Here is a 72089-nt window from a genome sequence, read left to right as displayed (position 1 = left end):
CTGGGTGACAGTCCATCCACGCGTGAGTGACCGGGTAACGGTCTAGCGCGAGGTCCGAATGCGGCCAGGGTGATGACCGGCGAGGAATTCATCCATCTACAGTAGAAAAGGTTAGTTATTGGTATTTTTGCCTGATCAACAAGATATCGGGTTTATGCCAAAATTCTTCTCCTTTCCAAAATTCATTGGATATTACAACTCTGTTCATACTTTACATTACAGAGGTTTTCAGGAAATGTATGAGATATATATATATATATATGGATATATATATCGGGACTTGATGAAGTATCTCGTAACTTCATTTCTTTTGAATGATATTTCCAAGATTGAATCTATTCAAATCATATCTTGTAGTCTCATCTATGTGATGAACTTTTGACACAGATTATACCTTGAACGATGGTAGTTCAAGTAGTATTCGGAATAGATATAAGTATATTGGAGTATCTTGTAACTTCATCTTTTAAACTTATATCTAGTAAATGATTATCTTATGCATGTCAAAGATTTTCAGAAAAACATTGAGACAAGGTTAGATATATGAGATCACCTTGCAACGATATTTTTATACAGTTATAAACTGGAACTCTGTGTATATTATACATGTCGGAGGATTTTAAAGATTGTTAAAAGTATATATGTATATATATATACTGAATATTTTGCGACTTGGTCACGTTAAGATATCAGCTTGGTTCATTTCTTCTTGACCAAGACGTTCATGAGTACTATGAGAATGCTCATATATTGTTAATTATTATACATATTATTTTGGTGGGCTTGTTACTCACCCTTGCTTTCTTCTTTCATCACACAACAACAGATAGAAAAGATGAACAAGACCAAGCTTCCAATTCGCAAGCGGTTAGGAAACGTTCCGCAGTTTTTTTGGAAGCGTTGATGCCGCCGTAGCTGAGGTAGGAGCTACCAATAGGCTAGGTTTTCAACTATTGTTGAACCAGACTTATGTATAATATGAATTGTAATAATGGCGAGGAATATGTAAATTATTCAGAAACCCTTTTAAGGTGTAACGGTTTATAATTGTGGAATAAAATGACTTGTGTTATTTTTTGGCATTCATCTCTGAGACTATAACTTGTGGTGTGTGTGTATATTATGGGGTCACAGTACACAGTAGTTGGTTGACTGTTAAGATTAAGTATTGATAAGGGAAATGGAACTCGTGACAACCCGAATCCCCGACCCCAGATTTGGGGGTGTTACAGAAATGGTATCAGAGCTAAGCGTTATAAACCTCAAAGATGATGTGACATTAAGATAATAAGTTAACTATGAAAATAAGAACTCTTGCCAAGTTCATAGTCGGACTACCTAACGTAGTACTGACAATTAAAACCCTTATGGGAACCCTTATAAATATCATGATAGAAGCGTAGTTCGTTATCGTATATGGTAGCGGGACTCCGAAACCTGAGGTTGAGAAGCGACATCGCGATGATGTTTTATTACATGTTGGAGATCAAATTGTGAATCCGATAGAGTACCCTAACGAGGGACCGGATGAGATTCATATTGAGAATGTTGCGGTTGAGGATGTTATCCCAGAAGGGATTGTTGCTGAGGAGGATCTCGTGGAGGATCCTGACGGGAATGAAGAGAGGACCGCTGAGGAATTGATGACCGTAGTCAGGGCGACTACCAGAGCTAGAATGGCCTCGAGGGTGGCACTAGAGGATGAGGAGTTACCAAGGGCACCGAGGATAATGAGGGCAGAAGGGGTGGGATCTTCCACAACATCAATTATACCAGTATCAGCCCCTCTTCCAGAGGTTCCTGAAGACATCCATGAGGTTCCGCCAATTCCTGTTCCCTCCCCTGTACAGAGCCCATCACCTACTGAGGAAATGCCTCCTTTATCTCCTGCACCATTGTCACCTGATACCGTGCTAGGTTATCCATTTGGATCTCATGGGTCTGCACCACCTGCACCCCATGGACTGCTAGATGCAACCACTCAGGCTTCTCTTATCGCCGATTATTATATGACTTTGGGTGGCCTGTCTGAGGCCCGTAATGTTAGGAGCGATTTGTTGGGTCGACTTACTGCACCGAGGATTGAGGGCGGGGTACTTCCGGCAGGATTAGCGTATAGCATGGAAAGGATTGAGGCTACCACCCGTGTTACAGCTAGAGGCCATCTTGAGGGTCAGATTGATCCAGCTCTACTTGCCACTAACTTAGACCTTATCACCTCTGTGATGGAGCAGGTTAGGGAGGTCGTGCATGCCCGCATTTCTTGATCCATGGTAGTGTGCAGAGCTAGAGCGATCAGAGAAGGGTTTCATGTAGCACCGCTTTTGGAGGATTAGCCTAAGTTATGAATGATTAGTTTTGATGACTAGATGATTATCTATGGTAGTACTTTTGGGATAGAAGCGATCAGATCAAATGATGTAATTCTCTTTAATGTGTTTAGTTGTTGTACCCTCGAACAAATGGTTAAGTATATATTCGTTAATTTCAGTTCAGATCAGTTTGTTTGTGATAAGTTCATATTGTTAGTTGCGCTGTTAACACTTAAGAGAGTGTCATGAAGTTTATAGAACTTGAGAATTCATAATTTGCAATCATGCAAGGACTGAACGAGGGAAAGATTTAAGCAAAGTAAGTAAGACAAATATGCAGAGATTCTCAAAATTTTTCCAAGCATCATGCCTCCACAAGGAATAAGATTAGGGGCAAACCTTGAATGTGATAATCAGGGAGGTCGCAATTAAGATATAAGGAACCCATAACATAATGAAGTGGAAAACAAGGATTTTTAACGTAAAAGATAACACCGATTATAGGAGAAGGTTGGAACATTTCATACTGAGAAAATAGAAGTTGAACAAGATAGGGAGAATCAGGATGGTACACCTATTGGGCAATTCATGGACCTGCCTAAACAGAACTTAGACTATTATCCCCAACCACCACCCTGAGGAAACAATGCGGCGAGAAATTCTTTCAGGACCTTTAAGTCGCTAAGCTCTCAGAGTTCCAAGGAACAAGCTGACCCAGTCGAGGCAAGAGCCTGGCTAAAGGAAATATAGGAATCATTTGAGATTCTAAATGATTGACGAATCACAAAAGACTGTTTTTGTCACTTACCCTCCTAAGAGAAAGGCCACCCGCTGGTGAAAGGCCAAGGAAGGCACGGAGCAAGAGATTATAATAAACTGATTTAAGTTCAGTCAATTGTTTTCAGGAAAGTACTTCCCAAGGTTATGGAGATAGTGTAAAAGCTTTAGAGCCAGAACAAAGGCAGAAGGGTATGATGAATTATGAATCTAAGTTGTAAAAGTTGTCAAGATTCATTCTGAGGACACGAATCCAGAATGACGGGATGTTTGAAATCAATGCTTATGTTGTGTTGGTTCATGAAATAATGATAAGAGAAAGGAAAATAAAAAGAAACTGAAGTGGAAAGGAATATAAAGGCAATAGAGTTTGAGGAATGATAAGGGAGTTGGGTATGAGGGAACCCTAAAGACTCGTAGCAATAGAAATAGAAAAGTATGTAATCGTCAGGATGAGGGTGATTCACCATGAGTTAAAGTTGATGATTGAAGGAATAATAGATAAATATATTTTATCCCCTCTAAGTTGAGAGGATTCGAGGAAACCTTGAGATAGTTCGAAGGATAAATAATGAAACGCGGATAGACTGAGGAGACAAGGAAGTAAGAAATTAGGAAAATTGGATGAAGGAAGTGACTTTCAAGAATGTGAAGTGTAAGACTGGTGGCTTGATACCCAGAAAGGGAGACACCAGGTATGAAAGATATCCCAACATTGAGATGACTGTTGAGATAAACAACAAAAGAAAATAAGGAATTATTAAGAAGAAGTTCAAGTTGAACACGACCAATATCTTCCAGAACATCCTTGTTATCGTTACCAAATTAGGCAAGAAAAGCGGATAACCGTTGTTATCTTTTGGAGGCCATATTGATTGACCTCATTTTGAATACAGATGTTATTGTGAAATTAGGCATATACTATCGAGGTGGGAATGATGGAATAAGACACCCTTATCAGGGATATATGACTTGATTTATCCATGGAAGGATGCATGTACCTTTTTAAAGATGGAATTAAGGATAGAACATCGGTAACTTAAAATGAATCCTTAGGGAATGCATAAAGGTTGGCATTTCACCCTTAATAGGGATAGTATGAGTTTTGACAGTATGAATTGGGAAGGATTAAGGTAATAACAACCTTTAAGGATCAGTGGAGAAATTTTTTAGAAGTATATAGACAATGATTCTGGTATTAATAAATGGTATCTTGATATGCCCTGTATCTAGGGAATACAGGAGGAACGATTCAAGGATAACCTTAGAGGTTTTACAAGGAGAAAGGTAATATTCAAAATTCTCAAGAATAGAAATGTTGATAAAGGAAATATGACGTAATTATAATGATGCCAAGTGGGGGCACGTGTTAAACCACGAGAAAGTATGGATCGAACCAGTAAAGGTCGAAATTGTTCAGGGCAATTAGGACATAAGATAAAAGATGTTCTAAGTATGATTGAGAGTCAGTCGTGACAGTGATTAACCTCTAAAGACTGAGGCAATAACTTATGGAAAAATGGTGATATTTTTTTTACTCATCAGATTTTAAGGAAAACATCTTCACATAAGCAGTGATTGAAATGAGGTAGAAAATTTATTGGGAGGTGGTTAAAATGACATTGAATGTAAGGAAATTTTACTATCAGGAAAGGCCAAAGAGGTGGCCAACACTTTAAAGGTAAGAGGATAATTATAGGCGCTTGTGCCAAAGGAATATAGTGATGATGGTTAAAGCTGTGAAGGTTGTATTATGGTTTGGAAGATTGACGTTCCTTCTGATGACTGTGCAATACCCAACCGTAATAGTAGTTGGTAAAGGTTTAATTCGTGTAATCACCATGAGCGGGCTATCTATCTCAGAAGGTACTATCTTGAGATAAGCCAAGACCATGTTTCAAAAAGGACTAGACGAACCTTTGAGTTAAGTCTTCTATTTAAGGCATATGATTAAGAATGGTATTAACCTGCTATCGTTGCTTTGATTGAAACTCTTCTGCAATTTTATCTGCTTCATGTCATGAAACTACGTCAGAATTTGGAGTGTTCTTCATGAATTATGAATGGTGATTATGTTAACTCCTTAGAAGGATTCTATACGACATGTATGGACTCCGATGGTTAGATATTAAGATTTCATGGAAAGTGAATGATGATAGTAGGTCAGTGGTGGACCATAGTAATGCAGCAATGATTTTGCGAGTAATGAGCTGATTACAACCATGAGAGTTGTATTAGAATGGATGTTGAGATTGAGTACCACTAATCGGGTCGTGGTAGTGTATAAGTTATCATGGATAGACTAATTAAGTAGAGTATCTACGTATTGAATATTTATTCCCTCTTATGAAAAGAGAGTCGTATTACTATATGAGGAAGGTTGCGGTGCAAGCATAGAATTCTAGTAACGATGATGTCTAGAATGAGATCCCAGATTCGATTTTCGATATCAAGGGAGTTTCAAAGGTGATTGTGTATAAGCTCGAGGAAGAGCATGGGTCCATAGAATGATGGACGGAATAGCAAAAATATTTAGGCATGTAAAATACGATGCTATAATACTTGATGTTGATATAAATACATATATGTTTTGTTCTCCTATGACAAACCTCTATAGTTCAGAGGTAGATTCCAAGCCAGATATTTTATGGCAATAAAATTTTTACGTATATACAATTCTCTTCAGTTCATTCTTTTCTCTTCTTTTCATTTCATGTAAGCTGAGAAGAACAACCCTTCCAGAAGGGGAGGTATTGCCGAATGACTATCTATCTGTGTGATAGAAGCCTAGTAGGATACCACATGTTGTTTAAATTGCTTGTCAAGTACTAAAGGCTGGCCACCTTCTGTACTAACTATGCAATAGAACAAGTGTTCATGATCATAGTGATCTCTCAACAAATTTCTTTACTTCTATATGATTGATCAAATTTTGGAAAATAGAAACAGCTGAAAAAGGAGTAGTAAAGTTATGGTGGTATTCGGAATGGAAACACATTCGTGATACTAAGGTTGACGTGGTTAATAAAAGGTTATAGAACGCTAACGAGCAAAAGTATAACCAGTATAGTATTATGTACGGAAGATAGTAATGACTACGAACTGGAAAAGAATGGGTATTGAGAAGCAAAAGCTATAATGCTAGAAGCTATGATGAGAGTCTGTGCAATAGACTTGAAAGAATTTGGAATGATCACTTAACACGGATTGAGTTTTCTCATGACAATAGATCGTATGTCAGGTATCGAGATGTCATCTTATGAGATTTTTGAGGGAAGACAATGTCGATCCCCCTTATGTTAGGATGAAGTTGTAGAGCGCAAGATGCTCGGAACAGCAGTGGTCCAAAGGACCAAGGGTATAATAGATTTAATCAGAGGACGGCTGATAGTAGCCCAAGATGGGAACACGAAGTATGTTGATTTGACACGAAAGGACAAGGAATAGGAAGTAGGGGACCTAGTGCTGTTATAGGTATTCCCTTGGAAAGGATTGATGAGGTTCGGAAAGAAAGGAAAGCTAAGTCTACAATTTGTTGGACCCTTGGATATATTAAGACGTATTGAGAAGTTAGCATACGAGCTAGCCCTACCCCCGAACATGTAGCAAGTCATAACGTGTTTCACGTATCAATGTTAAGGAAGTGTAATTCGGATGCCAGATAAATAGGGGCATATGAGCGCATAGACATGCAACCAGACGTAACCTATATGGAGCAACCAGGAAGGGTTATAGATTAAAAAAGGAACAAGTGCTTAGGAGAAGGGTTATCAAACTATTCAGAGTTTAATGGAAGAACCACAATGTGGGAAAATTTACTTGAGAGTTAGAAAGTGCAATGCTAAGAAAGTATCCCTATTCATTTTCTATCTGATTCCGGGATAGAATCCTTTTAAGGAGGGGAGACTGTAACCCCAAGTTTTGGAATTTTTTTGAAACACTTATGAATAGTGCTCTTGCTGATTATGCTGAATAAGAAAACTTTTCATACCACACTATGTAGGGGTTCTTTTATTGATCTTCTGAGATATTATTAGTACTCTATGTGGTATATAAGTGTATGTAAAGAAAGTCAAAATCCAAATCCAAACACTTTGATTTTTCCCGAAAACCCACCAGATACCGAAAGAATTGAGTATAAGGTAACAGGATAAAAAGGATTTAAATTCAAGGATTATAAGAGAGGATCATAAAAGGAATATAATGTATTGAGAAAGCATAAGAAAACCCAAGTAATAAGATCCCGGGTATGGTCCCTCAAACGATAAACGAAAACGAAAGTTAAGCGAACCGTATAACAGATCAGCGGTCATTAGCCAAGTAATTAGAAGCTAATCAAAGAGGTTAGTGAGGATGGTGTCATCAAACCAATAAGAAGAAGATAAGTATAGGAGGATGACATAACAAGGTGACATAAGCATGACAAAAAGGAAGGGTGTTGTTGGTTGATTCTTGGCCATGCAAAAGTTACCATGGTTAAAAGTAATAAATCAAAACAAAACAAAATCAACCAAGCCAAAACAATTCATTTCACCAAAAGTAGAAGTTGACTTCTCTTCTTCAAGAATAAAAGCTCTCGGCTTTTTCTTCTTAAACCAAGGAAGAAATTTCAAAACCCTACACACCTTCAAAAATCAAGAGGTTTGTTTCTTTAGCTTCCATAATTCATAACTTAGATGAGCCATAAGTTTAAGCTCAAGATTCCATGTTTAACATAGCTAATCAATTCATCAAAGTTCTTGGTGAATAGTGTTTTCAAGAAACTAACTTTGTGTTTTCTTATGTTTTCTTCGAGATCCAAGCTTAGTAAAGATAACTAGTGGTTAATTAAGGCTTCCTAATTGATTCTCCACTCTCCAAGGAATGTATAACCCCTCCAAACCCTAACTTTACTTTGAGTATTAGGTTTAGTTTTGTTGTTATGGTTCATGAGAAGCATGATTCTTGTAGACTTAGAGTGTGGTTGGTTTTGGAATGAGTTGGAGTTATAATTCTTGGATTATTGATTAATGAACTTAAGTATAGTTTTAATTCATGTTTGAGAATAATATAAATTAGAGAACTTGAGGTGTTGGGGCTGTCGTAGTATGGTATGGATGGATTTTGGTTATATGAATGAATTGTGGTTGATTGGTGGTTGGTTTGGAGTAGAATAAAAATTGGTAATCGCGTAAACATAGCCGTCGTAATGTCCGATTTACTTTAGACTATTTTTGCTCTTAACATCAGGACCCGAGAACTCACTGTTAGGTGTTGACCATTGCCACGATTAGATAGTTCATGTTACGAGCTTCGTTTTGATATGTGGTTCGTATGAATCCGATGTACGATTTAGGAGAAACGTCGTGTTTTAAGTAACGGCGTTTCACGACCGAACCATTACCCTTCGCCTTACTTTGAAACCTTGGTTAAGGACTTTAAATGACTAATTGGGGTATGAAACAATTATGTTAAGTGGATTAGGCAGTTGGTAAGTGTTAGGGCGGAAACACGCGCTAATAATACACACAAGTATACGCGTTCGCAAGTAATATAGAATACTTTCTAGTTCGTTCCCACAGAGACTCAGACTAATTATTGTTCAATTAAACTCACGCACCAACGTATGATTACTTGTCAATGTTAAGACACTAACACTTAGAATTGTTAACTAAATATTAACTACAATTAACTACTTATTTAATCACTTAAATAACACTTCAATTAACAATGTTAAAATACTCATGAGATCACAACTTCATTACTACTTCCTTCAATAGTTATTGTTATTACCCTTAGCATGCAACGGTGATGATATTAATTGAATAACACGAAACTGATAAAAGCCAACTTTCATTGTACTAATACCATTCTACCAATGATCCACAATTAAGATAGAAGTTGAATAGGCATCAATTATGTTGAGTTCCTGTTTGTCCCTTAACAATATAGCAAGAATTATAGAAGGGGGGTTGAATAGAATTCTTGAACCTTTTTCTTGAAATAAAAATGTTCAACTCGATTATGGATATATTTATTTTGACTAGCACAATGCGGAATGTAAACTTGAATGAATCAAAACATAAGTAATTAAAAACAAGAGTCTTTAAAAACTTTCTGGTGGATTTAAACAATTCCACCAGAGATATATTTAATATATCGAGAGGACTCTGTGTACAGAAATGCTCACAGCTGCTTACACAAATAGAACTGCTAAGAACACAGGAAATGCTAAAGATAGTGCTTACAAAGATTTCTCTGTTGTTGTTTCTTAGCTATCTCAGTTATTTTTCTATTTGCTACTCTCTTGGTTTATATATTACCAAGAATACAAAGTCAAAAGAACTGAACAAATATAAAATCTAACAGTCTTGATCTTTGCTGCTTTTCGTCCTCTATTACCCAGTTAATGGGCTTCCACAGTGTACTTGTATCCAACTCAATGGCTGTGTGTCAGCTTTCATTGTTCAACTGATGTTTGAATCTTGATATGGTCATCTGTCGACTTTCAAATCATCCGTCGATGACTTAATTGATCATCCGTCGACTGCTATGTTAAACATCCGTTGATAGTCATTTGATCATCCGTCGAAGCTTTGTTAAGCATCCATTGGTAGCTATTTTGGTCATCCGTCGAAGCTTTGTTAATCATCCGTTGGTAGCTATTTTGGCACTTGACTTCATTTCAATTATACAGAATTATAAGACATTGCTTATGTACAGTTAATCAACCTATTCTGCATATCTATTTAAAGTCAACATGACTTATATGCTACTCCAGATTCTATACAAAAGTGCATACAACACTGTGCTACAAACTTATTATTACATAAGCTACTCACTCGATGGATAATAAGTTAATCATCCGTCGGGACTATAATGAGTTATCCGTCGGGACTATAATTCTTATCTGTCGAGTGCTACATTATTTCACTAAGTAAAATCTACTTAGATGTTTTGTTTAGGTAATCATCAAGTACACAACATATTCACAACAATCTCCCCCAATTTATGTCTACTGGAATTGTAGCCATAAATTAAGAGATACTTGATGATAACAAAACATCCTAAACTTATATCTTTAAAGATAAGTAGATAAAACTGAAAGTGCTTCAATTTAAACAAAAATGTACAAGGTTTGGCTCACAGGCAGTTCAAGATGCTCCTGTAGTTTGAGCAGATTTTTCTAGATTCTTGAAGGTCTGGATCTTCTTCCAAGCTTTCTGTTGTTTTCTTCAATTTGATTCTGGAGCTATCTGTGGTATTCTAATTCATCAGATTCTGAGAGATCTAACATTTCTTGCATTTCCAAGAGAGTCTCATTGCTAGAGATACTCAATTGGTCTTCTAATCTGAAGAATCTTCTCACACCCTTGTCATCCATGAATTTCATCAGCCAGTAGGCCTTAGATGCACTCTTCTCCCTGTGTATGGGATGATAAGAGTTTTGGGTAGTGCATCTTTGGCTCTAACACTCCTTAGCTCTTCAATCTTCTTCAATACTAATCTTCTTGCAGTTACATTGAACCCAAAGTTTTTCTTGAAGGATGAATAGACTTTGATCAACACAGCTTGGCTTTCTTGAAGTATCCAGTGAAGAGGCCACTGAATCTCCCTTCCCCCTTTGTACTTGAACACCAACCTTTCAGGTAGGTTTCTGTATGCATCAATTGCCCTTACCTCATCCAGCTCCTCCAGATAAAGGTTTAGATCTGAGAATTCTTTGATGTCACACAAGTACAAGTAGTCTCCCCTGTTGACCTTGGGTTGAGCTTTGACTATTGACTTGGATTTGAGAGGTGACAGCTTCACTTTCTTGACTGCCCTTGATTTTGTCCTTCTTGGCTTAGTAAGAATTGGCAAGTTGAAGTCAGGAATTGGTAATTTATCCCACTCTATTGGCTCATCCTTTGGCATAATAGGCTCTCCATGTATGTTCCTGTAGGGGTCCACCACCCTTATGTCTTTAAATACCACAGAGGGCTTTGATGCTTGAGTTTCAGCTTGAGTGGATTCCTTTGGAAATTGATCTTCCAATTCCTTGTCAACAACATCCAACTTCCTTTTTGTTCTTTTAGCCAGTTCTTTCTTTCTTGGGGATTTCTTCTGTTCTTCAATCTTCTTCTTTGATTCAGTAGTTTGAGATGGTTGAGAGGGAATTTGTTGAGAAGAATTCACAGCCTGTAGCTTGGCCAAGATATCAAACTGTTCTTTCTTTTGTTTAGACTTCTTTGCATCTAGAGTAGCTTGCCTCTATTCCTGCTTCAATCTGGCTTTTTCTTCTTCCTTTGCATGAGCAAATTGTGGATGTCCAGCTACCACACAAATTTCCTTCCCATTTCTGAATATCTTTGCAATTCTCTTTCTTGAGGCTGAATCAGCTGGATCTTTGTAGAGGAGAATAGATCTTGACAGAAGCTTCTTTTCATCAGGCTTGGGTGTCTCATACACAGAATCCATAGGGTTCTTCAAAGATAACTTTGGATAGTTTTCCCTTGGTTTAAGAATTATCTCAGCCTTTGTAGTCTTGATGCAGGAAGATTGTCCTTTCTCCAGATAGTTCATGCTCATCTCATTCACATTGATTGGCTTGACATGAGAGTGATGGATAGCTGACTGATCTGGTTCCTTGACTAATTGAAACTTTTTATGTATTTCCTCATCAATCTTTTTCCAGTTGATCCGAGTCAACTCTCCTTTATCAGCATTTTTCAAATTTGCTGCTGCTACATTTATAAGATCTATACCATCTGCAACTGGTGGCTTGGAGATAGTAATTGAAGGTACAATTACTTTGTTGATTTGAACTAGAAGTTTCTCCCCCTCAATTGGTCCTTTCTCCCCCTTACTTGATTCTCTCTCCCCTTTTTGTTATCATCAAGTGGAGGAGTTAGGCCTTGTGCTTTAGCCAGTTGCATAAGAAGACTTGTCTGAGTCTGTTGATTTTGAAGAAGTAGAGCCACTGAATTCTCAATTACCTGAACTCTATTCTCCAGCTTGGCTATCTTCTTGTCAGAATCTGATTCTCTCCTTAATCTTAGTAATAGATCATGCATGGTACCATATGGCATTATTGAATCCAGCTTCTCAGAGTTATATGTCTTTAAGTCAGCTATTTCCTTTTTCAATTCATCCTCACTGAGATTCTGTCTTGAGTGTTGGATCTTCATTAAATGTAAAGAGTCTAGGCGAGCTTGAAGAATAGCCTTGGTACCAGCATCTGAAGCTTCCTGAAGGGCCTGCTGAATAGCTATTACCTGTTTTACCAAAGACACCTCAAATTGCCCTGGTGAAAATTCCTTTGCCCATGCCCATTTAGGTAAACTGAAAGTAGAACTTGGGCCTTCAGCTCCCCCTAAGTTCATGCTTCCATCCAAAGAACCAGAGTCATCATCATCAGAATTTACTCCAAATTCTTCATATGGCTCTCCAGCTTGAGAGGGCATTCTGTTCACTGCAGCTTTATCTCTTTGAAGAGATTCTGTGGTGTGCACTAAATTCAAAGTCTGCTCTGCCTCCACATTGCCCTGAGCAGCCAACAGTTGATAGGCTGAAACAGGGTGAGTAAAAGTGTCAGCATCTAAGGAAATGTTATCAATTACAGCTTTGTAATGTTGCTGAAATTGTCTTTCCTTTTCAGTATCATCCACAATCATTGACTCACTAGCAATGGACGGTTCCATCCTTATTTCTCTAGTACCTGCCTTTCTCTCATATTCTCTCTTTTGTTGCATCAGGGTCTCACCCTGGCTCCCCACCCTCACACCCTCACCTTCACCTACTAAGGTGGGACTCCTCTCACTCACTTTTGCCAATCCTGAATGAATGGATTGCTGAGATTCACTCTTTTCCTCTCCTTTTGCCTGGGAGCAACCCAGCCTCTCACTCAATGCACTCTCCTCTCTCAGTCCTAAGAGTGATTGTATTACCACCAAATCTTCTGCACTTGAATTTATTGAAGTTTGAAGTTGTGCAGAGATACTCGACGGATAAGTGATATCCGTCGGGTGAGTGGTAAAGCTATCCGACGGATAACTGCTGTTAAGCTTATCCGTCGGGATACAATCACTACTCGCGGATGAGCAATATCCATCGAGAGAGTAGAAATGAATGAGGTGGGAAGAGAAACTACTGTTGACTCTGTGTTGATTGAAGTTATTTGAGGCACAGATGTCACAATAGAATCAGAAAGAATTGGCAAGTGAGCCAACAAATCATCTAAAAGATGATGCTCACTTGCACTAGATTTTGGCTTCCCCAACTGAGTTAAAGAAGGGGAATCAGGAATTGAAGTGTTTACCATGTCCACTTCCAGTGAGTTAGTTGGTAAGTATTGTGTTTCTGTGGCTTCTATTATGAGAGATTTTGGCTGTGACTCCACATTTATTGGAGCCACATCAATCTGAATTTGAGATGGTGCAGGGACTGTGTCTTTAGCACCAGTTTGCACTAAGTGTGTGCCCTGTGCATCCCCAGTTATTTTGGATTTCTTCTTTCTAGTGTAAGTTTGGTGTGAGCTTGTGTCCCTAACCCTCTTGGATGAGAGCTTTGTTCAATAGCCACATCCTTTTGGGAGGATGCAGCTAGAAGTGAGCTTTTGTCCTTTTTAAGCACTACAGTTTGTTAGGAAACTGCAGTGTGGCTAGGCTGGGATTCACTCAACTCTCCAACCTTATCCTTGGGGTTTCTTTGATGTTCACCCCTTCCCTCACCTATCTTACCCTCCTTCACACTCCCCTCTTTGGTTTTGGTAGATTTTTGAACTTGTACCTTTTGAGAGATACCAGAGGGGTTTTCTTTGATTTGGATTTAGAAATTGCAGTTGTTTTGGCAGCTTTGGTAGGCAACTGTTTGGTCATTGTCACAGTTGCCATAGCTATGGCTGAAGTCAAAGAAATAGAAGAGATTGGAATAGTTGAGGATCTGGATGAACTTACCTCACTTACCTGAGGTGTCAGCATTACAGGAAAATAGAACATTGGCACATCCTTGTGATGGTTGGCTCTGTTCAAGTCTACAATGATTCTTCTCTCTTGAACCCAACAAGCTAATTTGTTGTTTGGGTTCTCAAGTTCAATCTCTTGACAAAGATGGTTAGCCAAAAGCATAAAAAATCTAGCATAGTAAATATTATTTCCTCTTTTGGCTAAGTCACCTAGTTTAAAACCTAACTCATACACAACAAGGTCACTGAAATTGTAATATTTGTCTGTAACTAGCATGTATAGCATGTTAAGCATGGAAATGTTCACAGAATCAAAATTACTGATTTTTCTAGAAAAGACTTTAGTTACTACATCACACAAGTAACTCCATTCCTTCCTAAGACCTAGTCTACTAATTTCACTTAGTTTTGTAGTAGGAAGTGCATAATGAATGGAATTGAGCATATTGACAATATCAGTGTCAGTGTGTGGTGCAGTTGCATTATCATCAGGAATCTTGAAATATGCTTTTATTACATCACTATTGATACAGAAATCATTACCTTTGATGGTCAGAGTGATTGTTTTGTCAGTAGAGTTGTAGATTGCTGTTGTCCACATCTCCTCAACAACTTCACAATAAATTGTGGGTGATTCCAGCATTGCAAAACTTAACTTGCAGTTTTTCACGAAGTCCATCATCTTATGATAGTCTTCAGATTGCTGAATCCCCTTATTGACCAAATAAGTGAAGTTGTTCTTCTCATAGATGAACCCAGTCTGCGACATGATCTTTACTACGGGTGCCATTATTAGAGAAGAAAGGCTTGAAGAGAAAGAGGATTTTTACTTGAGAGAGAATGAAATAACACAGTTGAATTTGAGAATGATAAAAGAAAATGATTAGAATGAAATAAGCTTTTATACTTTACTCAAAATCAACGGATAAAAATAATAAAGAGAAGTAAATTACCCAAAAGAAATTTCCTAAAACAGCCATTTTAAAATAAACTGTAAAAATTCTACCCATTATCCGTCGTGTAATGCTTTCAAACTGTAAGTATACTCGATGGATAATGTTCAGGGAACTAACGGTTAAGATTTAGACACTTCGACGGATGAGGATAAGTTGTTATCCGTCGAGCTTTAAATACTCTAGAAAAGTAATTAATTTTTATTTACAATTTGTATATCGACGGATGACTCAACTCGATGGATAATGGTCATTCGTCGAGATGCAAATTTTGACTTAGCCAAAATTTTCATCCAAGACTAAAAATCAGTTAAATTTCTGGCTACTTTTCAACTTGCAAAATAATTCAAATAAATTCAAGAGTAATTAAGCATACCTAACTCACTTACCAACCTAGAAAAGGTGGATTCATCCAGTGGCTTGGTAAAAATATCTGCAAGTTGCTTCTCACTTAGAACAAAATGTAACTCTACAGTACCATTCATTACATGTTCCCTTATGAAATGGTACTTGATGTCTATATGCTTTGTCCTTGAATGTTGCACTGGATTTTCAGTGATGGCAATTGCACTTGTGTTGTCACAGAAAATAGGAATCCTTTCAACTTGCAAACCATAGTCTAGCAATTGATTTTTCAACCATAAAATCTGTGCACAGCAACTGCCAGCAGCATAATATTCAGCTTCCGCTGTAGAAGTAGAAACTGAATTTTTCTTTTTACTGAACCAGGACACAAGCTTGTCTCCTAAAAATTGACAGGTTCCTGTTGTGCTTTTTCTATCAATTCTGCAACCTGCATAATCTGCATCTGAATAACCAGTTAGATCAAAGCCAGAATCTTTAGGATACCATATGCCAAGGTTTGGTGTTCCTTTGAGATATCTGAAGATTCTCTTAATAGCTATCAAATGAGACTCTCTAGGATCAGCCTGAAATCTAGCACACAAACATGTAGCAAATATTATATCTGGCCTACTAGCTGTTAAGTACAGAAGTGAGCCAACCATGCCTCTATAACTTGAAATATCCACAGACTTTTCAGTAGTGTTTAGTTCAAGCTTAGTTGCAGTGGCCATGGGAGTTTTTGCAGATGTGCAATCCATTAGATCAAACTTCTTTAAAAGATCAAAAATATATTTAATTTGACTAATGAATATTCCATCACTAACTTGCTTAACTTGTAAACCAAGAAAGTAAGTTAGTTCTCCCATCATACTCATTTCATACTTGCTTTACATCAGTTCGGCAAACTTTTTACAAAGTTTCTCATCTGTAGAGCCAAAAATAATATCATCTACATAAATTTGAACAAGTATGCTAGAGCCATTCACATTTCTGAAAAATAAAGTTTTATCTACAGTACCTCTTGTGAAGTGATTTTCCAAAAGGAACTTTGATAAAGTGTCATACCAGGCTCTAGGTGCTTGCTTCAGTCCATAAAGTGCTTTCAGTAGATAATAGACATACTCTGGGAAATTTGGATCTTCAAAGCCAGGAGGTTGACTTACATACACTTCTTCCTCCAAATCTCCATTCAGAAAGGCACTTTTGACATCCATTTGATAGACCTTGAAATTGGCATGGGCTGTATAGGCTAAGAAGATTCTGATGGCTTCAAGTCTTGCAACAGGAGCAAATGTTTCATCAAAATCTATTCCTTCTTGCTGACAATAGCCTTTAGCAACCAATCTTGCTTTGTTCCTTACTACAATGCCATTTTCATCCATCTTGTTTCTGAATACCCATTTGGTGTCTATTGGATTCTTTCCTGTAGGCTTGGGTACCAGCTTCCATACTTTATTCCTTTCAAATTGGTTTAGCTCCTCCTGCATAGCTACAATCCAATCAGGATCTAACAAGGCTTCTTCTACCTTCTTTGGTTCTTCCTTAGACAGGAAGCTGTTGTATAGACATTCTTCTTGAGTTGCTCTCCTGGTTTGAACTCTGGAAGACACATAACCAATAATCAGTTCAAAGGGGTGATCTTTTGTCCATTTTCTTAGTTGAGGTAGATTAGCCCTAGATGAAGAGACCTTAATGTTGTCTTGATGTGTGATTGAGTTTTGATTGCTAAAAACTCCCCCTGAGTTTGTGGATCTTTGATTTGAGATTGGGGTGCTTTCTATGGGTGATCTGCCTTGACTTCCTGCTCCTTTTGATAACCCGACGGATGGTGAGTTTTGAGTACCGACGGATGAGGCAGGTTGTCTTCCGACGGATAATACAGATTGCCTTCCGATGGATGAAGCGTTATGTAACTCGACGGATGTTGAGTTTTGTGCTTCATTTATAGTAGATTTGTCTGCATTATCCTTAGACACTGTTTCTTGATCACTCTCATCATCACTTTCATCACTGACCATCTCAACATTATCGAATTTGAGGCTCTCATGGTAATCTCCATCTTTTAGTCCTTCAATCTTTTTATCATCAAACACAACATGTATAGATTCAACAACAATGTTGGTTCTTAGATTGTAGACTCTATATGCTTTACCAACAGCATATCCAACAAAAATTCCTTCATCTGCTTTAGCATCAAACTTCCCATTTTGATCAGTTTGATTTCTCAGAATATAGCATTTACAGCCAAAGACATGAAGAAAGTTCAGAGTTAGCTTCTTGTTCTTGAACAATTGATAAGGTGTCATGCATCTTGTTTGATTAATCAGAGAGATGTTCTGAGTGTAGCATGCAGTGTTTACAGCTTCAGCCCAGAAGTATGTTGGTAGTTTTGATTCTTCAAGCATTGTCCTTGCAGCTTCAATAAGAGATCTATTCTTTCTTTCCACTACTCCATTCTGTTGTGGAGTCCTTGCTGCTGAAAACTCATGCAAGATTCCATTTTCCTCACAAAATGCTCTCATGACATAGTTCTTGAACTCAGTTCCATTATCACTCCTAATTCTTCTAACTTTGAAATCAGGATGATTGTTAACTTGCCTTATGTGATTGATGATGATTTTACTAGCCTCATCTTTGGACTTTAGGAAATATGTCCAAGAGAACTTTGAGAAATCATCTATAATTACTAGGAAAAATCTTTTCTTTGAGATTGAAAATATATTGACTGGTCCAAACAAATCCATATGAAGCAGTTGTAGAGGCTCTTCAATTGCTGAATCAAGTTTCTTCCTGAATGATGCTTTAATCTGCTTCCCTTTTTGGCAGGCATCACACAGTCCATCGTTTGTAAACTCCACCATAGGAATGCCTCTAACTAGCTCTTTCTTTACCAGCTCATTCATGGTCTTGAAGTTCAAATGGGATAGCTTCTTGTGATATAGCCAACTTTCATCTTGACTTGCTTTACTAAGAAGACAAGTTACAGATTCTGCTTTAGTTGAGTTGAAGTAAGCTAGATACACATTTCCTCTTCTCACACCAGTGAGAACCACTTTGTTGTTTTGATTATTAATCACAACACAGGTTTCTTTGTTGAAGGTTACCGAGTTGCCTTTATCACAAAGCTGGCTGATACTCAACAGATTGTGTTTGAGACCATCCACTAAGGCAACCTCTTCAATGATGACATTGTCCTTTGAAATCAAGCCATATCCCACAGTATAACCTTTGCTGTCATCTCCAAAAGTGATACTTGGGCCAGCTTTCTCTTCAAACTCTGTGAGCAGGGTAGAATCACCAATCATGTGTCTTGAACAACCACTATCCAAGTACCAAAGATTCCTTCTGTTTCCCTGCACACATCAAAATCAAATCAAGTTGATTTTGGTACCCAAGTTTCCTTGGGTCCTGCCTTGTTAGATTTCTTCTTCTGTTTCTTAGGTCTTAACTCATTTGACTTAGGAATTTCAGATTCTTCCTTAGTCATATGGGTTGGGCCTTTGAAACCACTAGATGCAACAGAATTATCATGCATATTATGGCTAACAGGAAATGGCATGCTTGGTGCAAACATGTTATTCCAGTAAGGCATGCTAAATGGCATTTGAGGCATATTGTATGCAACATAATATGGATTAGGTGCAAATGGCATATTAGCAAACTGTGCATTCATGTTTTGTGTAGGCATAGCATTAACAGGCATGGGAGGCATGGCATTCATGTTAGAGAATTGAGGCTGAATAGATATGGGAGTAGGCATGGCAGATTTGCAATTAACAGACAAATGATTTACACTACCACATTTGACACAGATTTTTCTAGGAGCATATTTGTCAGGTGTGTAGTTATTATGTTTGTTAATCCCTACTTTACCATTCCTATTGTTTTTTCTTTTAGTCTTTATTTTTACCTCTATCTTCTCAAGTCTGGCACTTAACTGTTTGACAGTCATGTGACCAACATTAGCCTTCTTCCCTTTCTTGGCTTGACTTGACTCTCCTGAAACAAAGTTCTTGGAAACAGACCCATACTTTTCATTTAGCTTGGTTAATTTGGCTTTGCTAATGGGTTTGCTCACAGCCGACGGATGAGGATTTTTATCATTCGACGGATAACACTTTTTGTTATCCGACGGATAGTTCTCATCATCCGTCGAGTCTACATCTGTCAGCAATCCATCTACCAAAATAGGTTCCAGTTTCTCCTTATTCTTTTTCCAGGCTTCATCACAAAAAGACTCAATTCCTTGGACCTTAGTGATTTGAGCATGAACATCTCTGGATGTTTTCCATGCTTTAATCACTTCCTGTTCACGATCGAGCTGCTTCTTTAAAATTTCTTCCTTTTTCAAGGACTCAGTTAATTCCTCCTTGGCAATTCTACACTCAATTTTTAGTTTCTCAAACTCAACAAACTGAGACTCAAGCACATTATTCCTCTCACTCAAAATCAAGTTGTTTTCTTTGATTTTAGCATTTTCTTTAGTGAGGGACTTAAGTGTAACACACAAATGATACAATTCTGTAGACATGTCATTTATTGCATCATTACACTCAGCTTTAGATAAATGTGCAAGGTTTGTAGTGATTACCTGATTGCTTGAGGAACTTGTCTCTATTTCATCAGACTTGGCCATAAGGGCTAGATTGACATAGCTGACATCCTCATCTTCATCCAAACCATCAGCTGCCCAGTCATTCCTTTGTGTAATAAAAGCCCTTTCCTTCTGTTTGAGTAGATCAAAGTATTTTTGCTTATAATCCACAGACTCAAATCTTTTCTTACTGGAATCTGACTTTCTACACTCATTTGCAAAATGCCCTGCCAAGCCACATTTGAAACACTTGAATTTTAATTTATCCACCATGTTTCTATTTGGCTTGGCAGCTCCAAAGTTCTTCTTGAACTTGAGCTTGGCAAATCTTCTTGAAAGGAATGCTAGGTGCTCATCAATGTCCTCCATGTCATCTTGACTCAATGAATCTTCACTTTCTGCAGCTAGCCCTTTACCCTTGCTTTCACAGGCCTTTGAAGTTGATTCCACAGCTTCCATCTTCACTTCCTTCTCCATTTCCAGTTCAGCCACTAGTGCAATGGATCCTCCTTTCTTCTTTCCTCTCTCCATTCTTTCATCCTGCTCTATCTCAAGCTCATAGGTCTTCAGAATGCCATACAGTCTCTCCAAAGTAAACTCCTTATAATCTTGTGAGTTTCTCAATGAGACTGTCATTGGTTTCCATTCCTTTGGAAGAGATCTGAGAAATTTCAGATTGGAATCTTTAGTCTGATAGACTCTTCCATGCAATTTAAGAGCATTTAGTAGCTTTTGGAATCTACTAAAAATGTCAGTGAGTGACTCACTTTCTTCATTGTGAAAATGCTCATATTGCTGAATTAGGAGCTGCATTTTATTTTCTCTTACTTGCTCAGTACCATCACATATTATCTGTATTGTGTCCCAAACTTCCTTGGCAGTCTTGCAGTTGATGATGTTATCAAACATGTCTGCATCAACACCATTGAACAGAATGTTCATGGCCTTTTTATCTTTCCTGACTTGTTCAATATCAGGATCAGACCATTCATGCCTTGGCTTTGGAACAGATGGTTCATTTCCCGTTGCAGCTCTCATTGGAACATGAGGGCCTCTTTCTATGCAGTCCACATAGGCCTAATCTTGAGAAAGCATATGAAGATGCATCTTTACCTTCCAATGATGGTAATTATCTTTATCAAGAAAAGGAATCTTGACTCCAACATCTTTCTTGTTCATCTTGCTGAATTGTTTTGATCTTTAAACTCTTTGTAGATTAAGAGCTTGCTCTGATACCAATTGTTAGTCCCTTAACAATATAGCAAGAATTACAGAAGGGGGGTTGAATGGAATTCTTGAACCTTTTTCTTGAAATAAAAATGTTCAACTCGATTATGGATATATTTGTTTTGACTAGCACAATGCGGAATGTAAACTTGAATGAATCAAAACATAAGTAATTAAAAACAAGAGTCTTTAAAAACTTTCTGGTGGATTTAAACAATTTCACCAGAGATATATTTAATATATCGAGAGGACTCTGTGTGCAGAAATGCTCACAGCTGCTTACACAAATAGAACTGCTAAGAACACAGGAAATGCTAAAGATAGTGCTTGCAAAGGTTTCTCTGTTGTTGTTTCTTAGCTATCTCAGTTATTTTTCTATTTGCTACTCTCTTGGTTTATATATTACCAAGAATACAAAGTCAAAAGAACTGAACAAATATAAAATCTAACAGTCTTGATCTTTGCTGCTTTTCGTCCTCTATTACCCAGTTACTGGGCTTCCACAATGTACTTGTATCCAACTCAACGGCTGTGTGTCAGCTTTCACTGTTCAACTGATGTTTGAATCTTGATATGGTCATCTGTCGACTTTCAGATCATCCGTCGATGACTTAATTGATCATCCGTCGACTGCTACGTTAAACATCCGTTGATAGTCATTTGATCATCCGTCGAAGCTTTGTTAAGCATCCATTGGTAGCTATTTTGGTCATCCATCGAAGCTTTGTTAATCATCCGTTGGTAGCTATTTTGGCACTTGACTTCATTTCACTTATACAGAATTACAAGACATTGCTTATGTACAGTTAATCAACCTATTCTGCATATCTAGTTAAAGTCAACATGACTTATATGCTACTCCAGATTCTATACAAAGGTGCATACAACACTGTGCTACAAACTTATTATTACATAAGCTACTCACTCGATGGATAATAAGTTAATCATCTGTCGGGACTATAATGAGTTATCCGTCGGGACTATAATTCTTATTCGTCGAGTGCTACATTATTTCACTAAGTAAAATCTACTTAGATGTTTTGTTTAGGTAATCATCAAGTACACAACATATTCACAACAGTTCCTATATGTCTACAGAAATTGACAACATAACGATTTAAGCACAAGTTATTCCTTTTAATTACACAGGGCGAATAAAACTGTTAGAGTTACCTACTAATCATGCACATCATACATGAACCTATGCTAGCATGGCAAGTTCTAAATCTCAAGATCCACTGTCGCTTCACAAGAGATTAACACCCTATGTTATATATTCGCGATGCACATAAGACGAATACGCACAACCAATACTAGATATCATACAATCATCACACACTAAGGTATCAAACAATTAACTAAAGAATTCCATAGAAAATCCGTTACGACCCCATGATCAGGATTAGCCCATAATAGCACTTATCGTCATCATGGGTTCATATGAAATCATGATAAACAAACACAAGAGAATAATAACTAAACTAATTATATTAAATCAGAGTATGTCACAAGAGTAATTAGGTTCAAAGTAAGAAAACTAGCATCCAATTTTACAACGAAATAAGAATCACGAGAAAATATGCTTCCTCTTCGTTGCTGTGTGCTAAAACGGTCTTCTTCCTTATCTCCTTCGCTCCTTGCTTAATACCACGATCCAACCTCGTGAAAACGTCTCCAAATCTACTTATATAATAGTCCCATAAAACTCAGATTACATAAAAGTTGGAAGCCAAACAGAAGTAGAAGTCTAAAATATTTTATCAAAATTCCCGACCCTGCGCGGCCGCTCAGCTATGCTGAGCGGGCGCTCAGGACCCTACTGCAAACTTCCTGAGTTTGCTCCGTTTCTTCGCTGTAATCTGCCCCTTTCTTTCCTCTCGCAATGGTGAACACATGCCAAGGCTTATTCTTGATGATCACTCCTCCGAAATGCAACTAATACCCTGAAATGCATAAACACTAGAAAAACGCATCAAATACACAAAATACTTGATTTCAAGGCACCAATTTAAGCTATTTTAAGACGTTCTAAGTGGTATAAAATGCCACTTATCACACCCCCAAACTTAAATCGATGCTTGTCCTCAAGCGTTACAGACTCAAAAACAAATAAAAACATGCATGAATGCAATCTATATAAATTGCAGCGATCCCCCTTAGTACGAACAAACCAACCAATTTACAACATCTCAACAAATGCAGTTAGGCGACTAAAGATCAATAAACTCATGCAAACGAACATACAGCCAGAAACGTGGTGTGTGCAGATGCTTAACAGATATGCTTCGGAACTAGACCAGTTATTATGACTCAACTATCATCAAGGCAATCACATGATTATACAAAGAATAAAAAATTCTAGGCACAAAGTGAGATATAACACTACAAGAATTCTGGAGCTTATTACGGAATCATGCTTTTTATTCACAACAACAATGCTTATTTGACCGTGCAATGAGTGAGGTCCACAAAAGACTTATACAATGGTATCCATGTAGCGAGCGTTAGGTTAGCGGATCCCAGACTCTAAAAGCCTTAGGTCACTAGGCACAAAGTCCCCTAAGAACTTAATAACTCGAATAACAAAGAGCCCACTCGTGATCAATTATGCATAAACACATACTTCTTTTTTTTCTTTCTTTTTCTTTTCTTTTTCTTTTCTTTTTTTTTCAAAATTTCTGAGCAAGTGCGTTTCGCTCCATCTTGCTCAACCCTAGACTACTCGCATAACATGCGAGCCGGCTACTAGCCAATTGACGCCTAGCCACAACTAGCAACAAATTCCATTTTTACTCCATTTTTTTTCTTTTTCATGCCTTTATCACTAAGAACCTATTATGAAATTATAAGCATAATAAATAGATTAACCTTGAAAATAATCAGATTATAACAACAATCTAGCCCTTAAGCATTCTCTAAGACTTAGTGAAAATACAAGTGCTTCTAGCATGCATATCAACCTACACGACTCAATATCACTTTAATGCTATCACTACACTCGCATCAATATCACAAATCAGTCGATAAATCATCGCAAAAGGGATCATGGCATATGCATGAGCTATATGATATGATAAACAAATGACAAACAAATAAAGCTATATAAAAAAAACTATATGGCAAAAATTATGCAACTATATGAACTAACTATCATGAATATGCAGCTATATGACACACACAAAATATTCCTTAACTACCACCCCCAAACTTAAAATCTTCACTGTCCCCAGTGAAGGTAGTAGAAAGGAACACAGGGTATACCTACTCGGAGTCATCATCATCATCACCCTCAGTGGGTGGAGTATCAGGCGGAGGGTATGCAGAGTCCTCACCAAAAACTGGCCACTGGATATCAGCTCCAAGGCCCCGAAAAGCAGTCCTTAATGCAAGGGTGAGCTCTTGAGCAAACCTGTTCTCTGTCTCGTACATGGCATCCATCCGCCGTGAAAGCCTCCTATACTGGGCATCAGCCATCCCAGCACCCTCCTAAGCTCTCGAAGAACCAGCCTCATCAAGCCTAGGCCTAGCCATAATAGCACCTCGTGCTGGACGCCCTCCTGGAAGATGATAACCCAGCCCATGCTCCTCGGGCTTCCCACCGGTCCACTCTTGCATTCCATTCAGAGTCCCAGAATCAATCGGAGCGGCCGATAACTGCAACTGCTCATGAGACGGCCAGTTTACTCCCACTGCTCAGCAAAGCTTCGTGACCGTGGATGAATAAGGGATGTTCATGTGCTTAGCTCCCCTCAAAAACTTCAGAATCCCTTGGTAGATAAACTCACCAAGGTCCACATAGTACTCCTCATTAAGAATTCCCACAACAACTGTGCTCTCTCGACTGTGACCTCATGTGCATGCGAAGAAGGCAGAATATTAGCACAAATAAACGCATTCCATGCACGGGCATACCTGTTCATAGCGATCGCCGGGAAGTGACGATACTCATTAGTTCCTGTCCTGAAGGTCCAAACTGTGCCCGGCCTACAGAGAGTAGCACAAATCAAATCCAAGTCGAAATCCTCAGCAGTCTTCTCAATCCAGTTCTCCTCCTCGGGCTTCCTCTCTCGCTGCCCAATCACACGGCGAATCGCCGCTGGGTGATAATCAACCGTCAGCCCTCGGACCACAGAAACCCCATTCTTCTCGGCGTTCGCATAGAACTCGCGAACCACGCTCATCGGCACTACTTCGGGCGACTCACAAAAAGCTATCCACCCCTTCTCTGCAATCATAGGTAGCAACTCACCATCCCTCCCCGATGGTAAAAACCCTCTCTCCTTCAGAATCGGCTTCCCCAAAAGCCTAGTGTACTCCTCCTCCGCAGCTCTGTTATTCAACCGAGGCCTTGCAGCAGTACCCCTCGATGAATCAGCAGTAGGGACTGTGCTGTTGCTATCAATAGTTCTTGCTCTCTTGGGTGCCATTGAATCTGAATAAAAGTGTTTAAGAACTGTGTTTTTGTGCTTGGGAGAGAGTTTGAGTGTAGAAGTTTTGTGGGAGATATGTAGGATAGGTGTATGTATATATATGGTGTGGATTAGGTTAAAATTAGATTAGGAGTGGGGTTGAGGGATAAAATCATGGGGTAATAGGAAAAGAATTCGTGGGTTTATGGGCTGTGATTTATTTTTTATTTTCTGATTTTTTTTGGATTTTTTTATGACCTAAAAAAAATTCTGGCAGCCGACCCCTGAGCGGGCGCTCAGGGGATCACTGGAAAAAAAAAAATTTCAGTCCCGTTTTTCTGATTTTTTTTTGGTTTTGGATAGGTTATTAACTTCTAAGGGTTCCTGTAACCACAAATCATGGGTTGCCTCCCACGCAGCACTTCTTTTTCGTCATTAGCTTGACGTTGCGTACCTTCCTTAAGTTGACAATAAAATGGCACTAACCACTTCTCGGGTTGCCATGTCCCCATAGTAGTGCTTCAAACGCTGACCAATAACCTTGAATGCTTGGTTCGGATCATTCTCAAAAATTTCCGCCGCTCCATGTGGAAACACAGTTTTGACAATAAAAGGTCCAGACCACCTTGATTTCAACTTTCCAGGAAAAAGTCGGAGATGAGAGTTGAATAAGAGAACTTGTTGCCCCGGCACGAATAACTTAGGATGTAGCTTCCTATCGTGCCACCTCTTCACCTTTTCCTTGTACATTTTTTTATTCTCGTACGCTTGAAGTTAGAATTCATCAAGTTCATTAAGCTGACGCATTCTCTTCTTACCAGCTGCATCTAAATCCAGGTTCAACTTTTTCAACGCCCAGTAGGCCTTATGCTCAAGCTCCGTAGGTAAATGACATCCCTTACCATACACCAGCTGAAATGGGGACATACCAAGTGGAGTTTTGTATATTGTTCTGTAAGCCCAAACAGCTTCATCGAGCTTTAAAGACCAATCCTTCCTTGACGGACAAAAAACCTTCTCTAGAATGCGCTTGATCTCTCTGTTAGACACTTCCGCTTGACCATTTGTTTTCGGATGATAGGCAGTAGCAACTCGATGATTCACATTATAACGCTGCATCATAGAAGTGAACTTACGGTTGCAGAAATGCGACCCTTCATCACTTATGATTACCCGAGGTGTTCCAAACCTTGTGAAAATCTGCTTATGAAGAAAATTCAGCACTGCCTTTGCATCATTTGTCGGTAGAGCTTTGACTTCTACCCATTTTGAGACATAATCGACTGCCAGCAAGATGTACTGATTATTGCAGGACGAGACAAAATGCCCCATGAAATCGATTTTCCAAACATCAAAGACCTCGACTTCAAGCATCACATTTAACGGCATCTCATCCTTTCTCATCAAATTTCCCACTCTTTGGCAATGATCACACCTTAAAACAAACTGATGAGCATCCTTAAATAAAGTAGGCCAGAAAAAACCTGCTTGCAGAATACGAGCTGCCGTCTTCTCACCACCATAGTGTCCACCATAAACTTTGGAGTGGCAGTCTCGTAATATCCCCTCCGTCTCACAGAACGGGATACATCTCCTGATGATCTGGTCAGCTCCCTGTCTAAACAAATATGGTTCATCTCACATATACCACTTCACCTCATGCAGAAACTTCTTCTTTTGAGCTGAGGTCAAATTAGGAGGCATTATATTGCTGACAAGATAGTTTACAATATCTACAAACCATGGCTCTTCCTCCTGAACTGCGAACAACTGCTCATCCAGAAAAGATTCGTTGATCAATGTCTTACCCTGTGAAGTAGACTCGTGATTCTCCAATCTAGAGAGATGGTCAGCTACTTGATTCTTAGTACCTTTTCGATCCTTGATCTCTAACTCAAATTCCTGAAGTAAGAGCACCCAACGAATGAGTCTCGGCTTCGAATCCTTCTTGGAAACCAAATAGCGAATGGCCACATGATCGGTGAATACTGTCACTTTTGTCCCAAGCAGATAAGATCGAAATTTCTCGAAACCAAAGACTATAGCCAAGAGCTCCTTCTCAGTAGTGGTGTAGTTCATTTGGGCCCCATTTAAGGTCTTACTAGCATAGTAGACCACATGAAAGAGACTATTTTTGCGCTGCCCAAGAACTGCACCTACCGCATAATCACTCACATCACACATCATCTCAAACGGCTCTGTCCAATCCAGTGCTGTAATAACTGGTGCCGTGATTAAACTCTTCTTGAGAGTCTCGAATGCCGACAAACATTCATCATCAAATTTGAAAGGCACATCTTTCTCAAGCAAGTTGCACAACGGCTTAGATATCTTTAAAAAGTCCTTGATGAACCGCCGATAAAAACCCGTATGACCAAGAAAACTATGGATTCCTTTTACAGAAATAGGTGGTGGAAGATTTTCAATGACTCCCACCTTGGCCTTATCCACCTCAAGACCCTTGCCAGAGACCTTATGCCCAAGAATAATACCTTCACACACCATACAATGACATTTCTCCCAATTGAGCACCAGATTAGTTTCCACACACCTTTTGAGCACGACACGAAGATTATTCAAACATTCATCATACGAATGTCCAAAGTCGGAGAAGTCGTCCATGAACACCTCGACATTATTTCCAATCATGTCAGAGAATATAGCCATCATACATCTCTGAAAAGTGGCCGGTGCGCCATATAAACCAAACGAAGCTCTGCGAAAAGCAAACGTGCCAAATGGACAAGTGAAGGTAGTCTTTTCTTGATCCTCTGGTGCAATACAAATCTGATTATACCCTGAGTAGCCATCCAGAAGACAATAATACTCATGACCAGCCAACCGGTCGAGCATCTGATCAATAAATGGCAGAGGGAAGTGATCCTTCCTCGTGGTTTTGTTCAACTTTCGGTAATCCATGCATACTCTCCATCCTGTAACTGTTCGAGTGGGGATGAGCTCATTCTTCTCATTTGCTACCACAGTGATACCTCCTTTTTTAGGCACACATTGTACGGGGCTCACCCAAGAACTGTCAGATATAGGATAAATGATGCCTGCATCCAGCCATTTCAGAATTTCTTTCTTCACCACCTCCTTCATGATAGGATTAAGTCTGCGCTGCTGCTCAACAGTTGGCTTACTACCCTCCTCTAGCAGAATCTTATGCATACAATATGAAGGGCTGATCCTTTTGATGTCTGCTATGGTCCATCCAATAGCCGATTTGAATTCTCTCAAAATCCTTAAGAGCTTGTCTTCCTCACTACCTGAAAGGTCAGATGCAATAATAACAGGTAAAGTAGATGCATCACCTAAAAAGGCATACCTCAAGTGTTCAGGTAATGGCTTGAGCTCCAAGGTAGGTGCTTCCTCAATTGATGGTTTGAGCTTTCCTTCAGCATTCTTGAGGTTAGAAGTACCAAGAAATTCAAACGGCATGTCCAGCTTTCGCCTCCAGGGAGAAGCATTCAGATATTGTAATTGCTCGTTGCCATCTTCATTATCACTGTCAAAATCCCCCACTAAGGCCTTTTCTAATGCATCAGACATTAGCATATGATCGAGTTCTGAAGTAACCGCAGAATCAATCACATCCACTTTTAAGCACTCCTCATCTTCTGTAGGGAATTTCATTGCCTTGAATACATTGAAGGTCACATCCTGATCCTGCACCCGCATAGTAAGTTCACCTTTCTGCACATCTATCAAGGTACGGCCAGTAGCCAAGAAAGGTCTTCCCAAGATTATGGGAATCTTCTTATCTTCCTCAAAATCCAGAATAACAAAGTCTGCAGGAAAGAACAGCTTATCCACCTTGACTAGCACATCCTCCACTATGCCCCTTGGGTAAGTAATAGAACGATCAGCCAATTGTAGAGACATGTAGGTGGGTTTTGGATCAGGCAAATCCAACTTTTTAAAGATCGACAACGGTATCAGATTGATGCTTGCTCCCAAGTCACAAAGGCACTTGTCGAACGATAACTTGCCAATAGTGCAAGGAATGGTGAAGCTACCTGGATCTTTAAGCATTGGAGTTAACTTTTACTGCAGAACAGCGTTGCATTCTTCCGTTAGAGCAACGGTCTCAAGGTCATCCAGTTTCACCTTCCTTGAAAGAATACTCTTCATAAACTTTGCATAACTAGGCATTTGCTCTAGAGCTTCAGCGAAAGGTATATTGATGTGAAGTTTCTTGAACACCTCCAGAAACTTACCGAACTGTTTATCCAGCTTTTGTTGCTGCAATCTCTTAGGGAAATGTGGTGGAGGATAGAGCTGTTTCTCCCCTATATTACCCTCAGGCAGAGTGTGTTCAACAGTAGTCTTCCTTGGTTCCGCCGCTTTCTCCTTTTGCTTAGCTTCTTCATCTCTAACTTCAGCTTCTCCTTCTTTTGCCTTTTCAGCGTTAGCAACTTTCCCAGACCTTAAGGTAATAGACTTGACTTGCTCTTTAGCTTCCTTCCTGCCTGGTACTTCTGTGTCACTGGGAAGTGTGCCAGGTTGATGATTGAACACTGCATTGGCTATTTGACCGATTTGATTTTCCAAGGTCTTGATAGAAACCGCCTGACTCTTGCATAACAGCTTAAGTTCCTCAAAATCAGCACTAGTAGGTGCAGCTGCACTTCCCTGTTGAGGATATGATTGCCTTTGAGCATACTGCTGTGGTTGCTGGAATCCAGGTGGATTAAACTGTTTACTCACACCTTGCTGATATGGTGGCTGAATAGCATTCTGATTATTACCCCAGCTAAAATTTGGATGATTTTTTTTGTTAGGATGATAAGTAGCTGGCACAGGCTGCTGTTGTCGCTGATAATTATTCACATACTGAACAGATTTGTTGACAAGAAAACACTAATCCGTAGCATGAGAACCTGCACAAAGCTCACAGACCATAGCTATTTGATTAACTCCATATGTAGCTAGAGAATCAACCTTCATCGACAGCGCTTGAAGCTGCGCTGCAATAGCGGTGGCTGCATCGACTTCCAGAATACCTGCTACTTTCCCAGGCATCATCCTCTGAGTTGGGTTTTGATGCTCATTTGCAGCCACAGTCTCGATAAGATTATAAGCCTCAGTATAGCTTTTGGCCCATAAGGCGCCTCCAGCTGCTGCATCGAGCATGGGCCGAGATTGGGCCCCCAAACCATTATAGAAACCAGTGATCACCATCCAATCGAGCATTCCATGATGTGGACACTTTCTCAACATTTCCTTGTAGCGTTCCCAAGCTTCGCACATAGATTCTGTAGGTTACTGCGCAAACTGAGTAAGAGCACTCCTCATAGCAGCAGTCTTTACCATCGGATAAAACTTCACCAGAAACTTTTGCACAAGATCTTGCCAAGTAGTGATGGACCCAGCTGGTTCAGAATGTAACAAGTCCCTAGCTTTCTCTCTCAGTGAGAATGGGAAAAGCCTCAACTTGATAGCCTCATCAGTCACGCCATTATACTTGAAAGTGCTGCAGATCTCGACAAAATTCCTTATGTGCATGTTGGGGTCTTCAGTCGCAGCTCCTCCAAAAGAAACAGAATTCTACACCATCTGAATAGTGCCGGATGAAGAATTCCTTTGTTGATTTCAAAGGTGTTAGCTTGAATAGCCGGATGAAGAATGCTTGACTGAATGTCATCAATTTTAGGCCGAGAAAAGTCCATAAGAGCTGGATCAACCTGAACAATACGATCACCCATGATTACTGGTTCTTTCTGCTCAGTTCCTGAATCCGAATCTTCAAAATCTATCTTCTCCGGAATATCAAGAACTTCGTCTATCTCCTCAGCTGTATCTAAAGTCCTCTTGCGAGTACGAGAACGAGTTTGCATAAACGCTTGCTAAAGTACCTGAAACACAACCAGAAATAATAAGTAACAACTACGTCCTAATCACTGAGTCCTAATGACCAATAATGGTAAGTACATAAACTAAACAAATACGTCGAGTCCCCGGCAGCGGCGCCAAAACCTTTTTAGGGCGGAAACACGCGCTAATAATACACGCAAGTATACGCGTTCGCAAGTAATATAGAATACTTTCTAATTCGTTCCCACAGAGACTCAGCCTAATTATTGTTCAATTAAACTCACGCACCAACGTATGATTACTTCTCAATGTTAAGACATTAACACTTAGAATTGTTAACTAAATATTAACTACAATTAACTACTTAATTAATCACTTAAATAACACTTCAATTAACAATGTTAAAACTCTCATGAGATCACAACTTCATTACTACTTCCTTCAATAGTTATTGTTATTACCCTTAGCATGGAACAGTGATGATATTAATCGAATAACACGAAACTGATAAAAGCCAACTTTCATTGTACTAATACCATTCTACCAATCATCCACAATTAAGATAGAAGTTGAATAGGCATCAATTATGTTGAGTTCCTATATGTCTACAGAAATTGACAACATAACGATTTAAGCACAAGTTATTCCTTTTGTTTACACATGGCGAATAAAACTGTTAGAGTTACCCACTAATAATGCACATCATACATGAACCTATGCTAGCATGGCAAGTTCTAAATCTCAAGATCCACTGTCGCTTCACAAGAAATTAACACCCTATCTTATATGTTCGCGACACAGATAAGACAAATACGCACAACCAATACTAGATATCATACAATCATCACACACTAAGGTATCAAACAATTAACTAAAGAATTCCATAGTAAATCCGTTACGACCCCATGATCACGATTAGCCCATAATAGCACTTATCGTCATCATGGGTTCATATGAAATCATGATAAAAAACACAAGAGAATAATAACTAAACTAATTATATTCAATCAGAGTACGTCACAAGAGTAATTAGTTTCAAAGTAAGAAAACTAGCATCCAACGTTACAACGAAATAAGAATCACAAGAAAATATGCTTCCTCTTCGTTGCTGTGTGCTAAAACGGTCTTCTTCCTTATCTCCTTCGCTCCTTGCTTAATACCACGATCCAACCTCGTGAAAACGTCTCCAAATCTACTTATATAATAGTCCCATAAAACTCAGATTATATAAAAGTTGGAAGCCAAACAGAAGTAGAAGTCTAAAATATTTTATCAAAATTCCTGACCCTGCGCGGCCGCTCAGCATAGCTGAGCGGGCGCTCAGCCTTCTGCGCGGCCGCTCAGCATAGCTGAGCGGGCGCTCAGGACCCTACTGGAAAATTCCTGAGTTTGCTCCGTTTCTTCGCTGTAATCTGCCCCTTTCTTTCCTCTCGCAATGGTGAACACATGCCAAGGCTTATTCTTGTTGATTACTCCTCCGAAATGCAACTAATACCCTGAAATGCATAAACACTAGAAAAATGCATCAAATACACAAAATACTTGATTTTAAGGCACCAATTTAAGCTATTTTAAGACGTTCTAAGTGGTATAAAATGCCACTTATCAGTAAGGTACTCGCGAAAGAATCGCTTTAAAATTCTTAATGGTTAATTTATTAAAAATGGTGGAGCCGAGGGTACTCGAATGACTTATGTGATTCGTTAAGCGTATAAGTTACCATAAGTGAACGTTAGGGTTCAATTGGTTAAAGTCTAGTTTCTTAAGCGATCGGGGTTTAATTCCGACTTATGTTGTTGTTCATAGGTTATCGGACCCACTCTAAGCTTAAGTCTATCCAGGAGCACTCAGGCAAGTTTTCTACCCGTTATACAGTTGTTGTGATGTATACATATATATATGCATTATCTTGTGATAGATGCATGATGGTTAATTAGCAAATCTTGCGATTTATTGGAGCATGTGATATGGTATATATGCATGTCTGTTTCGTAATCTTGATACATATATCTGTTGATTCAGTTGCATAATACCTATGCTAGAGATAAGCAGTAATTCCGTATACCTTTAGTATAGGGGACCCAAAGGTGAACATATTCTAAGACCGGGAGTCGATATTCCCGAGTATATTATATATATATATTTATATTTGTATATAGATATAGTTTTCAAAACTATTAATCGAATAAGGTTTATTCGATAACTTTATTTTAAATAATGAATATTATTTGAATATTCATTTGAGGACTTATGACTCCGATTATTTACTAAATAATATTCTTTATTTTATTAAAGAATAATGTTTAGATAATCAAACTTATTTTCGATTATTCAAATAAAGATCGTACTTTCGTATAAGTATATCTTTGGTTATTTAATATCCATTTCAAGTATGAGTTTTAAAACTTTTACTTCAATTATTTTTATAAGGATTATCCTTATCGGGATATTATTTAAATAATAATATTCATATATTTTCTAATATATCGGGACTGATTTATTTCATTAAATCAGCATTACTCCAAACATTCTTAAAAATGTTTTCGAGTCTTCAAAATGATTTTTAAAAGTTAGGGCGGATCCCAAAACTCATTTTTATATTTAAGATCCTCCTTTCGAAGGGGATTTAAATACTCGCTCAAAACCTGAGGGATTCGGCTCTGTGGTGTATTTTATATTCGCAATGTGGTTGCTGTTTTGAGACAACAATTTGATTACTTGCCCAATGTTCGGGAAGTAAGTCCATCTGATTGAGTCGGCATAAGCGACAGGCCGGGGTACGGTCTATGAAGGTGTAAGAGGCTGGGTGACAGTCCATCCACGCGTGAGTGGCCGGGTAACGATCTAGCGCGAGGTCCGAATGTGGCCAGGATGATGACCGGCGAGGAATTCATCCATCTACAGTAGAAAAGGTTACTTATTGGTATCTTTGCCTGATCAGCAAAATATCGGGTTTATGCCAAAATTCTTTTCCTTTCCAAAATTCATTGGATATAACAACTCTGTTCATACTTTACATGACAGAGGTTTTCAGGAAATGTATGAGATATATATATATATATATATATATGGATATATATATCGGGACTTAATGAAGTATCTCGTAACTTCATTTCTTTTGAATGATATTTTCAGGATTGAATCTATTCAAATCATATATTGTAGTCTCATCTATGTGATGAACTTTTGACACAGATTATACCTTGAACGGTGGTAGTTCAAGTAGTATTCGGAATAGATATAAGTATATTGGAGTATCTTGTAACTTCATCTTTTAAACTTATATCTAGTAAATGATTATCTTATGCATGTCAAAGATTTTCAGAAAAACGTTGAGACAAGGTTAGATATATGAGATCACCTTGCAACGATATTTTTATACAGTTATAAACTGGAACTCTGTGTAGATTATACATGTCGGAGGATTTCAAAGATTGTGAAAAGTATATATGTATATATATACTGAATATTTTGTGACTTGGTCGCGTTAAGATATCAGCTTGGTTCATTTCTTCTTGACCAAGACATTCATGAGTACTATGAGAATGCTCATATATTGTTAATTATTATACATATTATTTTGGTGGTTTTGTTGCTCACCCTTGCTTTCTTCTTTCATCATACAACAAAAGATAGAAAAGATGAACAAGACCAAGCTTCCAATTCGCAAGCGGTTAGGAAACGTTCCGCAGTTTTTTTGGAAGCGTTGATGCCGCCGTAGCTGAGGTAGGAGCTACCAATAGGCTAGGTTTTCAACTATTGTTGAACCAGACTTATGTATAATATGAATTGTAATAATGGCAAGGAATATGTAAATTATTCAAAAACCCTTTTAAGGTGTAACGGTTTATAATTGTGGAATAAAATGACTTGTGTTATTTTTTGGCATTCATCTCTGAGACTATAACTTGTGGTGTGTGTGTGTGTGTATATTGTGGGGTCACAGTACGCAGTAGTTGGTTGACTATTAAGATTAAATATTGATAAAGGAAATGGAACTCGTGACAACCCGAATCCCCGACCCCGGATTTGGGGCTGTTACAAAAGTTCTGCTTCAAATCCTGGTACATTTTTGTGCTTCTAAGGTGAATAGAAAACATATAGAAAAAACCTAAATATACCTTTGCTGTCTTTTTTAGTACAAAGTTCTTCTCCAGTCAAACTATCTAGTCCTTGATCCATTATCTCTTCCTGACACTTCTTAACCTTGTCCATCAATTCTAGCTGGAAGGTAATATCGTATAATTGCTCCTTACTACCTGCTGGTACTCGAACTTCAATTTCTAATTTTTCCAATTCCTATGCTAATTCCTCAACAACCTTGATCACATTCAATCTTTCCTTCCTGCTCAGAGCATCTGCCACTATATTGGCTTTGCCTGGGTGGTAGTTAATGGAACAATTGTAATCCTTAATCAGTTCCAGCCATCTCCATTGTCTCATGTTTAGATCCTTCTGGGTGAATATATACTTTAAGCTCTTATGGTCCATATAGATCTCGCACTTTTCTCCGTATAAATAATGTCTCCATAGCTTCAATGCGGACACTATTGCTGCTAACTTCAAATCATGCACTGGAGACTTCTGTTCATGGGGTTTTAACTGTTTGGAGGCGTAGGGAATAACTTTATCATGTTACAACAACATGCAGCCCGAACCCTTTAAAGAAGCATCACTGTAGATTACAAAGTTTCCCATTTCATCTGGCAATGCTAGCACTGGAACTGTCACTAATCTCTTCTTCAAGTATTGGAAGCTTTCCTCACATTTCTCTATCCGAATAAACTTCTCATTCTTCCCGGTCAACTTGGTCAATGGAGTCGCAGTCTTGGAAAAGTCTTTTACAAATCTTCGATAATAACCTGCTAATCCAAGAAAACTCCTAACTTCCGTCGAGATCTTTGGTTGTTCCCACTTAGACACAATCTCAATATTTACAGGATCCACCTTAATACCATCCTTACCCACTACATGACCCAAAAACTGGAATTCATCTAACCAAAATTTGCACTTTGAAAACTTAGCGTACAATTGCTTCTCTCTCAGCCTTTATAGGGCAATCCTCAAGTGTTCAGCATGATCTTCTTTAATCTTTGAGTATATGAGGATGTCATCAATAAATACAATAACAAACTTAACCAAGTACTCTTTATACACCCTGTTCATTTTATCCATGAAAGATGCTGGTGCATTGGTCAATCCAAATGACATCACTAGGAACTCATAATGTCTATATCTGGTTTCGAATGTAGTGTTTGGTATGTCTTCAGGCTTAATCTTCAACAGATGATAACCCGATCTTATATCAATCTTCGAGAAACAACATGCTTCTTTAAGCTGGTCAAACAAATCATCAATCCTGGGTAGAGGATACTTATTCTTGATGGTCAACTTATTCAACTCCCAATAATCAATACGCAACCTCATAATTTCATCTTTCTTCTTTACAAACAACACTGGTGCACCCCACGGGGATAAACTGGGCCTAATCACTCCATTATCCAGTAGTTTCTGAAGTTGCTTAGCCAATTCTTTCATCTCTACTGGGGCCATTCGATATGGAGCCTTTGAAACTGGTTCTGCTCCGGGGACTAGGTCAATAGAAAACCCGATCTCACGATCTGGTGGCAATCCTGGCAATTCAACTGGAAAGACATCCGGAAATTCTCTTACTATTGGAATCTCGTCCAGATTAGGTGCCTCTTTCTCGGTGTCTACTATATGAGCTAAGTAAGCCTCACATCTTTGCCTTAACAGTTTCTTTGCCTTCAGTATCGAGATAAATTTCTTTTCCTACCTCTGTCCTTGATAATTTACCCTAATATTACTCTTTGTAAATATCACAATCTTCTTCTTCTTATAATATTTGCCTTATATTGAGACAACCAATCCATTCCTAAAATCACATCGAACTCTCCTAGCCCAAAGGGTATTAGATCAGCCGAAAAAGAATGCCCAAGAATCTCTAGTTGACACTTAGGACAAAATTGACTTCCTGAGACTTTATCCTGATTAGACACTTTTATAATCAAAGGTTTAGTTAAGTCTTCTAACATTAAATCCATTTTATTCACACAATCCTTCGATATAAAAGACTTAGATGCTCCTGAATCAAATAAAACTTTAACATGTACGGAGTTGAGAGAAAGCGTACTTGCAACTACATCTGAATCCTGAGCATTGGATCTCTTGGTCATCTTGAAGGTTCTGGCTCTAGCTGTAGTGGATGCTGATCCTTGAGATGCACTACCTCCAATACTGCCTTGAGTAGCAGTCTTACAACTCCTAGCAAGATGTCCAACCTTACCACAGTTATAAAAAGTAACCGTGGGTTTCTCTGAGTTGCACTCCGATACATAATGACCCTTCTGATAACATTTGAAACACTGAACATCCCTTTTGCAAGGACCACTATGTCTCTTGCCACATAACTTACAATCCACCGCTGAATTGGCTGACTGGGTTGGAGTGGGAGCAACTGAAGTGGTAGTAGTCCTAGCCCGGGGAAAAGTCTGTTTCCTAAACCTTCTGTTCTTATTCCTTCCAAATTGCTTTGGAAATTTATGACTGGATTCCCTTTGATCCGCCGTATCCATACCACCCTCAAATTTCCTCTTTTTATCACCTCTTTCCTTGGCGGCTAACTTCTGGTCAATCTCTATTACTAGAGCGGCCTGGACCACTGAGGTATATGTCTTGAGTTGCAAGGCTACAACTCCACTGCGGATTTCTGACTTCAATCCCTGCTGGAACCTCTTTGCTTTCTTAGCTTCAGTACTCACATATGCAGGTACCAATCGGGCCAATTCCGTAAACTTGGCCTCATATTCCGCCACACTCTTTTCACCATGCTTCAACTCCAGAAACTCAACCTCCAACTGATTTTGCAAACAATCCGGAATATACTTTTCCAAAAATAACTCTGTAAACCTGGTCCAAGAAACAGGACTTTCTCCTTCCAAAGAACGAGTGGACTCCCACCAATAATTTTCCCCACCCTTCAGAAAATAACTTACATAGTCTGATTTGAGATTATCACTTACTTGAGTGAGACTAAAGGCTTTTTCCATCTCCTTTAGCCAAATTTTGGCAGCAACAGGGTCCACTTCGCCCTTAAACTCTGGGGGTTTCACAGTCTGAAAAGATTTAAAACTAACAGTTTGGTTCACCTCACTTTGCTGAGGTTGTTACTGAAGCTGCAGCTGTAGTTGTTGGATTTGTTGCTATTGTTGTATGAATTGCTGTTGTTGTTGCTGCTGTTGCGGAAATTGTTGTTGTTGTTGCTGAAATTGTTGTTGCTGCTGAGCCATGTGATTAGACTGTTGGCGCAACAAATCTAGCAACTCATCCATGAATGGGCCCCCAATAGACTCTCTACTAGAGGAATTGGACGGGTTATTTTTCTTTGGCGACATTCTCCTAAAACCCAACAAATGGTTTTAGTTTAAAAATTACCCCGGGTAATAACATTTTTATGTGTAAAGAGAATGCCGCCACAATAAAATATTCCCATCCTCATTTAATTGGGATTCGTCCATAATGAATAGCTATATTTAGCAGTATCAGCAACAATTAGAACAATAATAACAATGCAAAAGTTCTAAAGAGACTAAAAAACATCTTTTATAGAAAGGAAATTTTGTACAACAATAGTGTTGAATGTCCAACTAAAACAACTACAGTGCAACACTAACATAAGATGAGTACACATCCAAATTTGGATTTCAGAGCAACCACCGACTATTATCGTAACATACCAACTAAACTCATACAATCAGACTCGTTCTCGCGAGAAGGATAACTATAAACCTCTATCGATCATTGCCGAAAGTACATATACAAGGGAGACACACTAAAGATCAGGGCAGTTCCAACAAAACCTCAATAGATGTCAGGGTTACACCTTCGAACGCTCGACTGGTCTCTTAACTCGCTCCCCTATATGAGTTGCTGACTCACACCTTTGAACACCGTTCTACACCTTTCAGACTCTACTCCTAACCTAAATCAGGGACTTAAACCTGTAGCTCTGATACCAACCTGTGACGGCCTCAACCCCGGGGTCAGGAGTTGACGTCTTGAACAACAAATCACAAATATAATACAACCAACTCATTCTTATTCCAATATAAACACAACCCCCTTAACAAGATTATTTTCAGGTCAAGTATGACTTAGATTATATCCTCATTACAAACCAACTTATTTAAAAAAAACTTGACACTACTAACTTTTTACAATAACCCAAAAAATCACACCTGGTCCGACACAACTATCTCAGAGGAGCCATACAGGAGGAATTGGAATCTGACCCTTCCTATGACAGAAGAGTCTCCAAGGCATCTGCAATATACGAATATACAAAACATTTTTCAAGAGTGGGTGATCAATCGCTCAACTGTACCACTATATGAATAACAAGTAAAACAATTTATGATAAACAGTCATAGGAACAGAAATCATAACTCGTTTACAAAACAAGTAAAACATGTATAAACTGGATATCAATAACTAGCATGCTCTATAAAACATAACATCAGTCATGTGTTATGCAAATTTCTAGAGTTCGATTTTACCATGCTATTTTTATTTTCAAATCCATGGTTCCATTACAGGAACCACATAACCATCTGTCCCGTTACGTGGACCGCAAAACCTCGCTCATCACCGGACGGCTCCATCTGTCATCCCATAAAATTTGTTTTGGAACTCGGAGACTAGGTAGGTCTCTTCCACGCTGGACTAAGTGATTTAAATAGGGTGCGCAACCAACTTATCCTCTTATGCCACCTCAGTGGCCGTTATGGGCCACTTGTGCAAGCTCATCCAATTAGCTAATCTATTTATCTAGTTTTCAAACCACTTATACCTGTCTCTTTTCAAAGAAATTCTATCACAGCACACTTTCCAAAACCTTTCCAATTTTATTTACAATTTAGAGATAAGCATTTTCAGAAGTCACTTTTCCCCAAAACATAAGTTAACAAAACATTTTTAAACACATGGGATACGTAACTTAAAATGTTCTGTTCCACTAGGAAATTTAAATCAACAGTTATTCATATATTACTGAACCATAAAAGTTATGATCAGGGGTACTTGCCTTAATACACTTTAATAACTATTACTGGTTGGATTTGAACCAATTTGGATGCTCGGGCTTTCGATTGCGACCTACAAAACCGAAACATCCTAAATTAGACGACGGAATATATTTGACATATCCTTGCTAACATTCTACCTGTACGTTATCAAATACTGACTCGTAACTATACAAATTATTATAATACACGTAACAAGTAGGGTTCACGTCCTCGAAATTTGGTTCGGTATTTATTTTCGGAAATTATATATGTACACGTCGTTTTGAAAAATAGGGTACTCGATTATTTATAAATTATCTTGTCATAACACGTAAGTAGGTTTCGTATAATATATTTTTATATTTTCGATCAACGTTTCAATAATTAAAGGATACGTTCCCGTATTCATGAAAATAATTTTTCGGAAATCGGGCAGCGTTTCCTTTATTTATCGGACTTCTTGTCGAAACATAATCGACGCAACCAATATCAATAATTCACAAATTGCAATCCAATCATCGATACAAATAATAACTATTTTTGTTTCAAAAATAATTTTTATGAAATAAATAATATTTTTATAAATGGTAGGACTCATATTATATCATCACGGTCCACCATCGGTTCATCGCTGACGGCGGTAAAATTCGTGGGTGCCCGACTATTTCGGGTTTCCAACACGAATTCCACCGATTAGAATAAATTTCGCTTCACAATTATCGCATAATTTTTCATCAAAAATACATTTATAGGAATTAAAACCACAACAACCCCAGCCCACGCGCACACAAGCGTCCGGAAAAAGAATAGGGCAATCGGGAAAAAACAAAGACAACACAGCAATACAACAACTACACCGATACAACACATCACACATGCACTATACGTGCGCATACCACCCTGTTGGAAAGGAATCCGGCGGGGGCCGGAAGAAAAAAAAGAAATCACAGGCGGCACATCTGAAAAGAAAACACAGGCAGCAATTACCATAAATATGAAGCAATCGGGGAAAGGGATGAGGGAGAGATTGACTGAAAAAGAGAGAGTAGTCGATAGATGTAGAGAGAGAGATTGAGAGAGAGTAGGTAGTGAGGTCGATAGAAGTGGGGGGGTTCAGGGGAGTGTTTGTTGTTTTTGTTTTTCTTATTTTTTTCAATCAATGAGACACTGCCACACACAAACTGAGTTTAGAAGGAATATGACACGTATCAAGTAAAAGACATGTGTCCAAAATTCTGAATGTGAGTTCGTATTTCATAATTTAATGACTAAATGCGCGGGTAAATAAAATCCGAAAAATTACCAAATAAATTTCAAAATTCTCGGAATAATTAAAAACTAATAAAATAATTTTTTCATAATTTTTAAAGCATTTCTGAAATGCGCAACATACCCTCATTTAAAGATTTAACGAAAAAATGTGCGGGTGAATTTAATCCGAAAAATTTCCAAAATAATTTTAAAATTCTCGAAATATTAAACTTAAGAAGATATGAGTTTCTTAATTTTTGAAACTTTCTAGAATTTAATATTGAATTTACTCATAAATAAAATCAAAAAATTATTTAGGAATAAATAATCAATGAAATATTGTTTTCTAAATTTTATAAACTCGTACAAATAATTATTGTAATTATAAAACATAAAAATAATTATAGAGACAATTCAAATATTTATGAAAATAAATCCTCAATAAAATCACTTTTAAAAGTGAAAATAAAATAATATTGCTCAGCAATTAGTTATATAAATAATCCTCGTCCACCAATAAACCACACATAATTAATAATAGGGCAACAAACAGCTGACAGAACCAATACACATAGTTTATTTACTTAATTATTCAATAATTACACTTATAATAATACAAAAATACGAGTCGTTATACTTTTTGTTTCTCTGCACACGTCAAAACCAAATCAAGTTGATTATGGTGCCCAAGTTCTTTAGGTCCTGCCTTGTTAGCTTTCTTCTTAAGTTTCTTAGACTTTCCACCACTAGATTTAGATGATTCAAGATCAACCTTTATCTTGGGAGTAGGACTTTGAAATGCATGATTAGTTTGAGATTCATCAAGCATATTATGATTAACATGGTATGTCATAGGTTGTGCATACATGTTATTCCAGAAAGGCATGCTATATGGCATTTTGTTAGTCGCTAAGCACGCGCTAAAATTCACGCAAGTATACGTGATCGCCAGTAATATAGAATAATTTCTAGTTCGTTCCCACAGGGACATTTTTAGGTTAACTTTAATTAATGTATATATGCAACGATATTATGGTTATTATCCAATGCTAGGACGAATAATAAATTGAGGTTGTTAACTACAATTAACTAAAAGATTATACTAGAGAATAATTACTAAAAGAATTAAAAGAGAGTTGAATACTATATGACACAAACATGGGATTCTACTTCATTAAATACTTTATTCAATAGCCTTTTCGTTCTTAACCTTAGCATGCAATGGTGATGATACTAATCAGATAACACGTAACTGATAAATGCTAACTTTTGTTGTACGAATACCATACTACCAGACATCCACAAAAGAGATAGAAGCTGAATAGACACCAATTATACTGAGACCCTATATGTCTATAGAATTTGACAACATGAAGGTTTATCGCACAAGTTATCTATTGTGATTACATAGGGCAAGTAAGCTGGTTAAAATTACCTACAAATCATGCATATCAAACACATGAACCTATGCTAGCATGGCAAGTTTCAAACCCTTAAATTCACTTTCGCTTCATTAAAAATTAACAGGCTATCTTATAAGTTCACCACACTCATAAGACGAATAAGCACAACCTATACTAGGTTATCATACAATCACCACACACTAAGGCATCAAAATAAATTAAGTAAAGAAATCCATAAATAAATCCGTTAGAAAGCCACGATAATGATTAGCCCATAATCGGACTCATTATCAATATGGGTTCCAATGAAAACATGGTATAATAAACGTAGTCTTTATACTGAATAATTAATAAACCAAGTACGAAAAAAGAGTATAGGTTCACGAATAAGAAAACTAGCATCCAAAGTTACAACTTAAAACAAAGAATCACAAGTAAAAACTAGATCTTCTTCGCCTTGGTTGAATTGTGCTAAAACAGTCTTCTTACGCCTTGTCCTTAAGCTCTGGTACGTCTTCTTTTGAAAATTGAACATAAGATATGTATATATGGCAGCCCATGCAGAGTAGAAGTCCAACAGATCAAAATTCCAGAAGAAACAAGATTTTATTTTCCCGACTTAGCGCGGTCGCGCGCTTGACCAGCGTGGGCACGCTGACATTCTGGATTCTGACTTTTTCTTTTCCTTGTTGATTTGAGTTGGTCTTTCACGAGCTTTTATTCTAGATATCCTCCTAACACCATATTAGCATCAAAATAATGGTAATTCACCTGTATTCCTGATAAATGCCTCACATGCAAAAATACTACAAAAACATGTTAAAAACACTAACAACCTGAGTACAGATCATCAATTCAAATATTTATGGAGCGTTATAAAGTGTCATAAATGCCACTCAACATACCCCCAAACTTGAACCAATGTTTGTCCTCAAGCATAAACAGACTCAAAGAACAAAGAATAAAATGCATGAATGCAAACTACATGAATGCAACGATCCCCATTGAATAACTAAACCAATCAATAAGCAACATCTCAAAAAATGTAGATATTCGCACAAAGATCAATCGAGCCCTACAAATCAACCTACAAGCCAGAAACATGCCTGTGTGAAACTACTTATAAATATACTATCACGACTAGATCAATAATCATGACTCACTACTCATCAAAGCAATCGCAAGGTGATAAATAGAATAAAAAGCTAGACTCAAAATGACTTATAAGACTTTAATTCTAATATCAGAGTTTTCACATGGATTCATGCTTTATTCACAACATAAAAATAACACAACTATGCTTATTTGACCATGCAATGAATGAGGTCCATAAAAGACTTATACAATAATATCCATGTGGCGAGCATTAGGTCAGTGGATCTCAGACTATAAAAAGCCTTAGGTCACTAGGCACAACGTTTCATGAGAACTTAATAACTCGAGTATTAAAGAGCCCACTCGTGATCAATTATGCATAAACACCTATATTTTTTCTCTTTTTCACTCTTTTTCTCTTTTTTTTTCTTTTTTCCATAAATTTTTGAACGAGTGTGTTTCGCTCCATCTCGCTCAACCCTAGACTACTCATATAAAATGAGCCGGCTACTAGCCATTTGACACCTAACTATAATGACTAGCAATGAAATCCTATTTTCTCCAATTTCAAATTATCCATGTTATTTTATCATTGAGAGAATATCCTAAATTTTAAATATAAACAAGCGATTAAACCTCGATATACAAATAAACCATGACCAAGATCTAGAACTTAAGCAACCTATAAGACTTAGTGAAATACAATTGTCACTAGCATGCAAATCAACTCGATAAGACTTAACATCACTAAACATGACATCGTTACACCAGCATCAATATCATACATCAATCGGAAAAATTATCTAAGGGATCATGTCATAATGCAAATGCATGAAACTATATGAACAAACTATAACATAATAACATAAAAACTATAAAAAATAAAAAAAATACTACATGGCAAATATGCAACTATATGAACTAAACTATCATGAATATGCAACTATATGTGACTCACATATAACATATAAACCTTAACTACTACCCCCAAACTTAAAATATTCACTGTCCTCAATGAAGGTAATAGCAAGGAATCATGTATACCTAATCAGAAACAGGGCCATCACCCTCAAAGGGTGGAGTGTCGGGAGTGTCTGGAGGTGGATACTCATCGTCCTCACCGAATACTCGCCATTGGATGTCAACTTATATGGCTCTGAATGCAGTCCCCAACACCTGGGTGAGGTCATGTGCAAACCTACTATGGATTTCGTGAATCGTATCCATCCTCCTAGTTAAATGCATGTACTGCGTCGAACTCAAACCAGCACTATCCTGTGCTTCCTCCTGTTGCTGCTGCTGCGATACCGAAGGACCGGCCTCCTCTCCTAACTGAGCTCTCCAAGCTACTCGACGGGCCTGCAAAGAACGACCAGCATACGTCTGATCAGCTGGCCTACCCCCTGGCAGATAGTCATATGAATAACCAAGCCCCTTAAGATCGGGCTTCCCTTCATACCACTCCTGCATACTCAACAGTGTAGAACTGTCAATAGGAGCACTGGGGAGCTACAGCTGCTCATGTGCAGGCCAATGAACACCAACTTTCACACACAACTTTGTCATAATAGACACATAGGGTATCAAACCCGTAGTACTCCCTTGCAAGAACCTCAAAATACCCTGATGAATCACCATCCCAAGATCCACATAGTCTCCCTGAAGAATACCCCACAACAAACGAGCACGTTCCACAATAATCTCATACACGTGAGAAGATGGCATGATGTTAGCACAAATAAAAGAATTCTATGGACGTGCAAACATGTTCATGCACGAAGCAGGGAACGTGGCATACTCATTTGTGCCCTTCTTGAACTTCCAATGAGTCTCAGGCACACACAGGGTAGCAACAATCAAATCCAAGTTAAACTCCTCCGGAGTCTTCTCGTTCTAGTTCTCCTGCTCCTCCTTCCTCAACTGAGCTCTTCAAGCTGCTCAATTACCCTACGAATAACCTCAGCACTTGATAAGTGGCATTTTATACCACTTAGAACGTCTTATAATGGCTTGAATTGATGTCTTGAAATCAAGTATTTTGTGTATTTGACACGTTTTTCTAGTGTGTTTGCATTTCAGGGTATAACTTGCGTATGTAGAAAGATTTCATCATAATAAGCCTAGGGAAGTACTTGGAATCAGTTGCGTGGAGTTGTGCGAAGAAATCAGCAAAATCAGGACCAGAAAGAAGAATTTTCCATACGCAAGCCAAGCGCCCGCCTGGGATCTGGGGCGGCCGCTTGGGAGCTGAGGCGCCCGCCTGGAGATCTGGGGCGGCCGCCTGGGGTTGATAAAATAAATTTTGATTTTATAATTCGTATTCTACTGGGCTTCTGAGACAGCCGATTTTTGTGGCTTTCTATATAAGTAATATTCAGAGACATTTCACAATAAGATGTAACAAGCGAGAAGTATCAAACAAGCGAGAAGCAAGGAGAGAAGATTAAGAAGATCATTTTAGCACACCGCAACGAAGAAGATGAAGCATATGTTATCTTGTGATTCTTTTATTCGTTGTAACAGTGGATGCTAGTTTTCTTTACTTTGAACCTTAATACTCTTGTGATGTACTCTGGTTTTAATAAGTATTTTATTAGTTTATATCGTTGTGTTATTATCATGTTTTCATATGATCCTATGGTGACGATGATTTCTATTATGGGCTAATCGTGATCATGGGGTCGTAGCGGATTTACTATGGATTTCTTTAGTTAATTGTTTAATACCTTGGTATGTGATGATTGTATGATATCTAGCATAGGTTGCTCTTATTCGTCTTATGTGCATCGTTAATATATAAGATAGCCTGGTAATCTCTTGTGAAGCGAAAGTAAATCTTGAGATTTAGAACTTGTCATGCTAGTATAGGTTCATGTATTGTATGCATGATTAGTGGGAACTCTAACCATTTTACTTGCCCTGTGTAATCATAATGAATAACTTACGCTTAAATAGTTATGTTGTCAAATTCTGTACACATATAGGGTCTCAACATAATTGAATGCCTATTCAACTTCTATCTTAATTGTAGATGTTTGGTAGAATGGTATTTGTGCAACGAAAGTTGGCTTTTATCAGTTTTGTGTTGTTCGATTAATATCATCACCGTTACATGCTAAGGGTAATAACAATAACTATTGAATGAAGTAGTAATGAAGTTATGATCTCATCTGTGTTTAATATTGTTAATTCAAGTGTTATTTAAGTGTTTTATTCTCGTAGTTAATCGTAGTTAATAATTAGTTAATCAACCTTAAGTGTTATTGTCTTGACATTGAGAAGTAATCATACATTGGTGAGTGAGTGTTAATTAAATATAATTAGTCTGATTCTCTGTGTGAACGAACTAGAAATCATTCTATATTACTTGTGAACGTGTATACTTGCGTGAATTATTAGCGCATGCTTTGTGCCTAAAATTTTTTTGGCGCCGGTGCCGGGGACTCGGTGTTAATTTGTTTAGTTTAAGTACTTGCCATCAGTGGTCATTAGGACTCATTGATTAAGACTTGTTACTTATTATTTCCGGTTGTGTTTCAGGTACTCTAGCGAGCGTTTATGCAAACACGTTCTCGCACTCGCAAGAGGACTCTAGATACGGCTGAGGAGACACACTCAGTTCTTGATATTCCGGAGAAGATAGATTTTGAAGATTCAGATAAAGAGAGTGAGCAGAAAGAACCGATAATCATGGGTGATCGTATAGTTCCAGCAGATCCAGCTCTTATGGACTTTTCTCGGCCTAAAATTGATGACATTCAGTCAAGCATCCTTCAACCGGCTATTCAGGCTAATACTTTTGAAATCAAGTCGGGCACTATTCAAATGGTGCATAATTCTGTTTCTTTTGGAGGTGCTGCGACTAAAGATCCCAACATGCATATCAGGAATTTTGTCAAGATCTGTAGTACTTTCAAATATAATGGTGTTAATGATGAGGCTATCAAGTTAAGGCTTTTCCCATTCTCTCTAAGGGATAAAGCTAAGAACTGGTTACATTCTGAACCAGCTGGGTCCATCACTACTTGGGAAGATCATGCGCAAAAGGTTCTGGTGAAGTTCTATCCAATGGCCAAGACTGCAGCTATGAGGAGTGCTCTTACTCAGTTTGCGCAGCAACCAACAGAATCTATGTGTGAAGCTTGGGAGCGCTATAAGGAGATGTTTAGACAGTGTCCACATCATGGTATGCCTGACTGGATGGTGATCACTAGGTTCTACAATGGTTTGGGGGCCCAATCTCGGCCCATGCTCGATGCAGCAACTGGAGGCGCCTTATGGGCCAAAATCTATACTAAAGCCTATAATCTTATTGAAACTATGGCTACAAACGAGCATCAAAACCCAACTCAAAGGATGATTCCTGGGAAAGTAGCAGGTATACTGGAAGTTGATGCAGCTACAGCTATTGCAGCACAGCTCCAAGCGCTGTCTATGAAGGTCTATTCTTTAGCCAACTATGGAGTCAATCGGATAACTATGGTCTGTGAGCTTTGTGCAGGCTCTCATGCTACTGATCAGTGTTCTCTTGTTAATAAATCTGTTCAGTATGTGAACAATTATCAGCGAGCGCAGCAGCCTGTGCCAGCTACTTATCACCCTAATAACAAAAATCATCCCAATTTCAGCTAGAGAAATCTCAGAATACTGTTCAGCAACCATATCAGCAAGGTGTAAGTTAATAGTTTAATCCACCTAGATTCCCGCAACCTCAGCAATATGCTCAAAGGAAATCATATCCTCAATAAGGAGGTGCTGCTCCACCTTCTAGTGCTGATTTCGAGGAGCTAAAGCTGTTGTGCAAAAGTCAGGCTATTTCTATCAAGACCTTGGAGAATAAAATTGGTCAAATAACCAATGTGGTGCTCAATCGTCAACCTGGCACACTTCTATAGCAATACTGAAGTGCCAGATAGGAAGGACGCTAAAGAGCAAATTAAATCTATTACCTTAAGGTCTGGAAAAGTTGCTGATGCTAAAAAAGCAAAAGATGGAGTAGCTGAAGTTGTTGATGAAGAATAGAAATAAAAGGAGAAAGAGGCGGAACCAAGGAAGACTACAGTTGAACACACTCTGCCTGAGGGTAATACAGGGTAGAAACAGCTCTATCCTCCACCACCTTTTCCTAAGAGATTGTAAAAATAAAAGCTGGAAGCAATTTGGTAAGTTTCTGGAGGTGTTCAAGAAACTTCACATCAACATACCCTTTGCTGAGGCTCTGGAGCAAATGCCTAGTTATGCGAAGTTCATGAAGGGTATTCTTTCAAGGATTGTGAAACTAGATGATCTTGATACCATTTCTCTAACGGAAGAGTGCAGTACTGTGCTGCAACAAAAATTACCTCCAAAGCTTAAAGATCCAGGTAGCTTCACCATTTCTTGCACCATTGGCAAGTTGTCATTCGACAAGTGCCTTTGCGATTTGGGAGCAAGCATCAATCTGATGCCGTTGTCTATCTTCAAAAAGCTGAATTTGCCTGATCCAAAGCCCACCTATATATCTCTACAATTGGCTGATCATTCTATTACATACCCACAAGGCATCGTGGAGAACAAGTTAGTAAAGGTGGATAAGCTCATATTTCCTGCAGACTTTGTCATTCTGGATTTTGAGGAAGATAAGAAGATTCCCATAATCTTGGAAAGACCTTTCTTGGCCATAGGTCGTACCTTGATAGATGTGTAAAAAGGTGAACTTACTATGAGGGTGCAAGATCAGGATGTGACATTCAATGTATTCAATGCGATCAAATTACCTACAGAAAATGAGGAGTGCTTCAAGGTGGATTTGATTGATTCTGCGATAACTGTAGAACTTGATCATGTGCTAAGGTCTGATGCCTTAGAAAAAGCCTTAGTGGGGGAATTTGATAGTGAAGATGAGGAAGGCAATGAGCAACTACAATATGTAAATGCTTCTCCTTGGAGGCGAAAGTTAGACATGCCATTTGAATCTCTTGGTACTACTGATCTCAAGAATGCTGAGGGAAAGCTTAAACCATCTATTGAGGAAGCACCTACTTTGGAGCTTAAACCATTTCCTGAACACCTGAGGTATGGATTTTTGGGGGATGGATCTAGTTTGAATATTAGTATTGCATCTGACCTTTCAGGTAGTGATGAGGACAAACTCTTGAGGATCTTGAGAGAATTCAAATCGTCCATCAGATGGACTATAGCAGATATAAAAGGGATCAGCCCTTCATATTGCATGCATAAAATTCTGTTAGAGGAAGGTAGCAAGCCAACTGTTGAGCAACAATGAAGACTTAATCCTATCATGAAAGAAGTGGTGAAGAAAGAAATTCTAAAATGGCTGGATGCAGAAATCATATATCCTATTTCTGACAGTTCTTGGGTGAGCCCCGTGCAATGTGTACCTAAGAAAGGAGGTATTACTATGGTAGCAAATGAGAAGAATGAGCTCATCCCCACTCGAACAGTCACAGGATGGAGGGTATGCATGGACTACAGAAAGTTGAATAAAGCCACAAGGAAGGATCACTTCCCTCTTCTATTTATTGATCAGATGCTTGACAGGTTGGCTGGTCATGAGTATTATTGTCTTCTGGATGGCTATTCGGGTTATAATGTTACGACCGACATTTTATGTAATATTATTTGTTGATTGGGTATAATATTAAAGTCAAATGAAAATATATTCAATGATTGTACGCTAGTGTGAGTGAAAGTTTCTGCATTATAAATTTGCTTTGTGTAGTATATGATTTTTCAAAGCAAGAGTTTATTTAATTTCTTTATTTTTGATTTATAAGGAATATTCTAAGCTTTGGAAAAATTTTCTTTTAAAAGGTATTTTGTTCAAAAATTTTGAAAATGATTTTATAAAGTCTCTAAAAATCCAAGTTATTTTATGGTATAAATTTTATAATTTTTGAACTTGTATTTTATTTTATAAAAATAAATCTTTAAAAATTTATTTGTTGTAATTAGCAATTTACATGGAAGCCCTTGCATGCAAATCACTCTTCTATTCTACCAAAGGGCAAAGAAGACCTTTCCAACCCCACTAACTCAATTGTTGCTAACCAAATTACCACACTAACCTTGCATGCAAAATGGCCTAACTTTAGCTAGAGGTCATTTTTGTATATTCTCACTTCCACTCATTCTTTTGTCAATCCAAAAACATAAAACCAAAAACAAAGTGGGAGAAGTCATTTCACTCACTCCACACTCCAACACACCTCATTTTCCTCTCCTTCCCCTCCCTCCCTTTTGCTCTCGGCCGAACCCCATTTCCCCCACTCCCTTCCATTTTTCATTCAATTTCTCATCTTCCCTAGTGTAATTCTTTCACCTACATTTATTTTATATACTTCCCAAGAGTTTTGTGATTTGGAAGATGAAGTTTCATGGTTACATGTGTAGTTTTGTGTGATCTCCAAAGAGAAACTCTTGATTCTTGTGAATTCAAGAGCTCTCTATGAGATATATTATGTATATGTGCTAACTAAGTGTTTTATGGAGATATCATGCTTTAAAATCCTTTGCATGCTACTGAAATTTCATTATATATTTATGTTTAGCCATGCATGTTAGTTTTAAGACATTAAAATGATGATCAACCATGTTTTGCATGCTACTCTTTTCGAAATCATGTAGTTATGTTTAAAAATCTATAAATTCGAAATATGTGTACTTAAAATAGATTGTTTTCATGATAAATTTCTTATTAATACTTAAAAGAAGTTATATTTCATGATTATTAAGGATGAGTATTAAGTGCAAGTCGATTTTGCAAGCATTTACAACTTTATGCCTAGCCGAAATCTTGTTATGTGCTTTCCATGAGTTGCATGTTATATATTTAGTTGCATGTTGTTGTTTTTGGGCATGGATGATCTCACCCAAGTTTATTTTGAGAATAAGGGAGTTAGTTCAGTAGATTATCATGTATAAGTCTTGGTTTAAGTACTGAGTTGTTGTTAGTTGAGTTTGTCAAGTCAAAACCATGGAAAATGAGAGTTATAGTTTCTGCAGAAAAATCAGTATAGCACCCTGAGGTTTAGAGTGAGTTTTGACCATGTCATTGGTGTGAACTTTGAGGCCCAAGCTCCCAGAAGTTATTATTGTGAGTATATAAAAGGTTTTAGGAGTTGGTTGGAGGTTTGCATGTCATTTGGTTAGGTGCACAAGTAGAATCACAAAATCTGTCCAGCAGGGGACAGTTTTGTTGCAACTTAGAAATAGGGAGATTTAACCATGTCATGAGTAGGCCCTCATTAGGCCCAATTGGGCCTTAGTTAGAGGGTATGTCAGAGAAGTTTTTCCAACCATAGTTCATAGGATATGAGCTATAACCATGTGTCACAAGTTAATTCAAGTCAGGTCATTTTCTGCCCAGAAAAATAGGGGAACCTTGGACTTTTAGCTTAGGCCCAAGAAGGCCCAAGCCAGGCCCTTGAGCCACATCAAGTTTTTGAGATGCCCTTAGGTCAGGAGAGTCTTGTGTAAAAGTTTTGAAGGAAAACTTGTACTTTAAGAGTGCCTAATGCACTCAAGAAACCATAGTTGTCATTCTGAAATTTGCACCAGTGAGCACTATCACTTATCACATAGTTTTAGAACACTTAGAAGTGAGTATTAGGTCGACCACCATAGTTGTAAGATAGTATAAGGTCATTAGAGAAAAAGGCACAAGTGAGGGTCAATAGGTTTTGGATAATTTAGGAAAGGCACATCGAGTTAGGAAGCCAAAATTAGAAGACCTTGTCTAGTTTAGCGATCAAGTGACTTAAGTTGTGAGTCGAGATCATCCAAGCCTAGTGTTGCATTATGGTATATATGGTGTTATTTGGTGTTAATATATGATATGTGAATATGTGGCTATGTGTGTGCAATTGTAATTTAAAAGTGAATATAAATTAAGTGCATATAGGCCTAAGTGTCATCCGTGTTTAATTTTGGGTTGTAAATAGGTTAAGATGGTAAGAATATATTATAATGAGGATTATTATTATTTATGTAGGATCTCGAGACGAGGGAAAACTTGCCATAAAAGTCGAGTGAAGCTCCAGTTGTTGCTCCTACCAGTCAGACCAGACCAGTCTATCTCAAGGCAAGTGATTCAGCTTGACCTTCGTATTTACCACAAATAGTTCTTATATATTGATGCAATTATCCTGGGTCATTTTGATATATTTAAATCAAGCGTATCTTTTGTTTATCTTTGAGTTACATAGAGATGCCATGAACCCTCGAGTACGTATTGCAAGTAGTTCAAAAGTCTTTCATGACAGTTTAATGCCATGATAAAATGAAGAGTTGATATATTACTTGATGGATCCTCTTGATTAACATGTTGACGTTTCCTAAGTATTAATATCTCATCCTGATACTTGAATCCCTATAGAACCTTACTTTGAATTCTGATAGTCAGATACTTACCAGCTTGATTCCTCATTGATTGATACCCTCTTTCTTATCCTAAAGCTTGACAATTCTGATATATCCTGAGTTAAAGATCATTCTTCATACCTTAACACCCTTAGTATTCATGAAGCTTACCTTCTTGATGATCCAGCACTTGAACCTTGATGAGAAACCATTGCTTTGAGCCCAAATTGGCATTACCCTTCATATATTTCATTAGCCTCACTAAATCCTCTTGTCCAATCATTGATATATAAAAACCATTCAATTACTTGAATAGAGAATAGTTTTGTGAATCATGGCTCTGATATTCAGTACCTTGTTTCCCGTATTTCGAGTTGATCTATAATCCCTTGATAAAAATGTTTACAGTCAAAAGAGATTTTGTCATAAATCGGCATCAGTTTTTAAAATGATTAAAATGTGGATTTTTCAGTCCCAAAGGGGGATAAATGTTTTCTTGAATGGTGGATCTGGACTGAGACGCGAGTCCTTTCCACACTTATATTAGGCTTAAAAGTTGCCTAGGGATTCCCAATAATGTTTTAGAACCCAGCGAGGTTCGGGATTACTTCGCGGCTGATCACCGGCTGTAATCCGTAGCGTCATAAAATGATTTTGATTAAGACATGATTTTAAAATTGTTTTGATGCAAGCAAAATGATGCCATCTCACATAGTTTCTATCTCTCGTTACCTTTGGTTATGATTTTCCATTGTCATTCTTAAAAGTATATCTCAATTTATGTTTTGTGTCGTACTGTTAGCCCTTGTTGAGCATTTGGCTCACTTCTTGTTTTACCCTTATATTACAGCTAGCAGCTATGGTTAGATTCAAGCAGACTGCCCGTAAGACCTGTGATGTTGATGCTTATGTTCGAGCTCAGGTAGAATAAGTAATAATAGTTGTGTGAGGACTCGGTATTTGTAATCAGATGTAATAGTTGGTAGTGTTGGGTTGTTCCAAACCCTAAACTGTAAGATCTTGGATTTTGGTTGTGTATTCTTCATTAAAATGATGTAATAGCTATATTTATTTTGCTATTTAAGTTGCGGGTGTGACAGGTTTTGGTATCAGAGCTACGGTTTAGAGTCCCTGGACAGCCCAAATAGGTTATAGGATTTGTGTGTAGGTTATAGATATTATGCGAGAGAGTAGGTTAAGTAAATTATTATTAATACTCCTCTTATTGGTTGTCAGCAAAGGGCGCATTCCTCGTCATCCTCTGGGTCGGACGACACTATTGCTTTCTCCGTGTATGCTGAGTTGAGGCGCGAGTTCGACATGCTTCAGGGCAAGTACGACCGACTGATAGACCGACGGAAGAACGTGTATCCGGACAGCCGAAACTACGAAGGGAAGCCCAAGGAGCAGATGACTGCGAGACTTGAGACCTTGGTTCAGTACGTTAACACTAAGCTTGAGGAGATGCCAGCGCACCGGGACCGTACCAGCCAGTATGTCATTCAGATGGTGGCGGATGAGCTCCAGAGCATTGTGAAGACGCTTCGAGAGGAAAAGACTACCAAGCCCCGTTCAGATGGAGTGGAGCCATAGTTCTTTCCATTTACCTTTCATGTTGTTGTACTATCAGACTCTATGGAATCCCCAGTTGTTTCCGTTTTTCCTTTAAATAAGCCTGTTATTCCTAGAATCAGACTATGTCCCAATCTTATGTACTGTGACCTTTAAAATTTCAATAATTATGTGCTATTGTTCCATTTGCTCTCAACTGTTATTCTTTTTATCATCATATCTGCTTAATTTGGAAACTTGACCCCATATGTAAATGAGAATGCCATGCGATTCCCTCGAATCATTTTATCATTCATATCTGTTTTGACACAACTCTTATTTCAGGATCATGCCTCCCAAAAAGAAGAACCCAACCACCACCTTCACCATAGACCCAAATATTCTTCGACTACTGGAAACCTTACAACAACAAACCAATGCTATAGCTCAACAACAACTAACTCTTCAACAATGAATTGAAAACCAAGATAACCGTGAGCCACACCAACCACCTGAACCACCAGTACCACCTAGACAAATTGTCACTTTCAAGGCTTTTCAGAATGTGAATCCACCTGTATTACATGATACCACTGATCCAGTGATAGCTAACACATGGATCAAGGAGATGGAAAGGGATTTTGAGTTGGTGCAGTTAGGAGACGATCAGAAGATGTCGTATGCTACTTACTTCTTGAAGGGAGAAGTTATCTATTGGTGGGAATCAGTAAAGGCTATGGAAGTCACTCATCAGGTTTCTTGGGAGAGATTTAAGAAGTTATTTCTGGACAAGTATTACCCTAAGTACATGCAGAATCAGATGGAGCTAAAATTTTTTGATTTGAAGCAAGGGAACATGACTGTATTGGAGTATGAGAAGAAGTTCACTGAGTTGTCAAGGTTTGTGACAAAGTATACCAGCACTGAGGAGGAAAAAGCAAAGAAATTTCAGCAAGGATTGGAGCCTTGGATCAGAGATAGGGTGGCTATGTTTGAGCTTGAAACTTATGCGGGAGTAGTACAGAAAGCTGCTCTGATTGAGAATAATGGAATGCAGTAAAGGAAAGAGAGGGATAACAAGAAGAGGAAGGTTCCATTTTATGGAGAAAAGTCTGAAGCTGGAAGTTCGCAAGACCGGAATGTAAAGAAGATTGGTTTCCAAAAGGGCGGAAATTTTCAAAAGAAAGGAAATTTGGGCAAAAGGCAAGAATCAAAAGGGAACAACCAGGCAAGCCAAGGGCAAGTTGGAGAAAACAGGTTCCAGAGACTGGAATGCAAGCACTGTGGAAGAAGGCACCCCGGAGTATGCAATAAGCTGAGCATGACCTGTTATAGGTGCAATCAGAAGGGACATTTGGCAAATGAGTGCAAGATGCCGAGGCTAGGAGTTACGTGCTACAAATGTGGGAAGACTGGACACATGGCTAGGGAGTGTAAGGCAACAGGACCAGTCAAAGCTCTAATGAACGTGGCAAGTACAAGTGCAAGCGTGCCAGCTGAGGTATTGGCATTACCTCCACCACCCGCACCAACCCCGCAAGCAACAACAAGGACATTTGATCTAAAGATGAAAGATGCTGTTCAGAATTCTGAGGTGATAGCAGGTACACTTTTACTCAATAATGTCAAAGCTAAAGTATTGATTGATTCGGGAGCAACAAGATCTTTCATATCAGAATCTTTTGTTGATAAGCTTCAATGTGAGAAAATGATTATGAGTGAGGTAGTAAATGTGGTAATTGCAAACCAAGAGAAGATTCCTGTGAATCAATTTTGTCCAAAGTGTGAGATCGATATTTCGGGATATAAGTTTTTAGCCGACTTGATACTCTTCAAGTTGGGAGAGTTTGATATAATTTTAGGAATGGATTGGTTAGGAGAGAATAGCGCTCAGATTAATTGAAAGACCAAGAGAGTGTATTTAAAGACGAAGAGTGGAGAGAAGGTAGTATTTAAGGGGCAAAGGCAAGAGCAACTATTTCTTACAATCGTTCAGGCTAAGAAGTTGCTTAGAAAAGGTTGTGAGTCGTTCCTAGCATATGTAGTGGATTCAGAGAGAGGCAGCCTCAGCATGGAAGATATTCCTGTAGTTAGTGAGTTTCCCGATGTGTTTCCCGACGAACTACCAGGCTTACCACCAGATCGACAAATTGAGTTCGAGATCAACCTTGCTCCAGGCACGGAACCAGTTTCAAAGGCCCCATATAGGATGGCACCAGCAGAAATGAAAGAGTTGGCGAGTCAGCTATAAGAATTATTGGATAAAGGAGTGATACGACCAAGTACGTCGCCATGGGGAGCACCTGTTCTATTTGTAAAGAAGAAAGATGGGAGTATGCGTCTATGCATAGATTACCGGGAGTTGAATAAGGTGACGATTAAGAACCGTTACCCGCTACCAAGGATAGATGACCTTTTTGATCAGTTGAAGGGAGCAAAATACTTTTCGAAGATTGATTTGAGATCGGGATACCATCAATTAAAGATCAGAGAAGAAGATATTCCTAAGACCGCATTCAGGACCAGATATGGGCATTATGAATTCCTAGTAATGCCGTTTGGATTGACCAACGCTCCGGCCGCATTTATGGATCTGATGAATCGGGTATTTAAGAAGTATTTGGACAAATTTGTCATGGTATTTATTGATGACATCCTTATTTATTCTAAGTCAGAAGAAGAACATAAGCAGCACCTCTGGATAGCATTGGAGATACTCTGACAAGAGAAGTTGTATGCCAAGTTCACCAAATGTGAGTTTTGGTTAAAGGAAGTTCAATTTTTGGGGCATGTTATTGGAAATGAGGGAGTTAAAGTGGATCCGGCAAAGATTGAGGCAGTTATGAGTTGGGAGAGGCCAAAGACTCCTACGAAAGTGCGAAGTTTTCTAGGATTGGCCGGATACTATAGAAGATTCGTCAAGGATTTCTCGAAGATCGCCACGCCATTGACCAAGTTAACCAGAAAGAATCAAAAGTTTGAATGGAGTGCAGAATGTGAAGATAGCTTTCAAGAATTAAAGCAGAAGTTGGTAACAGCTCCGGTGTTGGTACTACCAGATGATCAAAGGAATTTTGAAATATTCAGCGACGCTTCACATAAGGGTTTGGGTTGTGTGTTGATGCAACACAGTAAAGTGATCGCATATGCGTCAAGACAGTTGAAGCCGCATGAGTTAAAGTACCCGACGCATGACTTGGAACTAGCCGCCATAGTGTTCGCACTCAAGATCTGGAGACATTACCTCTATGGAGAGAAGTGTGAAATCTACACGGATCACAAGAGTTTAAAGTATATTTTTACTCAGAAAGAGCTCAATATGAGGCAGAGGAGATGGTTGGAATTGATCAAGGACTATGACTGCTCGATAAATTACCATCCTGGAAAGGCGAACGTAGTGGCCGATGCTCTGAGTAGGAAGGAGAGATTGAATATGATGATAACATCAAAAGAGTTAACTGGAGAAATCGAAAAATTGGAATTGGAACTTTGTGCTTATGGAAAAGTTGAGGAAGTTTGTCGTGCGATGACCTATCAACCAACACTAGTGGAAAAGATAAAGAAGTGTCAAGAGGAAGTAATGGAAAAAGAGAAGAAACAGTTATCTGGAGAGGAGATTAATACTCAAAGGGATGAGCAAGGGATACTAAGGTTTTCATCCAGAATATGGATTCCCCATGTACCTGAATTAAAGAATGAGATCCTCCATGAAGCCCACAATTCGAAATTTTCAATCCATCCGGGAAGCACCAAGATGTATCGAGACTTAAAGAAGAACTTTTGGTGGCCAAATATGAAGCGAGACGTGGCAGAATGGGTTGCAAAGTGCTATACTTGTCAGAAAGTAAAGGCAGAACATCAACGACCAAGCGGATTAATTCAGCCCCTGAAGATTCCAGAATGGAAATGGGAAAATATCGCTATGGACTTTATAGTAGGACTACCGCGAACGAAATCCGGACATGACGCAATATGGGTTATAGTTGATCGTCTTACGAAGTCGGCGCATTTCCTTCCAATAAACGAGAAGTCATCATTGGACAAGTTGGTTCATTTATATGTGCGAGAAATCGTACTAAGGCATGGAGTACCCGTATCAATAGTTTCAGACAGAGATCCCCGATTTAACTCGAGATTCTGGAAGCAATTTCAGGAATGTCTTGGCACGAAGTTGAATATGAGCACGGCGTACCACCCGCAGACTGATGGCCAGAGTGAAAGGACAATTCAAATAATTGAAGACATGTTACGCAGTTGTGCAATCGATTTTGCAGGAAGTTGGGATGACCATTTGCCATTGATTGAATTCTCTTACAACAACAGCTATCATTTCAGTATCGGCATGCCACCATACGAAGCTTTGTACGGGAGAAAATGTAGATCACCAACAAGTTGGGATGAAGTAGGAGAAGGAAGAATTCTCGGCTCGGATTTGGTACAACAGTTGCATGACACAGTCAAGATTATTCAGAAAAGGTTGCTTGCTGCTCAAGATAGACAGAGGAAGTATGCGGATCCAGCGCGTAAGGACGTTCAATTCCAAATTGGCGAAGCTGTGTTGCTGAAGGTGTCACCTAGAAAAGGGTTGATAAGATTTGGCAAGAAAGGGAAGTTAGCACCTAGATACATAGGTCCTTTTGAGATTTTGAGTCAAGTGGGAAAGGTGGCCTACGAGTTGGCCTTACCACCTCAGTATCGGCATGTGCAAAATGTGTTCCATGTGTCGTTACTCAAGAAGTACAATCCTGACGCTAGCCATGTGATAGAATATGAACCTATAGAAATTCAGGCAGACCTGTCATTTGTGGAGCAACCGATTAAAATACTCGACTGGCAAGTAAAGAGTCTTAGAAATAAGTCAGTAAAGTTAGTAAAAGTACTTTGGAGGAACCCTAAGGTCGAAGAGTCAACTTGGGAGTTAGAGTCTGATATGCGTTCCCGGCATCCTCATCTTTTCTCTTAGATTCTGGGGACAGAATCCCTTAAGGGGGAGAGGATGTTACGACCGGCATTTTATGTAATATTATTTGTTGATTGGGTATAATATTAAAGTCAAATGAAAATATATTCAATGATTGTACGCTAGTGTGAGTGAAAGTTTCTGCATTATAAATTTGCTTTGTGTAGTATATGATTTTTCAAAGCAAGAGTTTATTTAATTTCTTTATTTTTGATTTATAAGGAATATTCTAAGCTTTGGAAAATTTTTCTTTTAAAAGGTATTTTGTTCAAAAATTTTGAAAATGATTTTATAAAGTCTCTAAAAATCCAAGTTATTTTATGGTATAAATTTTATAATTTTTGAACTTGTATTTTATTTTATAAAAATAAATCTTTAAAAATTTATTTGTTGTAATTAGCAATTTACATGGAAGCCCTTGCATGCAAATCACTCTTCTATTCTACCAAAGGGCAAAGGAGACCTTTCCAACCCCACTAACTCAATTGTTGCTAACCAAATTACCACACTAACCTTGCATGCAAAATGGCCTAACTTTAGCTAGAGGTCATTTTTGTATATTCTCACTTCCACTCATTCTTTTGTCAATCCAAAAGCATAAAACCAAAAACAAAGTGGGAGAAGTCATTTCACTCACTCCACACTCCAACACACCTCATTTTCCTCTCCTTCCCCTCCCTCCCTTTTGCTCTCGGCCGAACCCCATTTCCCCCACTCCCTTCCATTTTTCATTCCATTTCTCATCTTCCCTAGTGTAATTCTTTCACCTACATTTATTTTATATACTTCCCAAGAGTTTTGTGATTTGGAAGATGAAGTTTCATGGTTGCATGTGTAGTTTTGTGTGATCTCCAAAGAGAAACTCTTGATTCTTGTGAATTCAAGAGCTCTCTATGAGATATATTATGTATATGTGCTAACTAAGTGTTTTATGGAGATATCATGCTTTAAAATCCTTTGCATGCTACTGAAATTTCATTATATATTTATGTTTAGCCATGCATGTTAGTTTTAAGACATTAAAATGATGATCAACCATGTTTTGCATGCTACTCTTTTCGAAATCATGTAGTTATGTTTAAAAATCTATAAATTCGAAATATTTGTGCTTAAAATAGATTGTTTTCATGATAAATTTCTTATTAATACTTAAAAGAAGTTATATTTCATGATTATTAAGGATGAGTATTAAGTGCAAGTCGATTTTGCAAGCATTTACAACTTTATGCCTAGCCGAAATCTTGTTATGTGCTTTCCATGAGTTGCATGTTATATATTTAGTTGCATGTTGTTGTTTTTGGGCATGGATGATCTCACCCAAGTTTATTTTGAGAATAAGGGAGTTAGTTCAGTAGATTATCATGTATAAGTCTTGGTTTAAGTACTGAGTTGTTGTTAGTTGAGTTTGTCAAGTCAAAACCATGGAAAATGAGAGTTATAGTTTCTGCAGAAAAATCAGTATAGCACCCTGAGGTTTAGAGTGAGTTTTGACCATGTCATTGGTGTGAACTTTGAGGCCCAAGCTCCCAGAAGTTATTATTGTGAGTATATAAAAGGTTTTAGGAGTTGGTTGGAGGTTTGCATGTCATTTGGTTAGGTGCACAAGTAGAATCACAAAATCTGTCCAGCAGGGGACAGTTTTGTTGCAACTTAGAAATAGGGAGATTTGACCATGTCATGGGTAGGCCCTCATTAGGCCCAATTGGGCCTTAGTTAGAGGGTATGTCAGAGAAGTTTTTCCAACCATAGTTCATAGGATATGAGCTATAACCATGTGTCACAAGTTAATTCAAGTCAGGGCATTTTCTGCCCAGAAAAATAGGGGAACCTTGGACTTTTAGCTTAGGCCCAAGAAGGCCCAAGCCAGGCCCTTGAGCCACATCAAGTTTGTGAGATGCCCTTAGGTCAGGAGAGTCTTGTGTAAAAGTTTTGAAGGAAAACTTGTACTTTAAGAGTGCCTAATGCACTCAAGAAACCATAGTTGTCATTCTGAAATTTGCACCAGTGAGCAGTATCACTTATCACATAGTTTTAGAACACTTAGAAGTGAGTATTAGGTCGACCACCATAGTTGTAAGATAGTATAAGGTCATTAGAGAAAAAGGCACAAGTGAGGGTCAATAGGTTTTGGATAATTTAGGAAAGGCACATCGAGTTAGGAAGCCAAAATTAGAAGATCTTGTCTAGTTTAGCGACCAAGTGACTTAAGTTGTGAGTCGAGATCATCCAAGCCTAGTGTTGCATTATGGTATATATGGTGTTATTTGGTGTTAATATATGATATGTGAATATGTGGCTATGTGTGTGCAATTGTAATTTAAAAGTGAATATAAATTAAGTGCATATAGGCCTAAGTGCCATCCGTGTTTAATTTTGGGTTGTAAATAGGTTAAGATGGTAAGAATATATTATAATGAGGATTATTATTATTTATGTAGGATCTCGAGATGAGGGAAAACTTGCCATAAAAGTCAAGTGAAGCTCCAGTTGTTGCTCCTACCAGTCAGACCAGACCAGTCTATCTCAAGGCAAGTGATTCAGCTTGACCTTCGTATTTACCACAAATAGTTCTTATATATTGATGCAATTATCCTGGGTCATTTTGATATATTTAAATCAAGCGTATCTTTTGTTTATCTTTGAGTTACATAGAGATGCCATGAACCCTCGAGTACGTATTGCAAGTAGTTCAAAAGTCTTTCATGACAGTTTAATGCCATGATAAAATGAAGAGTTGATATATTACTTGATGGATCCTCTTGATTAACATGTTGACGTTTCCTAAGTATTAATATCTCATCCTGATACTTGAATCCCTATAGAACCTTACTTTGAATTCTGATAGTCAGATACTTACCAGCTTGATTCCTCATTAATTGATACCCTCTTTCTTATCCTAAAGCTTGATAATTCTGATATATCCTGAGTTAAAGATCATTCTTCATACCTTAACACCCTTAGTATTCATGAAGCTTACCTTCTTGATGATCCAGCACTTGAACCTTGATGAGAAACCATTGCTTTGAGCCCAAATTGACATTACCCTTCATATATTTCATTAGCCTCACTAAATCCTCTTGTCCAATCATTGATATATAAAAACCATTCAATTACTTGAATAGAGAATAGTTTTGTGAATCATGGCTCTGATATTCAGTACCTTGTTTCCCGTATTTCGAGTTGATCTATAATCCCTTGATAAAAATATTTACAGTCAAAAGAGATTTTGTCATAAATCGGCATCAGTTTTTAAAATGATTAAAATGTGGATTTTTCAGTCCCAAAGGGGGATAAATGTTTTCTTGAATGGTGGATCTGGACTGAGACGCGAGTCCTTTCCACACTTATATTAGGCTTAAAAGTTGTCTAGGGATTCCCAATAATGTTTTAGAACCCAGCGAGGTTCGGGATTACTTCGCGGCTGATCACCGGCTGTAATCCGTAGCGTCATAAAATGATTTTGATTAAGACATGATTTTAAAATTGTTTTGATGCAAGCAAAATGATGACATCTCACATAGTTTCTATCTCTCGTTACCTTTGGTTATGATTTTCCATTGTCATTCTTAAAAGTATATCTCAATTTATGTTTTGTGTCGTACTGTTAGCCCTTGTTGAGTATTTGGCTCACTTCTTGTTTTACCCTTATATTACAGCTAGCAGCTATGGTTAGATTCAAGCAGACTGCCCGTAAGACCTGTGATGTTGATGCTTATGTTCGAGCTCAGGTAGAATAAGTAATAATAGTTGTGTGAGGACTCGGTATTTGTAATCAGATGTAATAGTTGGTAGTGTTGGGTTGTTCCAAACCCTAAACTGTAAGATCTTGGATTTTGGTTGTGTATTCTTCATTAAAATGATGTAATAGCTATATTTATTTTGCTATTTAAGTTGCGGGTGTGACATATAATCAGATTTGCATTGCACCAGAAGATCAAGCAAATACTACTTTTACTTGTCCATTTGGAAGTTTGCTTTTCGCAGAGTTTCTATTGGCTTATGTGGTGCACCTGCCAGTTTTCAGAGATGCATGATGGCTATATTCTCTGATATGATTGGGAATAATGTCGAAGTGTTCATGGACGACTTCTCCGTCTTTGGACATTCGTTTGATGAATGTTTGAATAATCTTCGTTCGGTGCTTAAAAGGTGTGTGGAAACTAATTTGGTGCTCAATTGGAAAAAAATGTCACTTTATGGTGCAACAGGGCTTCATTCTTGGGTATAAGGTCTCTAGTAAAGGTCTTGAGGTGGATAAAGCCAAGGTGGGAGTCATTGAAAATCTTCCACCACCTATTTCAGTGAAAGGAATCCGTAGTTTTCTTGGTCATGCGGGTTTTTATCGGCATTTCATCAAGGACTTCTCGAAGATATCTAAGCCGTTGTGCAACTTGCTCGAGAAAGATGTGCCTTTCAAATTTGATGATGAATGCTTGGCGGCATTCGAGACTCTCAAGAAGAGTTTGATAACTGCACCAGTTATTACGGCACCTGATTGGACAGAACCTTTTGAGATGATGTGTGATGCAAGTGATTATGCAGTGGGAGCAGTTCTTGGGCAGGGCAAGAATAATCTTTTTCATGTGGTCTACTATGCTAGTAAGATGTTAAATGGAGCTCAAATGAACTACACCACTACTGAGAAGGAGCTATTGGCTATAGTTTTTGGCTTCAAAAAATTTCGATCTTACCTGCTTGGGATAAAGGTGACAGTATTCACTGATCACGCTGCCATTCGCTATCTGGTCTCAAAGAAGGATTCGAAGCCTATACTTATTAGTTGGGTGCTCTTGCTACAGGAATTTGAGTTAGAGATCATGAATCGAAAAGGTACTGAAAATCAAGTTGCTGACCATCTCTCGAGATTTGAGAATCCCGGTTCTACTTCACATGATAAGACATTGATCAACGAATCTTTTCCAGATGAGCAGTTGTTCGCAGTACAGGAGGAAGAACCATGGTTCGCAGATATTGTGAACTATCTTTTCAGCAATATAATGCCTCCAAATATGAATGTGGCTCAAAAGAAGAAGTTTCTGCATGAGGTGAAGTGGTACATGTGGGATGAACCATATTTGTTTAGACAAGGAGCTGACCAGATTATCAGGAGATGTATCCCATTCTGTGAGACGGAGGGGATATTACGAGACTGTCATTCCACAGTTTATGGTGGACATTATGGTGGTGAAAAGACAGCAGCTCGTATTTTGCAAGCAGGTTTTTTCTGGCCTACGTTGTTTAAGGATGCACATCAGTTTGTTTTAAGGTGTGATCATTGCCAAAGAGTTGGGAATCTTACTAGAAAGGATGAGATGCCTTTAAATGTGATGCTTGAAGTTGAGGTCTTCGATGTTTGGGGAATTGATTTTATGGGACCATTTATCTCATCCTGCAATAATCAGTACATCTTGCTGGCAGTCAATTATGTCTCGAAATGGGTAGAAGGCAAGGCTCTACCGACAAATGATGCAAAGGTAGTGTTGAGTTTTCTTCATAAGCAGATATTCACAAGGTTTGAAATGCCACGAGTGATCATAAGTGATGAGGGGTCGCATTTCTGCAATCGTAAGTTCACTTCTCTGATGCAGCGCTACAATGTGAATCATCATATTGCTACTGCCTATCATCCGCAAACTAATGGTCAAGCTGAAGTGTCTAATAGAGAGATCAAGCGCATTCTAGAGAAAGTTGTTTGTCCGTCAAGGAAAGATTGGTCTTTAAAGCTCGATGAAGCTGTTTGGCCTATAGAACAGCATACAAGACTCCACTTAAGATGTCCCCGTTTCAACTTGTCTATGGTAAGGGATGTCATTTACATGCGGAGCTTGAATATAAGGCTTATTAGGCATTGAAGAAGTTAAACCTTGATTTAGATGCAGCTGGGAAGAAGCGAATGCTTCAGTTAAATGAACTTGATGAATTTCGACTTCAAATGTAGGAGAATAACAAAATGTACAAGAAAAAAGTAAAAAGGCGGAATGACAGGAAGCTATCTCATAAGTCATTCGTGCTGGGGCAACAAGGTCTTTTATTCAACTCTCGTCTCCGACTTTTATCTCCTAAGGAGTATGGTTTGGGATATCATCTATTAGGTGTGTCCTTATCATACACAGCCAGAGCCAGGGGGACATCCAGCAGTTGGTGCTACGATGGCTAGGCCTAGTCAGGCTCATGGAGAGGCAGGTTCTTCTAGAGCCCAGGGAGGCGATGGTTCAGGGATGGCTGATGCCCAGTACAAAAGGCTTTCCAGGAGGATGGATGCGATGTACGAGTCACAGAGTAGGTTTACACAGGAGCTCACCCTAGCACTTGGGACTGCTTTCAGAGGCCTTGGAGTTGACATCCAGTGGCCCATTTTTGGTGAGGACTCTGCTTATCCGCCTCCTGACACTCTACCCTTTGAGGTTGATGATGATGATGATCTTTCTGAGTAGGTATACCCTGTGTTCCTTTCTATTTCCTTTACTGGGGACAGTGAAGATTTTAAGTTTGGGGGTGGTAGTTAAGGAACATATTTGTGTGTGTGTCATGTAGTTGCATATTCATGATAGTTTAGTTCATATAGTTGCATATTTTTTTTGCCAGATAGTTTTTATTATTTTTATTATTTTATAGCTTTATTTATCATGTCATTTAGCTCATGCATATACCATGATCCCTTTTGTGTTTCTTTTCCAATTGATATGTGATATTGTTGCGAGTGTAGTGATAGCGGTAGAGTGATGTTGAATCTTGTTAGGTTGGCATACATGCTAGAAACACTTGTAATTTCACCAAGTCTTAGAGTACGCTTAAAGACTAGATTGTTGTCATGGTTTGATGGTTTTTGAGGTTAATCTATTGATTATGCTTAGAATGTATGATAGGCTCTTAATGATAAAAGGCATGAAAAGATAAAATTGGAGTAAAAATTGGAATTTATTGCTAGTCGTGGCTAGGCGTCAAATGGCTAGTAGCCGGCTTGTATTGTATGCGAGTAGTTTAGGGTTGAGCAAGATGGAGCGATATGCACTTGCTCAGAAATTTAAAAAAAAATCAGAAAAAAATGAGAAAAAAATTTAGAAAAATAGAAATATATATATATGGTTTAATGCATAATTGATTACGAGTGAGCTCTTTGGTATTCGAGTTATTAAGTTCTTAGGTGACTTTGTGCCTAGTGACCTAAGGCTTTTATAGTCTGGGATCCGCTAACCTAACGCTCGTTAAATGGATGCCATTGCATAAGTCTTTTGTGAACCTCACTCATTGCACGATCAAATAAGAATTTGTTTATTGTGTTGAATAAAAGCATGATTCCGTAATAAGCTCCAGTGATTTTGAAGTGTTATAAGTCATTTTGTGTCTAGAATTTATTCTTCGTATAATCATGTGATTGCCTTGAGGATAATTGAGTTATGATAATTGATCTAGTTTCGAAGCATATCTATTAAGCATTCGCACGCACCACGTTTCTAGTTGTATGTTAGCTTGAATGCAAACTACATGAAATGCAGCGATCCCCATCGCAATGACTAAACCAACCAAGACATAACATCTCAACAAATGTAATTAGGCGACTAAAGATTATTTTGTTTTTGAGTCTGTGACGCTTGAGGACAAGCATCGATTTAAGTTTGGGGGTGTGATAAGTGGCATTTTATACCACTTAGAACGTCTTATAATAGCTTGAATTGATGTCTTGAAATCAAGTATTTTGTGTATTTGACACATTTTTCTAGTGTTTTTGCATTTCAGGGTATAACTTGCGTATATATGAAGATTTCATCATAATAAGCCTAGGGAAGTACTTGGAATCGGTTGCATGGAGTTGTGCGAAGAAATCAGCAAAATTAGGACCAGAAAGAAGAATTTTCCAGAAGCATGCCAAGCGCCCGCCTGGGATATTGGGCAGCCGCTTGGGAGCTGAGACGGCCGCCCCTAGAGATTTGGGGCGGCTGCCTGGAGTCGATAAAATAAATTATGATTTTATAATTCGTATTCTACTGAGCTTCTGAGACGGCTGATTCTTGTGGATTTCTATATAAGTAATATTCAGAGACGTTTCACAATAAGAAGTAACAAGCGAGAAGTATCAACCAAGCAATGAGAACGGAGAGAAGATTAAGAAGACCGTTTTAGCACACCACAACAAAGAAGAGGAAGCATACGTTACCTTGTGATTCTTTTGTTTGTTGTAATAGTGGATGCTAGTTTTCTTTACTTTGAACCTTAATACTCTTGTGACGTACTATGGTTTTAATAAGTATTTTATTAGTTTATATTATTGCGTTATTATCAAGTTTTCATATAAACCTATGGTGGTGATGAGTTCTATCATGGGCTAATCGTGATCATGAATTTCTTTAGTTAATTGTTTAATACCTTGGTATGTGATGATTGTATGATATCTAGCATAGGTTGTGCTTATTCGACTTATGTACGTCGCTAACATATAAGATAGCCTGTTAATCTCTTGTGAAGTGACAGTGAATCTTGAGATTTAGAATTTTCCATGCTAGCATAGGTTCATATATTGTATGCATGATTAGTGGGTAACTCTAACCGTTTTACTTGCCCTGTGTAATCATAATGAATAACTTGCGCTTAAATCGTTATGTTATCAAATTCTGTAGACATATAGGGTCTCAATATAATTGATGCCTATTCAACTTCTATCTTAATTGTGGATGTTTGGTAGAATGGTATTTGTGCAACAAAAGTTGGCTTTTATCAGTTTCGAGTTGTTCGATTAATATCATCACCGTTACATGCTAAGGGTAATAACAATAACTATTGAATGAAGTAGTAATAAAGTTATGATCTCATGTGTGTTTAATATTATTAATTCAAGTGTTATTTAAGTGTTTTATTCTCATAGTTAATTGTAGTTAATAATTAATTAATCAATCTTAAGTGTTATTGTCTTGACATTGAGAAGTAATCATACATTGGTGAGTGAGTGTTAATTAAATATAATTAGTCTGAGTCTCTGTGGGAACGAACTTAGAATCGTTCTATATTACTTGCGAACGCGTATACTTGCGTGAATTATTAGCGCATGCTTTGTGCCTAACAGCACTGTACTCCACAGTCATCCCTCTAACCACGGTGAAACCGTTCTTCTCTACCTTAGCATTAGCATAAAAATCACGCACCACACTCATGGACACAGCAGCGGGTGCCTCGCAAAAGGCAACCGAGCCCATCTCCATGATCATCTCCAACAACTTACCATCTTTCCCTGATGTTAGAAAACCATGCATTTTGGCTATAGGCTTCGAAAGCAGCCTCACATGCTCCGCCTCAGCCTCAGGAGTTAAAAACCTAGGCCTCACACCACCTGTACTCGAAGAATTAGTGGTGTTGCTGCTAACTTGAGTTCGTTGCCTCTTTGGTGCCATGGAGATTGAATAAGTTTGAGATAATAGAAGTTGTAAGAGAGATTTGTGTGTTTGAGAATTTGAGAATTGATGGAGAAGTTTGTGTATAAGTGTATGTATATATAGGAGATTGGGAGAGAATTAGTTATGGAAAAGGAATGAGAATTGATGATGGGAATAATGGGAATAATGGGAATAATGGGTTTGATTTGGAGAGGGAAATTTGGGATGTGGAAGAGTAAATATCGGGTTTGAATTGATTTAGGAATAAAAGTCCCAATTTTCCTCTTAAATATGCTGTCTTTTTTTTTCGAACTCTGGACCCCAGCGCGGGCGCGCGCTATCTTGGCGTGGGCGCGCCCAGTTTCTGGAAAAGCAGCGCGGCCGCCCCGCTCCTCAGCGCGGGCGCGCCGTGCTTTTGTAGTTGACACTGATATTTTTTTTATTTTTCTTATTTTTTTCTGTTTTTCTCTTTTCTTTTTGCTTCCTCTACCTGCTAATATGAAATAAACTTGGGTTGCCTCCCAAGAAGCGCTTGGTTTACGTCATTAGCTTGATGTAAAATTTCGAGATTAAGTAGACAAAAAACTGTACTAATTACCTCGCGGTTTGCCGTGTCCCCATAGTAGTGCTTCAACCTCTAACCATTTACTTTGAATGCTTGGCCTGGATCATTCTCAAAAATCTCCACAGCTCCATACGGAAACACAGTTTTGATTATAAAAGGCCCGGACCATTTCGACTTCAATTTTCCAAGAAAAAGACGGAGACGAGAGTTAAACAAAAGAACTTGTTGCCCCGACATAAATGATTTGAGCACCAGACCCCTATCGTGCCACCTCTTGACTTTCTCCTTGTACATTTTGTTGTTCTAATATGCTTGAAGCCGAAATTCGTCGAGTTCATTCAATTGAAGCATTTTTTTCTTACCAGCTGCATCTAAATCAAGGTTCAACTTCTTCAAAGCCCAATATGCTTTATGCTCGAGCTCCATAGGCAGATGACACCCTTTACCATAAACCAACTGAAATGGTGACATTCCTAAAGGAGTCTTATATTTTGTTCTATATGCCCAAACAGCTTCATCAAGCTTCAAAGACCAATTCTTCCTTGATGGACACACAACTTTCTCTAAAATATGCTTGATCTCTCTGTTAGACACCTCAGCTTGACCATTCATCCGAGAATGGTAGGATGTAGCAATGCGATGATTCAAATTATATCTTTGCATAATAGCAGTGAACTTACGATTGCAAAAATGCGATCCCTCGTCACTGATTATGACTATTGGAGTCCCAAATCTTGTGAATATCTGCTTGTGAAGAAAATTAAGCACTACCTTCGCATCATTTGTCGGCAAAGCCTTGACTTCAACCCATTTCGATATATAATCGACCACCAACAAGATGTACTGATTATTACAAGATAAGACAAACGGTCCCATGAAGTCGATTCCCCAAACATCAAAGACTTCAACCTCGAGAAGCACATTAAGAGGCATCTCATCGCTCTTGGACATATTACCCACATGCTGGCATCGATCACACTTCAAAACAATATGATGCACATCCTTAAACAATGTAGGATAGAAGAACCTCGCTTGAAGGACACGAGCTGTTGTCTTCTCTCCACCATAGTGGCCTCCATAAACAGTCCAATGACAGTCTCGCAAGATCCCCCTATTTTGCTGTATGGAATACATCTCCTGATGATTTGGTCAGCTGCTGGCCTAAACAGATATGGTTCATCCCACATGTACCACTTCACCTCATGAAGAAACTTCTTCCATTAAGCATAAGATAAGTTTGGAGGTATGATATTACTCACAAGGTAGTTCACAATGTCTGTAACCCACGGTTCTTCCTCTTGCACTCCAAACAACTGCTTATCGGGAAAAGACTCATTTATCAAAGCCTTATCCTGTGAAGTTGCACTAGGATCTTCCAAACAAGAAAGATTATCAGCTACTTGATTCTCAGTACCTTTTTTGTCCTTGTTCTCCAATTCAAATTCATAAAGCAAAAGAACCCATCTAATCAATCTAGGCTTCGAGTCCTTCTTCGAGATGAGATATCGAATCGCAGCGTGATTAGAAGCTGTCACCTTCGTCCCAAGTAAATACGATTAAAATTTCTCAAACCGGTAGACAATGACTAAGAGTTCTTTCTCAGTAGTTGTTAGTCCCTTAACAATATAGCAAGAATTACAGAAGGGGGTTGAATGGAATTCTTGAACCTTTTTCTTGAAATAAAAATGTTCAACTCGATTATAGATATATTTGTTTTGATTAGCACAATGCGGAATGTAAACTTGAATGAATCAAAATATAAGTAATTAAAAACAAGATTCTTTAAAATTTTCTGGTGGATTTAAACAATTCCATCAGAGATATATATAATATATCGAGAGGACTCTGTGTGCAGAAATGCTCACAGCTGCTTACAAATGGAACTGCTGAGAATACAGGAAATGCTAAAGATTATGCTTACAAAGATTTCTCTGTTTTTGTGTTTCTCAGCTATATCAGTTATTTTTCTATTTGCTACTCTCTTGGTTTATATATTACCAAGATTATAAAGTCAAACAGACTGAACAAATATAAAATCTAACAGTCTTAATCTTTGTTGCTTTTCATCCTCTATTACCCAGTTAATGGGCTTTCACAA

General features: G+C 38.3%; 1 protein-coding gene and 2 non-coding genes across 3 annotated transcripts; 1 reads left to right on the top strand and 2 right to left on the bottom strand.

Moving 5' to 3' along the window:
• The first annotated feature begins 30735 nt into the window (after window positions 1-30735).
• Window positions 30736-30842, top strand: LOC141662973 (small nucleolar RNA R71). Its single transcript, XR_012551070.1, has one exon. It is a non-coding gene; the product is annotated as a small nucleolar RNA R71 (small nucleolar RNA).
• Window positions 30843-35657: 4815 nt separating this feature from the next.
• LOC141660107 (uncharacterized) lies at window positions 35658-38428 on the bottom strand. Its single transcript, XM_074467070.1, has 3 exons — window positions 37513-38428; window positions 36221-36352; window positions 35658-35737 (listed from the first exon to the last, which is right to left on the bottom strand). The coding sequence occupies exons 1-3, from the start codon at window positions 38426-38428 to the stop codon at window positions 35658-35660; spliced, it is 1128 nt and encodes a 375-aa protein (XP_074323171.1).
• Window positions 38429-48273: 9845 nt separating this feature from the next.
• LOC141662429 (small nucleolar RNA R71) lies at window positions 48274-48380 on the bottom strand. Its single transcript, XR_012550546.1, has one exon. It is a non-coding gene; the product is annotated as a small nucleolar RNA R71 (small nucleolar RNA).
• Between the last annotated feature and the right edge of the window lie 23709 nt (window positions 48381-72089).

Source organism: Apium graveolens, chromosome 5 (genome assembly GCF_009905375.1).
Source record: "Apium graveolens cultivar Ventura chromosome 5, ASM990537v1, whole genome shotgun sequence".
In the NCBI taxonomy this organism is placed as follows: Eukaryota; Viridiplantae; Streptophyta; class Magnoliopsida; order Apiales; family Apiaceae; genus Apium; species Apium graveolens.
The sequence above is the reverse complement of the archived record's forward strand: the minus strand, read 5'-3'. Positions and strand labels throughout refer to the sequence as shown.

Coding starts and splice junctions, on each gene's coding strand:
- LOC141660107 (XM_074467070.1), bottom strand. CDS start 38,428: ATGGAAAAAGCCTTTAGTCTCACTCAAGTAAGTGATAATCTCAAATCA. Junction 36,353..37,512: donor GGATTCAGATGTAGTTGCAA/GTACGCTTTCTC, acceptor AATTTTGGTTAG/ATGAATTCCAGTTTTTGGGT. Junction 35,738..36,220: donor GAGTTTTCTTGGATTAGCAG/GTTATTATCGAA, acceptor ACTACCACCCAG/GCAAAGCCAATATAGTGGCA.